This window comes from Henckelia pumila, chromosome 4 (genome assembly GCF_033568475.1).
Source record: "Henckelia pumila isolate YLH828 chromosome 4, ASM3356847v2, whole genome shotgun sequence".
NCBI classification, from domain to species: domain Eukaryota; kingdom Viridiplantae; phylum Streptophyta; class Magnoliopsida; order Lamiales; family Gesneriaceae; genus Henckelia; species Henckelia pumila.
In genome coordinates this window covers 128421051-128493139 of record NC_133123.1, presented here as the reverse complement: position 1 = coordinate 128493139, position 72089 = coordinate 128421051, and the positions used below count along the sequence as shown (strand labels likewise).

Sequence of the window (72089 nt, the reverse complement as noted above, 5' to 3'; positions counted from 1 at the left end):
ACTCTCGATATACCAATGGTTGTTGATTCGATCGGGATATTTGGATGAAGGGACCGTACTGTACGCTAACCAAAATCTACTGGTTCTTGTAGGCACTATCAGTGATACCTAGGGAATCATGGGGCGATGTTGCTAGGCGCTCATACCATGATTCGATGGGCAAGTCGGAAATTGTTGTTCCGAGTCACAAGGAGTTGTGAGCCCACGGCTAGCTGTATCCCTGAACCATTGAGGGTCACACAGTGTAATGGATTTTTAATCCCCGTTGAGATAGTTAAATTTAAAGAGTTAAATTTAATGAACGAAGAAGTTGGACTTCTTATTTAAGAAGAGGAGTAAGATTTCCTAAAATGACATAGGGATGGCCATTTTTGGAAATCACTGAATTCGGATTCAGAAAAATTTATCTTGACTTTAAAAGGTGCAGAAATGGTTTCTGTGCACATTGGTGAAATCGGTTTATCAATCGGAGTCACGATGAATTTTATATTAATTTCTGAACATGCGAGCTTTGCTTGTCGGGCCTGAACTTATGACTAATGGGCCCTAAGCTGTTAGTGGCCTACATTATAAATAAGTTATTGCAGTACAGAAATTACACACAACAGGTCACAATTTTCGAAAACCCTAAGTATTTTTCTAAAAAGTGGCCGCCCCCTCCCTCTCTCTGTCAGAAAAATCCAGCCTGTGATTTTGAATTACAGTCTGGTTTAACGGATCAAATTCGTTAATCTCTTCGTAGAAAACTTCTGATAGATTTTCTAGTGCAATCTATCAGAGGGATTAAATCTCTGTTCGTGGACCTGATTGAAGAACAGTTCGTCCATCAGTTCCAGGGATATACAACAAGAGCAGAAAAATCTGTTGGTGTCCAAAATCTCGATTCGAGATTAAAGGTAAAAATTTTATAATTGTTATTTAATTTTTACACACACAATTTAATCGTAAGGTTGATACCCATTATGGAATCGTTCCATACAAAATTTTAAACTTCCGCTGCACCGGGTATCAATCATAATTGATCTGATCGCCGCGTTCTCCAACAGTTTAAATATTCCTACCTTCCATCAACGATCAATGTATGTGATGCTACCCGCGGATACGGTCCGGCTCATATTATTGGGGGGCCCGTTCGTCGGAAAGCTGTACATTGGATCGACACATGTTGTAAGTTGGGTGGAACTCCCATGGGATTGGCTCATATTATTGGGGATCCACATGGCGACCGTCCATCACAACTTAATATTGATGGGTCATCTTGACATATCACAATAAACGGCGTCATATTATTGGGCCCTTATTGGACATGAGGTAAAAACATGGAGGTTGCTTTGGAAGCAATTGGGCTCTACCTTTTGAAAAATATGGTTGGCTGATATTATTCGGGACCATAGTTTGTCAATTGGACTCCATGTTCCCACTAAAGAAAATGTTTCTCGTTTTCACTAGAGGGTAGTGAAATCGTCAAAATAGTGGGAGTGTAATTCATAAAATGAAATTCGTCATATTTTATGTCTTAGTAAATTAATTAAACAAATCATTGATTATTGTCTGTTTCCTTTTCAGTATACTATTACAATGACTTCTCGCAATCCACTGTTTTCAATTCTCGAACAAAACAAATTGACTGGCGCAAACTATACGGAATGGTTCCGTAAGTTGAAAATTATTCTTACTTCGGAAAAAACTTGATTTATGGTGGGACTATGATATCAAGGCCAAATGCTACATGCAGGCTTCGATGTCTGATGAGCTTCAAAGGAGATTCGAGGATGCCGTGAATGCTGCTGACATTCACAAGAACCTCAAGGAACTCTTTGGAGCTCAGTCAAGGTCGGAGAGGTATGCCATCGTCAGAGAGCTCATGACGAGCCGCATGCGAGATGGGACTTCGGTCCGTGAGCATGGGGTGCACATGATTGGGCTCATTGAAAAGTTGGTAGCACTCGACTTGACTTTGGAGCATGAACTTAGCGCGGACTTGTTGCTTCTATCACTTCCTTCATCGTTTGACGGTTTTGTGATGAACTTCAATATGAACAAGATAGAGGCCACCCTTGAAGAGATGGTCAATATGCTTGTCACATATGAAGCCACACTAAAGAAGGATAAACCGGTACTCTTGGTTGGCTCCTCTTCTAACTCTAAGAAAGAACCAAGTGGAAAGGGTAAGAAACGTTCTGCCCCGCCCAAGAAGATTGTACCAAATAAGAAGGGAAAGGCCAATGCTTCAATTGGAATAAAAGATGAAAACGTTTGCCATTACTGCAAGAAACCCGGTCATTGGAAACGTAACTGCAAGGAATACCTCGAACAGTTGCGAACTGCAAAGGGTATGTTTTACATTGAAATAAATGTTTCGCTTAATACTTCTTCTTGGGTATTGGATACCGGATGTGGATCTCATATTTGCAATGATTTGCAGGTGATGACAAGAAGTCGTAAGCTAAGGATGGGTGAGACCCAGCTAAGGCTCGGGAATGGTTCTAGAGTCGAAGCCAAAGCTATAGGAGACATTTATTTAGTTTTGCAGAACAATTTTAAGTTATTTTTTAGAGATGTTTTATATGTTCCGGATTTGGTCAAAAACATTATATCTATTTCTATGCTTGATAGAGATGGTTTTTTTTGCAATTTTGTGAATGGGATTTGCAATATTTACAAGAATGAATGTTTGATTGGAAATGGACAACTTGAAAACGATCTATATAGCTTAAAATTAAAAGACGTTCCAATTAATTATGTTGATAAACCGGTAACAACAATTAAAAGGAAGGACGATAGTCAAAACCCGGCAAACCTTTGGCATGCTAGGCTAGGTTATATTTCCTCAAGGAGGATGAACAAGCTAGTGGGAGAGGGCATGTTTGATATGTCTGATATTAACTCTCTACCTACTTGTGAGTCCTGTCTAAAGGGAAAAATGACTAAATCTCCTTTCAAAGGGAAACCTGAGCGTAGTCAAAATTGTAAGAGTGGGTGCCCAGTGAGCCAACTGTGTGGCTATGGGCTTTGTTGACTCTTTGTATAAACAATCTTTTGTTTAATATTATTTACACTTTTATGGCAATGACTTTATATTACTTCATATTGTTATATTGTGATATACTATTGTTGTTTTGATAAAGACCTTGAATATACTATAGTGTATGTAAGATGTGGTAGAACATGGAGATGTCTATCATGAAATACATCTTATAGTCACTGTATATTCTAAAACCGTTCCTAGTCGATTGAGCCGTCCGATAATAAGGATAAGGATCGCTCGAGTTTGAGACTAGCATTTGCGATGCGGAGTACCACGTTTCATTGGTAGGGAACATGGAGATGTTCGAAGCATGCAAATGGATATTCATAGGATGAATAGTCGAACTACCCTATCCGGACTTTCCAAGTGGTTATCACTTATCGAGTGGATAAAGTCCGCGGTTTTGGTTGTACACCATTAGTCCTTACGACTTGAAACATCATGGAGACTCTATATGCTAGTACTGTGCTTTGACTCGTTTACCGACTCTGAGGGGGTCATCAGGTGTCGAGATTGGGTACAGTTACGACACATATAGGAGTCAATGCATTGTTGTCAAGGATTCACCACATACTTGCGAGTGTGGATATCCTATGCGATCTGAGGAGATATTAGTGTGACAAATCTCTGGCCAGAGTACTTGATGTGATTTAAGAAATGGTTTCTTAGTAGCACATGCGATGTCACTAATTTGATCTTCAAGATGTATTGCATAGTTATCGAATCTTGAGCGACTCTCGATATACCAATGGTTGTTGATTCGATCGGGATATATGGATGAAGGGACCGTACTGTACGTTAACCAAAATCTACTGGTTCTTGTAGGCACTATCAGTGATACCTAGGGAATCATGGGGCGATGTTGCTAGGCGCTTTACCATGATTCGTTGGGCAAGTCGGAAAGTGTTGTTCCGAGTCACAAGGAGTTGTGAGCCCACGGCTAGCTGTATCCCTGAACCATTGAGGGTCACACAGTGTAATGGAGTTTTAATCCCCGTTGAGATAGTTAAATTTAAAGAGTTAAATTTAATGAACTAAGGAGTTGGACTTCTTAAATAAGAGTAAGGGAGTAGGGCTTCCTAAAATGACATAGGGATGGACATTTTTGGAAACCACTGAATTCGGATTCAGGAAAATTTATTTTGACTTTAAAACGTGCAGAAATGGTTTCTGTGCACATTGGTGAAATCGTTTCATCAATCGGAGTCACGATAAATTTTATATTAATTTCTGAACGAGCGGGCTTTGCTTGTCGGGCCCCAGCTTATGACTAATGGGCCCTAAGGTGTTAGTGGCCTGCATTATAAATAAGTTATTTCAGTACAGAAATTACACACAACAGGTCATAATTTTGAGACAGGATTTTCGAAACCCTAGCCCCTCTCAAAACGTTTTCGGCCGCCCCTTCCTCCCTCTGCCCGAGAAAATTCCGGTCTGTGATTTTGAATCGCAGTAAGGAATAACGAATCAAATTCGTGTATTCTCTTCGCAGAAAACTTCTGATAGATTTTCTAGTGCAATCTATCAGAGGGATTAAACCTCTGTTCGTGGACCTGATTGAAGGCGTTCATCGGTTCCAGGGAGAGACAACAAGAGCAGAATTGTTCTGTTGGTGTCCATTAATCTCGTTGCGAGATTTAAGGTAAAATTTAATTAATTGTTATTTGAATTTTACACACACGTAATTCAATCGATGAACGGTTGATACCCATACCATGGAAACGTTCCATGAAAAATTTTTAAACTTCCGCTGCACCGGGTATCAATCGTAATTGGTCTGGGAACTCGCCAGTTTTCCAACAGTGGTATCAGAGCCAGGTTGCTCAGATCAATCGATTGAATAATCAATTGTACAAAATTTTTGAGTCTCGGTTTATGAAACAAAATAAATATTTTTAATAAAAAAATTTTTTCGGGGCAAAACCCGGGCAGCGATTGGATCGCTGCCCGGTGGGGCAGCAATTGTTGCTGCCCCGGGCGGCGCACGGCGCCGCCCAAAGGGGGCGCACAGCGCCGCCCAAGGCGGCGACCGTCGCCGCCCAGGGCGGCGCACGGCGCCGCCCAGGGCAGCGCTGTGCGCTGCCCAGGGGCGGCGCTCGGCGCTGCCCAGCGCAGCGCTGGGCGCTGCGCAGGGCGGCGCTCGGCGCCGCCCAGGGCAGCGCACGGCGCCGCCCAGGGGCGGCGCCAGGCGCTGCCCTAAGGGGGCAGCCGGGCTGCCCCCGGCCCGCGCCCCGGGTGCGGGCCGACCCGGGAGTGTCCCGGGTGGCCCGCGGGAAAAATTAATTTTTAATTTTTTATTAATTTTAATATTTAAAATTTTATTTTTGGTCCGGTCAAAAATTGTTTTTGATTGGTTCACGAGATTTCGGATCGAATTGTTCGAGTCCGTAAATTTTAAAATTGATTTTGGATAAATTTGAATTTTTGGAAAATTTTAATATTTTATCCGTAAATTGAATTTTGAAATCAATTATTTTGGTACAATTGATGATAAGATATGATCTTATGATATATTAGATAAAATATGATTTTATTTGTAAAATTGGATTTTATAGATAAAATATGATTTTATTTGATATGGAGATAAAATATGATTTTATATGTGAAATGTGATTTTATATATAAAATATGATTTTATCTTGTTTAAATTTGAATTGCCACAGCATGTTATCCAATAAATTAATTTTGAATTAAATGTTATTGGATAAGGATGATCGATTGCCATGACCAATTTTGTAGGTGTATGTTAGGAATTTACATTTTGTCTTTATTGTTGTTGGTTTTATTAATGGGCCTGGTTTATGGCCCGATATGAATGTCATATGTAATAAAAGTGGCTTGGTTTATAGCCCGTTCCCATCCCCTAAAAATGTATCCCCTACTTGTCATTGTTATTTAATTGTAAATACATTAGATTTAGTGGGAGATCAAGATTTGAAGATGGTGGGCCCAGCAGACAATGAAGACTGAAGAAATGTAAATTGGAAGCATATGTAATAGGATTGCATTTGCATACTGCATATTACCTAGGATTGGACTAAGACCCGTGATTGGCAACCACGGGTCAATTAGAAATGGAATCGATCATCCTATATAATATGTGATATTATGATTGTATGCATGTTTAGACATAAATTGCGTGAATCCGGCAATGCATGCAATAAATTAAAAATGATGAGACAAATATTTTTATAAATAAAATCCCTCATTTTAAATATGATTTAAAATTTATATCAAGATAAATAAAGGAAATTTAAATATTGTTTAAATGTTCCTACCTTCCATCAACGGTCAATGTATGTGATGCTACCCGCGGATACGGTCCGGCTCATATTATTGGGGGGGCCCGTTCGTCGGAAAGCTGTACATTGGATCGACAAATGTTGTAAGTTGGGTGGAACTCCCATGGGATCGGCTCATATTATTGGGGGATCCACATGGCGACCGTCCATCACAACTTAATATTGATGGGTCATCTTGACATGTCACTTTAAACGGCGTCATATTATTGGGCCCTTATTGGACATGAGGTAAATACATGGGGGTTGCTTTGGAAGCAATTGGGCTCTACCTTTTGAGAATTATGGTTGGCTGATATTATTCGGGACCATAAGTTTGTCAATTGGACTCCATGTTCTCACTAAGGAAAAAGTTTCCCGTTTTCACTAGAGGGTGGTGAAATCGTTAAAATAGTGGGAGTGAGATTCATAAAATTAAATTCGCCTATTTTATGTCTTAGTAAATTGTTAAACAATCATTGATATATGTCTGTTTTTCCTTTTCAGTATTTCATACAATGAATTCGCGAAATCCTTTATTCTCGATCCTCGAACAAAACAAGCTGACTGGCGCCAACTATACGGAATGGTTCCGGAAGTTGAAGATTGTCTTAACTTCGGAGAAAATGCTCTACGTGTTAGAGAAAGCACCTCCGAAGGAAGCACCAGCTGACATAAGTCCGGAGGAATTGGCCAAACTTGATGCATGGTGTGACCATGACATCAAGACCAAATGCTATATGCAAGCCTCGATGTCTGATGAACTCCAGAGGCGATTTGAGGACACGGTGAATGCTGCTGACATTCACACGCAACTCAAGGAACTTTTTGGGGCTCAGTCGAGGGCTGAAAGGTTCTCTACTGTTAAGGAGTTGATGACGTGCCGCATGCGTGAAGGGACTTCGGTCCGTGATCATGGGGTACGAGTGATTTGGCTCATACAGAAGTTAGCGACCCTTGATTTGGTGTTGGAGCATGAACTCAATGTGGACTTGCTGCTTCTATCTCTTCCTTCTTCATTTGATGGATTCGTGATAAATTTTAATATGAACAAGATAGAGGCCACCCTTGAAGAGATGGTCAATATGCTCGTTACATATGAATCCACACTTAAGAAGGATAAGCCAGCTTTCTTGGTGGGCTCCTCATCTTCTGCTAAGAAGGGGCCAAGTATGAAGGGCAAGAAACGTTCTGCCCCACCCAAGAAAGTGGAACCCGAGAAGAAGCAAAAGACAAAGGCTTCAAACGATGGAAAATCCAAGGATGTTTGCCATTACTGCAAGAAGCCGGGTCATTGGAAGCGCAACTGCAAGGAGTATCTTGAGCAGTTGGGAACTGCAAAGGGTATGTTCTATATCGAAATAAACATGTCACTTAATACAACTTCTTGGGTATTGGATACCGGATGTGGTTCTCACATTTGCAATGATTTGCAGGTGATGACAAGAAGTCGCAGGCTTAGAATGGGTGAGACCCAGCTGAGGCTCGGGAATGGTTCCAGAGTTGAAGCTACGGCCATTGGAGATGTTTGTTTGATTTTGCAGAATGGTTTTAAATTATTGTTGAGAGATGTTTTATTTGTGCCAGATTTAATTAAAAACATTATTTCTATTTCTATGCTTGATAGAGATGGTTATTCTTGTAATTTTGTGAATGGGATTTGCAGTATTTACAAGAATGAATGTTTAATTGGAAATGGACAACTTGAAAACGATCTATACAATTTAAAACTAAAAGACGTTCCAGTGAATTGTATTGACAAACCGGCAACAACAAACAAAAGGAAAATCGATAGTCAAAACCCGGCAAACCTTTGGCACGCTAGACTAGGTCATATTTCCTCAAGGAGGATGAACAAGCTAGTGGGAGAGGGCATGTTTGATATGTCTGATATTAACTCTCTACCTACTTGTGAATCCTGCCTAAAAGGGAAAATGACTAAATCTCCTTTTAAGGGGAAGCCTGAACGTAGTCAAAATCTGTTGGATTTGATCCATACAGATGTTTGTGGTCCATTTAGAGTAGGGACTCAACATGGCCACACCTACTTCATTACCTTTACTGATGATTATTCTAGGTATGGGTATTTATATTTAATGAAATATAAGTCTGAAGCATTTGAAAAGTTCAAAGAATTCAAGGCTGAAGTAGAAAACAAGCTAGGTAAAAGTATTAAAGCACTTCGATCGGATCGAGGTGGAGAATACTTGAGTACCGAGTTTTTGGACTATCTAAAAGAGAATGGGATTCTCTCTCAGTGGACTCCTCCTATGACACCACAGCTTAATGGTGTATCGGAGCGCCGTAATCGAATTTTGTTGGACATGGTTCGATCCATGATGAGCTTCACTGAGCTTCCACCTTCGTTTTGGGGCTATGCGCTTGAAACGGCGGTATTGTTGTTGAATAACGTCCACACTAAAGCAGTGGACAAAACACCATACGAGTTATGGAATGGCAAAGCTCCTAAGTATTCATACTTGAGGATTTGGGGATGTCCTGCTTACGTGAAGCGGACAGTGGGAGATAAGTTGGATAGTCGATCCAGCCTGTGTTATTTTGTGGGGTATCCGAAGAATTCAATCGGATATTATTTCTATTATCCTGCTGAAACAAAGGTGTTTGTTTCGCGGAATGCCACCTTCTTGGAGAAGGAGTTCTTATTGGATAAGAAAGGCGAGATGATGGAACTCGAAGAAGTTCGAGAAGAACCCGAAATACAAAATAACGATCCCACACCTCAGGAACCATTGCTGGACACGCCTGCACCTAGAAGATCCGAGAGGACTTCTAGACCTCCAGTTCGATATGGTCTTCTTCTTGAAGAGGGTCAAGATGAACCCGACATTGGATGTGATCCAAGAAGCTTCAAGGAAGCAATTTCTGATGCGGATTCGAATTTATGGCTTGAAGCTATGCAATCAGAATTGGATTCGATGCATACTAACCAAGTCTGGACTTTAGTGGATCCTCCCGATGGAATTGTTCCAATAGGGTGTAAATGGATCTACAAAAGAAAGCTTGGGCCTGATGGTAAGGTATTGACCTACAAGGCGCGATTGGTGGCGAAAGGTTATACTCAAAGGCAAGGAGTTGACTATGATGAAACTTTTTCACCAGTCGCAATGTTCAAGTCCATAAGAATCCTAATTGCCATAGCTGCATGGTATGACTATGAGATATGGCAAATGGATGTGAAGACTGCTTTTCTTAATGGAGACATTAAGGAAGAAATCTATATGAAGCAGCCTGAGGGGTACACATCCATGGGAAGCGAGCATAAGGTATGCAAGCTTCAGAGATCAATTTATGGTCTAAAACAAGCATCAAGAAGTTGGAACCAGAAATTTGATGAAACAATTAAAGACTTTGGTTTCATCAAGAACCCGGAGGAACCTTGCGTGTACAAGAAAGTAGTTAAGGATGCGGTGACATTCTTAGTACTTTATGTTGATGACATCCTACTCATTGGGAATGATGTAGGGATGTTGCAGTCAACAAAGATATGGTTATCAGGTAGATTTTCGATGAAGGATTTGGGTGAGGCATCCTACATTCTTGGGATACAGATCTATAGGGATAGATCTAAGAGAATGATAGGACTCACTCAATCAACCTACATCGATACCATATTGAAACGGTTTTCAATGGATGGGTCCAAGAGAGGACATCTACCCATGTGTCATGGAGTTTCTCTATCCAAGTCTATGTGTCCCAAGACTGATGCAGAGATAGAGAATATGACACATGTACCATATGCGTCAGCTATAGGTAGCATCATGTATGGGATGATATCTACCAGACCGGATGTAGCATTTGCTCTGAGTGTCACGAGCAGATATCAGTCTAATCCTGGTCAGATGCATTGGAAAGCCGTGAAGGACATTCTTAAGTACTTGCGAAGGACTAAGAATATGTTCATGGTTTATGGAGGACGAGAACTCAAACTGGAAGGCTATACCGACTCTAGCTTCCAAAGTGATGTGGATGACTCGAAGTCAACCTCTGGATTTGTGTTCATGCTCAATGGCGGTGCTGTCTCTTGGAAGAGTTCCAAGCAGGACACCACAGCGGATTCCACCACTGAGGCTGAATACATTGCAGCATCAGCTGCTGCTAAAGAGGCCGTTTGGATGAGGAATTTCGTCCAAGAGTTGGGCGTCATTCCTGAATTTGTTGGTCCAGTCCCGGTGTACTGCGACAACACGGGTGCCGTTGCTCAAGCAAAGGAACCAAGGTCTCATCAAAGATCCAAACACGTACTGAGGAAATACCACATAATCCGGGAGATTGTGGAAAGAGGAGACATCAGTGTCGAACGAGTGGCCTCTGCAGACAATATCGCTGATCCACTTACTAAGCCTTTGCCAGGACCATTGTTTGACAAACATCGCGAAGCAATGGGTCTACGTAGTATGACTAGTTGGCTATAGGGCAAGTGGGAGATTGTAAGAGTGGGTGCCCAGTGAGCCAACTGTGTGGCTATGGGCTTTGTTGACTCTTTGTATAAACAATCTTTTGTTTAATATTATTTACACTTTTATGGCAATGACTTTATATTACTTCATATTGTTATATTGTGATATACTATTGTTGTTTTGATAAAGACCTTGAATATACTATAGTGTATGTAAGATGTGGTAGAACATGGAGATGTCTATCATGAAATACATCTTATAGTCACTGTATATTCTAAAACCGTTCCTAGTCGATTGAGCCGTCCGATAATAAGGATAAGGATCGCTCGAGTTTGAGACTAGCATTTGCGATGCGGAGTACCACGTTTCATTGGTAGGGAACATGGAGATGTTCGAAGCATGCAAATGGATATTCATAGGATGAATAGTCGAACTACCCTATCCGGACTTTCCAAGTGGTTATCACTTATCGAGTGGATAAAGTCCGCGGTTTTGGTTGTACACCATTAGTCCTTACGACTTGAAACATCATGGAGACTCTATATGCTAGTACTGTGCTTTGACTCGTTTACCGACTCTGAGGGGGTCATCAGGTGTCGAGATTGGGTACAGTTACGACACATATAGGAGTCAATGCATTGTTGTCAAGGATTCACCACATACTTGCGAGTGTGGATATCCTATGCGATCTGAGGAGATATTAGTGTGACAAATCTCTGGCCAGAGTACTTGATGTGATTTAAGAAATGGTTTCTTAGTAGCACATGCGATGTCACTAATTTGATCTTCAAGATGTATTGCATAGTTATCGAATCTTGAGCGACTCTCGATATACCAATGGTTGTTGATTCGATCGGGATATATGGATGAAGGGACCGTACTGTACGTTAACCAAAATCTACTGGTTCTTGTAGGCACTATCAGTGATACCTAGGGAATCATGGGGCGATGTTGCTAGGCGCTTTACCATGATTCGTTGGGCAAGTCGGAAAGTGTTGTTCCGAGTCACAAGGAGTTGTGAGCCCACGGCTAGCTGTATCCCTGAACCATTGAGGGTCACACAGTGTAATGGAGTTTTAATCCCCGTTGAGATAGTTAAATTTAAAGAGTTAAATTTAATGAACTAAGGAGTTGGACTTCTTAAATAAGAGTAAGGGAGTAGGGCTTCCTAAAATGACATAGGGATGGACATTTTTGGAAACCACTGAATTCGGATTCAGGAAAATTTATTTTGACTTTAAAACGTGCAGAAATGGTTTCTGTGCACATTGGTGAAATCGTTTCATCAATCGGAGTCACGATAAATTTTATATTAATTTCTGAACGAGCGGGCTTTGCTTGTCGGGCCCCAGCTTATGACTAATGGGCCCTAAGGTGTTAGTGGCCTGCATTATAAATAAGTTATTTCAGTACAGAAATTACACACAACAGGTCATAATTTTGAGACAGGATTTTCGAAACCCTAGCCCCTCTCAAAACGTTTTCGGCCGCCCCTTCCTCCCTCTGCCCGAGAAAATTCCGGTCTGTGATTTTGAATCGCAGTAAGGAATAACGAATCAAATTCGTGTATTCTCTTCGCAGAAAACTTCTGATAGATTTTCTAGTGCAATCTATCAGAGGGATTAAACCTCTGTTCGTGGACCTGATTGAAGGCGTTCATCGGTTCCAGGGAGAGACAACAAGAGCAGAATTGTTCTGTTGGTGTCCATTAATCTCGTTGCGAGATTTAAGGTAAAATTTAATTAATTGTTATTTGAATTTTACACACACGTAATTCAATCGATGAACGGTTGATACCCATACCATGGAAACGTTCCATGAAAAATTTTTAAACTTCCGCTGCACCGGGTATCAATCGTAATTGGTCTGGGAACTCGCCAGTTTTCCAACAAAAATCTGTTGGATTTGATCCATACAGATGTTTGCGGTCCATTTAGGATTGGTACTAAATGTGGCAACACCTACTTCATTACCTTTACTGATGATCATTCTAGGTATGAGTATTTATATTTAATGAAATATAAGTCTGAAGCATTTGAAAGGTTCAAATAATTCAAGGCTGAAGTAGAAAACAAACTAGGTAAAAGTATTAAGGCACTTCGATCGGATCGAGGTGGAGAATACTTAAGTACCGAGTTTTTGGACTATCTAAAAGAGAATGAGATTCTCTCTCAGTGGACTCCTCCTATGACACCTCAGCTTAATGGTGTTTTGGAGCGTCGCAATCGAACTTTGTTGGACATGGTTTGATCCATGATGAGCTTCACTGAGCTCTCACCTTCGTTTTGGGGCTACGCGCTTGAAACGGCGGTATTGTTGTTAAACAACGTCCACACTAAAGCAGTAAATAAAACACCATACGAGTTATGGAATGACAAAGCTCCTAAGTATTCGTACTTGAGGATTTGGGGATGTCCTGCTTACGTGAAGCAGACAGTGGGAGATAAATTGGATAGTCGATCCACTTTATGTTATTTTGTAGGGTATCCGAAGAATTCAATCGGATATTATTTCTATCATCCTGCTGAAACAAAAGTGTTTGTTTCAAGGAATGCCACCTTCTTGGAGAAGGAGTTTTTATTGGATAAGAAAGGCAAAATGATGGAACTCGAAGAGATTCGAGAAGAACCCGAGATACAAAATAGTGATCCTACACCTCAAGAATCATCAAAAGACACGCCTATTACTAGGAGATCCGAGAGGACTTCTAGGCCTCCTATTAGATATGGTCTTCTTCTTGAAGGGGATCAAAGTGAACCCGACATTGGATGTGATCCAAGAAACTTCAAGGAAGCAATTTCTGATGCGGATTCGAATTTATGGCTTGAAGCTATGCAATCGGAAATAGACTCGATGCATTCTAACCAAGTTTGGTCTTTAGTAGATCCTCCCGATGGAATTGTTCCAATTTGGTGCAAATGGATCTACAAGAGAAAGCTTGGGCCTGATGGAAAGGTATTGACCTACAAGGCACGATTGGTGGCAAAAGGTTATACTCAAAGATAAGGAGTTGACTATGATGAAACTTTTTCACCAGTCACAATGTTCAAGTCCATAAGAATTCTTATTGCCATAGCAGCATGGTATGACTATGAGATATGACAAATGGATGTAAAGACTGCATTTCTTAATGGAAACATTAAGGAAGAGATCTATATGATGTAGCCTGAGGGATACACATCCATGGGAAGCGAGCATAAGGTATGCAAGCTTCAGAGATCAATCTATGGTCTCAAACAAGCATCAAGAAGTTGGAACCAGAAATTTGATGAAACAATAAAGGATTTTGGTTTCATCAAGAACCTGGAGGAACCATGCGTGTACAAGAAATTAGTTAAGAATGCGGTAACATTCTTAGTACTTTATGTTGATGACATCCTAATCATGGAGAATGATGTAGGGATGTTGCAGTCAACAAAGATATGGTTATCAGGTAGATTCTCGATGAAGGATTTAGGTGAGGCATCCTATATTCTAGGAATTCAGATCTATAGAGATAGATCTAAAAGAATGATAGGACTCACTCAATCAACCTACATCGACATCATATTGAAAAGGTTTTCTATGGATGAGTCCAAGAGAGGACATCTACCTATGTGTCATGGAGTTTCTCTATCCAAGTCTATGTGTCCCAAGACTGACGAAGAGATAGAGAAGATGACACATGTGCCATATGCGTCAGCCATAGGTAGTATCATATATGGGATGATATCTACCAGACCGGATGTGGCCTATGCTCTGAGCGTCACGAGCAGATACCAAGCCAATCCCGGTCAAATGCATTGGAAAGCCGTGAAGGATATTCTTAAGTACTTGCGAAGGACTAAGAATTTATTCATGGTTTATGGAGGGAGAGAATTGAAGTTGGAAGGCTATAACGACTCTATCTTCCAATGTGACGTGGATGACTCGAAATCAACCTCTGGATTTGTATTCGTGCTCAAAGGCGGTGCTGTCTCTTGGAAGAGTTCCAAGCAGGACACCACAGCGGATTCCACCACTGAGACAGAATACATTGCAGCATCAGCTGCTGCTAAAGAGGCGGTTTGGATAAGGAAATTCATCCAAGAGTTGGGTGTAATTCCTGAAGCTGTTGGTCCAGTCCCGGTGTACTGTGACAACACGGGTGCCGTTGCTCAGGCAAAGGAACCAAGGTCTCATCAGAAGTCCAAACACGTACTGAGGAAATACCACATCATCCAGGAGATCGTGGAAAGAGGAGACATCAGTGTCGAGAGAGTGGCCTCTACAGACAATATCGCTGATCCGCTTACTAAGCCCTTGCCAGGACCATTGTTTGACAAGCATCGCGAAGCAATGAGATTACGTAGTATGACTAGTTGGCTTTAGGACAAGTGGGAGATTGAAAGAGTGGGTGCCTGGTTAGCCAACTTGTGGCTAAGAGCTTTTATGACTCTATGTAAAACAATCTTTTGTTTAATATAATTTACACTTTTATAATGGCATTGACTTTATCTTTCTTCATATTGTTATATTATGATATGCTATTGTTGTTTTGATAAAGACCTTGAATATACTATAGTGTATGTAAGATGTGGTAGCACATGGGGATGGCTATCATGAAACACATCTTATAGTCACTGTATATTCTAAACAGTTCCTAGTCAATTGAGCCGTCCGCAAATAAGGATAAGGATCGCTCGAGATTGAGACTAGCATTTGCGATGCCGAGTACCACGTTTCATTGGTATGGAACATAGAGATGTTCAAAGCATGCAAATGGATATTCATATGATGAATGATCGAACTACCCTATTCGGACTTTCCAAGTGGTTATCACTTATCGAGTGGATAAAGTCCGCGGTTTTGGTTGTACACCATTAGTCCTTATTACTTGAAACATCATTGAGACTCTATATGCTAGTACTGTACTTTGACTCGTTTACCGACTCTATTGTGGTCATCAGGTGTCAGGATTGGGTACAGTTACGACACATATAGGAGTCGATGCTTTGTTGTCAAGGATTCATCACATACTTGCGAGTGTGGATATCCTATGCGATCTGAGGAGATATTAGTGTGACGAATCTATGGTCAGAGTACATGATGTGTTTTAGGTTAATGGGTTATCCTAGTAACACATGCGATGTCACTATTTGATCTCCAAGATGTTATGCATAGTTATCGAATCTCGAACGACTCTCGATGCACCAATGGTTGTTGATTCGATCGGGATATATGGATGAAGGGACCGTACTGTACGCTAACCAAAATCTACTGGTTCTTGCAGGCACTATCAGTAATACCTAGGGAATCATGGGGCGATGTTGCTAGGCGCTCTTACCATGATTCGATGGGTAAGTCGGAAATTGTTGTTCCGAGTCACAAGGAGTTGTGAGCCCACGGCTAGCTGTATTCCTGAACCATTGAGGGTTACACAAGTAATGGATTACTAAAACCCCGTAGAGATAGTTAAATTTAAAGAGTTAAATTTAATGAAAGAGAAGTTGGACTTCTTAACTAAAGGGAGTGAGATTTCCTAAAATGACATAGGGATGGGCATTTTTGGAAATCACTGAATTCGGATTCAGAAAAATTATCTTGACTCTAAAAGATGCAGAAATGGTTTCTGTGCACATTGGTGAAATCAGTTTATCAATCGGAGTCACGATGAATTTTATATTAATTTCTATAACAACAGGCTTGGCTTGTTGGGCTTAAGTTATGGATTGTGGGCTTTAAGAAGTTAGAGTCCTGATACAATTATAACTAGAAATTATCTATAAATATATGTGCAGGGTTCGAAAATTACATGCAATTCATTCATCAAATTTTCGAAAACACACATATTATTTTCTAAGGGTTTTTCGAAAATCCTTGTCCCTTTTCGGAGAAAATTCACTCTTGTGATTTTTGTGAAAAATTACAATTCTGAATTAACATATCATATCTGTTTATTCTCTACGCAAACTTATAATTGATTTCTAGTGCAGTCAATCAGAGGGTTTCTGTTTTCCATTCGTGGACCTAATTCCGGAGAAGATCGTGACGCCATCAGTTCCCGGGATTCACAAGAAGAGTAGATTAAATTCTGTTGGAGTCCACAATCAAGCTTTTGCTTGACAAAGGTAAAATATTTAATAGTGATTATTTGTTTTACTTACACAAATTTAATCGTAAAGTTTTGATACCCAGATATGGAATCGTTCCATATTAATAAAATAAATTTTTTAAACTTCCGCTGCACCGGGTATCAATTCTAATTGATCTGAACACCGTTTTCCAACATGTAGGTCTTGAAGCTCGCAATCATCAAGAGTCTATCTGAATGCTCTTGTTTGATTATATGATCGAAGGTTACCTCCCAATTTTTCACTGTCATAGCAAATTTCGTTGAAATCTCCACCAACTAGCCAAGGAATACCAATCGACTCTGGAATAGAACTCAGTTTCCTCAAAAGATCCCACGAATGTTTCCGACTATTAGAATCAGGGTGACCATAAAAACCAGTAAATCTCCAAAATTTTGTTGCGTGCTGCACAAAACAATCAATATGTCCAACTGAGTATGATCGCACAGTGATCTCCAAAGGATCTTTCCAAAAAAGAATAAGATCCCCGCTTCGCCCAATACAGTCCACTACAAACATGCCAGAAAAGCCCAAAACGGATTTTCACCATTCACAATTAGAAGCCCTTCTCTTCGACTCCGAAATGAAAAGAAGGGTTGGGTCCTTTTCGGTGATTAACCTTTTTAATTCACGGAATGCACGTTGGTTCCCAAGCCCCCGAGCATTCCAAATAATGCAATATTTGAAGTTGACATCTCATTCATTTCTTCACAAGATCGTTTTTTGACCGAAACCAATTCCAAACCCCTTACATCTACTAACTTATTTTCAATCAATTCATTTCCCAAAAGTTCAGAAGCTACACTGCCCTTCTTCGATCCTGTTGAGATTTGAAAGCCATCGAGAAAATATTATCTCCCATGCTTCCAAACTCAATATGCCTGTTAGTCTGTAGAATACGAGGTATTTGTTGCTTAAAAGCTTCAAAGTTCACCATTTTGGGAGACAAAACTTTCGCAAAAAGACATTCCCGAAGGCTCTGTTCCCCAAACCGTATTGTCTCCTTATCAAAGTTGAGAGTGTCCTCAGAAGAGATTGACTTAGATAGCTTGAGTTCCTTAACCAATCGCGTAACCTCATCTAGATCCATGAGATCCCGATACAAATGAGCAAGATTATGCTGATAAGATGAAATCCAAGATGAAAAGAAACTCTACACCAAGGTAGAAAAGAACTCCCACTAGTGTCGGCAGAGCAACACTAAGAGAGAAGATTTCACGACTTGACAATTTTTAACTAAACAAATGTTATTTGGCCTAGTGTCTTTTCCTTATACAAGTTGAAGAGTTAGTGCCTCAAACTCCTCTTAGAGCCCGTTTGGATTTTATAGACCTTTTTTTAATTTTTTTTTTTTATTTTTTTAAGCTCTAATTTTGGGCTTTTGAAAAAGCTTTACATTTGACTTAAAAAAGTGCTTTTTTAAGCACTTAAATGACCATTCAAACGCCTTATAAACTAAAAAAAATACTTTTTTGGTTTGACTTTTGATACCAAACGTGGCCTTAATTATATGAGTATGTCTGTTTGAGATGTTTTCACATATCTTTATATGTGATAATGGTTAATTTTATTCATATTTACAATAAAAAAATATTTTGACATAAATATTTTTTTGCGGATGGCACAAATAAGATATATGTATCACAAAATTAACATGCGAAACTGTCTCACATGATTTTTTGTGTTATTGTTGAAAAAAATTATATTTGTTTAAATCTATAATAATTATTTTAAAAAACCCAGAAGATTGTGATAATCTTCAGATACCGTGACTAGATTTACCCTACGTATTATTTTACATTTTAATAGAGACTATATATCTTGTTGATTGAACTAGATAAATCTCCAATGGGGGTAAAAACAGTACTGAGCACATGGGCATTGCAAATTTGCAATAGCCACTACTACTTAACGATACTCAAATTTGCAAATATTCCAATCTATGTGTTTTCCAATCTATAGGCTAGATAATAATTGTGCTTGTATGACCATACCTTTTTTTAAAAAAATAAATAAATAATTATTATAATAATAATAAAAATAAAGTGTATGAATATGATCATTCTTTTTCATTCTTCTTTATCCAGGACCCAGGCCAATAAGTGTCTCTTTAGTTTTTTTTTTTTTTTTTTTTGCAAGGGAGAAATTATAATCACACATATCATATGGAAATGACTCAAACATATTACAATGGTTATACGTACACTTCCTCAATATCCGGAAGGTTTTTAGTTTATTTTTATTAGAGATGGGATAGTGAGTTACATTTTGAGCCTGGAGCTCGGGATTTCTTCTCTAATTTTGGATCACTTAGGTATTGTTTAAAAGAACTTTAGGAAGCAATGAAATACTTAATTCTCAACTTTTTTTTAACAAAAATTTGAAATTTTTAAAAATTAAAAAAAAAAAAACAGGCATACTTCTGTGGCCAAAATATCATTTATTAATGTTTTAAAAAAACCATTTATTAAACTTGATTAACAATATACGTAAGTCGAGCTGATAGTGTAAATTAAATTAGTTAGATCTTTGTGATGATCATCTTATACAAAATAACTTGAAATTTAGTGAATTTAAAATATGAGATTGCCATATTCATATTTTTAAAAGTAAATCTATATTTACCGAATGAGTTGTGTTGTTACAGTTACAAAGTTCATTTGAAATCACAAAACTATTTTAAATGCACTTTTGAAATATTTTTTTCAAATAAAATACATGAATAATTTTGTAATTTCAAACCATTTTGTAATTCAATTTATACATATAGCATTTTTCGAACCTTAATTTCTTTGTAATAATAAAAAAATAGTCATTTTGTGAGAAATTCTATAATTGAGAATGTAGTAACCCTGTTCTATTTTACAAGATTAAGTGATTTAAACATGTTAAAAAATAACATATAATTTTAAAAGTGACAAAACATGATTAAAAAAATCATATTTGGTGAAAATAAGTAAAAAATCAGCTCCAAAACGTTTGAAAATGATTGGAGGGTCCCGGGGGTCAGCACCCAAAACAGTTCGGAAGGAGCAAATAGTTCGGACCATCCAAACTCAACAAGAACCAAGTGTTAAAGTGGCTAAAACAAGTGGCAGTTCGGATCATCTTATCCCAGTTCGGACCATCCGATCCCCTACAGACTGAGGTAACAAAATACCCTCTACACGTGGGATTCATGTACAGATCGGATCGTCCGATCCCTGGCCTATAAATATGCATCTAAGCTTCATTTTCAGATGAAAATTGAAGGGAATTTCGAACCCTTAGTCTATATTTGAGAGTTTTGAGTTATATTCTCGAGGGTCGGGCACTAGCGAGGTGCTATGGGGTTTGTAACGGAGATGAGCTTGGGTTAGGACCTTCGACATCAGCGGGCTGACGACGGACACATGTATAAGTCTAGACTCTGATTAGATTTTGGGAGTAGCTATTAACTTAGTTAAGACATTTAGAGAATTATTAGTGACGCATGAAAATATTGGCTTGTAGGTTTGGACTCTAAAGTGGTGCTTTTAGGATTGCTTTTTATAAAAGTATGTAAGTACAGACTGAGATAGCCAACTGAATATACATGTTTTATGTGTTGCATGATTATTTGTCATGAGATGCATGATATACTATTCATCAGTGTTTTCATAACCAGGCCGGTGATCGAACCGGTTTACTTAAAAAAAATGGTCCAACCGATCGGACCGTTTTAACCGGATGGTCGAACCGGAAAATCGTTTATATAATTTAATATAATAAATAATATATTTTGAAATTTTAAAAACTCAAAAATTATATAAATAGACATAAAATATATATTTAACATAGTTTGAAAGCTAAATAAATATGTAAATATATTTAAAATATCAATTATAGTTATAAATTATTTAAATAATAAATTATTTATTTGTTAAAAAACCAATAATTATTAAAATATTTTTTTAAATGAAGTATAAATTTCAAATAATAATGTATTTATATATAAAAATATTAAATCTAAGGTTTAAAAATAAAAAAATTTAAATTTTCAAAAAAAAAATATAAAAAATTCAAAAAACCGGTTCAATCGATTTCTTGGCCGGTCCAACCGGTCAAGAACCGGTTCTGACCGGTTGGACCAATTTTCCGGTTTTTGGGGTCGGACCGGACTAGTCCGACGACCGGTTCCCGGTCGAACCGACCGGTCCGGTCCGATTCCGAAAACACGGCTGTTCATGGTTTGTATATGGCAATTGCATACCATGTTGAGTCTGTTATTCTTTCGAGATAGCCAGTTATTCTAGGGTCGCTCAACCCTGTGGTTATTTTTATTGTACATTCGGGTACCATTTGACATCCACTGGACCGACGGAGCAGCATGTGCGGTTTACCCAGGATAGTTCTATGTCCAAGATCGGGTTCAGTATGTGTGACACCCACTGAATCTTCGGAGCAGCATGCGCATACTGAAGGCGCTAATGTTCTGAGCATGATTTTCCAAATATGATCCCAGTTTATCCAGAGCATTAATATTTCATGTTGCATGCATCATATAGACTTGCATATTCGATACATTACGTACTGGCCGGGTGTTAGCGCTCACGTCTTTGTTTTTATCTCGGACACCCTATTCGATGAGGCAAGTTTGCAGGTGAACCAGGGGCGAGTTTTAGGGGTTGTTCGGTGTCCAGGGCTTGATAGCAGGGGTTGCTGGTGATTTCTAAGATTAACTTTTATTCGATATTTATTGTCTTTCGATTGAGTTGTATTATTGGATTTCATTAGCGGTTGTATACTTTCGATTTAGGATTTTGATTTAGTTTCGCAGTTTAACTCTGATTATTTTGTTTAAGTTTAAATGCAAGCTTAAGTTTGTTGATTAGTAGGTGATCACAATGCGGGTCACTACAGAGAAGAATCGATCTGATCTATATTTGTCGTAAAATTAATATTTTTGACATAAAAACGTAATATTTTTTATGAATCAGCTCGAATTCAAAAATTTTCTCATAAAAATGATTTATGAGACGACCATAAAATTTTTTGCATAAAAAAATATGTATCATATGTGTGTGCGTGTAAAATTGGAATAAATAAATTATAAAGTAAAGGATACTTAACAATTAATTAAAGATATGAATATAATTTAACACGTAAAAAATAAAATATATTCGAGATGCTTATTATGCATGGAAGTTCGCCACCTGTACACATCCCCTTTCCCTATAAATAAGGAGACAATACGACATTCAAATCAATTAAATCCATTTTCCATTCAGAGGAGTAAACATGGTGTGATATTGTTTCTGGCTCATGCTCACCCATTTCCCTTTGAATCGATCAGATCCATGAGCCGAATCAATATCACTCTTGTATGCTTCTCTGCACAACCTACCCTCTGCGGGTTTGCAATGCAGTGAGTTTCAGTTTCATGCACCTATTCCGGATTTCTTGTTTTCTTTTCTAACTTGACTCGAGTTCTTTCGGTTTTCTTTATTGTCTATGTATTCAGGTTCAGTGGATCATGTCAAGAATATTATGAACTTGGTGGAGATCATCTTGGATTTGGATAATCCTTCGATTGATCTAGTATCAGGACTACCGATATATGTTAGACAGTATTTATGGACCATCCACTTGCTATGTGATGATGTCTTGAAAATTTCTTGCAATCACGCTCGAGATGTTCATTTATGAACATAAAAAGCTTTGGTGGTGTGTTAGATATTTCATGTCGATTGGATTAAATTTTAAGAGTTGTATATACACGTGGATTTGAACAATTCTCTTTTGATTAAATCTTCTTAGAATAAATTTAATAAATTATTTTTGGGACATTTCCATATTTTTTCACATTCATTTTTTATATGACAAGAGAGATTTTGTTTAATATGCTACCTCATTCGAATAGTACTCGAATGAAGATCTAACGGTTCAGGCAGTATATGGACATTGTCTATGTGGTAGCACAGACAATACCGAAAAGAGGGCAGAGCAGCATGATTTCCCAAAAAAAAAAAAAAAATGTTTAAACTTGGCTTTATGTGTAAATTTCATCAACAATTGCTCTTTCTAGCAGAAGACGCTTTCTTTCTTTATTTTATTATTATTATTATTATTATTATTATTATTATTATTATTTTTTAAGGCTAAGCGGAAGACGCTATCCCGACAAAAGAATCGCCCCGCTTTTTACTCATCCGTTGACTCCATGGACTTGTTCATGACCAAAACGATACGTGGGGAAGCTGCGTCTACCATTCTCAGAGATAATTCAACCTCAGGAAGGCTGAAAATCGAAGCCAGAAGCATAATTCAGAGACAAGAATCGAAATCATACGCATTTACAGGTAATGATCGATCGTTTATATATGTTCATATTTGAGCTTCAAAATATTCATGTTCGTGGCAGAATTTTAAGTGGCCGGAGATTAGAGTGGTGAATCGAAGTGAGATACCCTTCGATTCTTGAAATATAGATCCTCTGTTGTTGTTTCACTCTATATATAGTACTTAGTACTCTTAATGAGGTATATCACTACATGGAAATTAATCACATGGTGTAGCTAGCTAGCTAGACCTGGTGGTTTGCACATGATTTTTCATGTAATATGCGTGTGGGAGACATGTATAATAATATGTCTTTGAGCTTTGCTATTCTTTGAAGAAAATTATGTCTTCTCCTTTGTTGTATTTTAGCTCATATCTACGTACATAATATGAATCTTACTATAATGTATCTGATGTAGGCTTGAAAAAAATCCTGGGAAAATTGATATCATTGTGAGACTGAGAGGTTGAGGGAAGATTGAGGAAATATATTGATTAGAGATTTGATAGTTTGTATCTTAAAATGGAAAGAAGTGACCGTGCTGATATTCTTGTTGATATTGCACGATCAATATATGGAGCAGTAGTTGCTGCCGGAAAAGTCCATATTCAGAAGGAGAATTTCAAGAAATACTCTGTTTTCTTGGAGAAAACAGCAATTTTTCTGCGTGAGTTGTCCAAGTTCAAAGTGCAAAATCTTGATTCGTTTGACAATGCTATTGCAAATCTTAAACTGGAAATAAAGTCTGCAAAGCATGTTTCTGCGGAATGCAGCAAGCGGAATATAATCTATCTCCTACTAAGTTGTAGGAGGATCACAAAGGAAATAGAGAAAAGTACTAACAATATTGGTCGAGTTATGAGCATATTCAGTTCAGGAACTTTGGAGGTTTCGTCTGAAACAAATGATCGGATTTTGAATCTGTGCAAAGATATGGAGAATACCCGGTATCTAGTACCAGCAGTAGAGGAAGAAATCTTGCAGAAAATAGAAACGGGTATAGAAGAGCGGAACGTTGATAGTTCCTATGCAAGTGATTTGCTGAATGGTATCTGTGGGTATATAGGAATCTCAAACGAAAATGAGGAACTAAAGACAGTACTGGAAAGTTTCAAGGGCGAGATAGACTGCCTCGAATCGAGGGCAGAGGCTTTATGGATGGAACAAATCATTTTACTGCTAGGAAAGGCTGATATAGTCATGACCCCTAAAGAAAAGAAGACAAAGTATTTTACAAAACGTGACTCATTAGGGAGTCAGCAATTAGAACCTCTCCTGTCATTTTACTGTCCGATAACCGGTGATGTCATGCTGGATCCTGTGGAGACTTCTTCTGGGCAGACCTTTGAGAGAGAAGCAATTGAGAAATGGTTGGGGGAAGGGAAAAGTTTCTGCCCATTGACGAAAACTTCGTTGAGTAAATCGTCCCTACGATCAAACAGAAGACTTCGAGAATCTATCGAAGAGTGGAGAAAACGAAATACCATGATCAGCATAGCTTCCATGAAATCTGAAATCCAGTCAAGCGATGAGATCGAACAGCTTAATGCTCTCAAGAAACTGCGCGAATATTGCATAACGAGTGAGCTGCACAGGGAATGGATCGTAATGGAGGACTATATACCGATTCTCACTAGCCTTCTTTCGGTGAAAAGTAGTGAATTTAGAGTGCATTCTTTGGCCATTCTTTACTCCCTTGCAAAGGATGGAGATGATAACAAGGTAGATGTTATTTTCATTTATTTCAGTATTTGATCCTTAAAAAATCATAGGACATGTTCTGGAATCAAATTTGATATAATTAAAAGTATAATGCGGCCTCTTTGATATAATTTTATCAGGATAGGATTGCTAATGTAAACCACAGCATCAAATACATAGTTCGTTCTCTTGCACGTAAGGTTGACGAAAGTGTATTAGCATTACAATTGCTTCTGGAACTGTCAAAAAGTAGATTTGATGGCCTAATTGGGAGTGAGCATGGTTGCATACTTCTCCTTGTCACTTTAGTAAGCAGTGATGATACTCGAGCTTCGGAGTACGCTAAGAAGATTTTGGACAACTTAGCATACCTTGATCAGAATGTTGTGCAGATGGCAGGGGCGAAATATTTTGAACCTTTATTGCAGCGTCTCTGTGAAGGTATATGTTCAACATCATCTCGGTATCATTTGAACTTCACGAACTGCCAACGTCCCCTCGATGCTAAGAGTCAATTTAACATTGTCGGCACTAAATGTTTTCACGTGGTTGGCTTCAAAAGTTTAATTTAATTTGGTTGACATATCTGTACAGGACCTACAAGTATGCAAGTGATTATGGCAGAGACGTTGGCCGAGATTGAACTGACTGATCATAACAAGCTTTGTCTTTCTAGAGACGGGGTGTTAAAGCCACTTCTTAATATGCTTCATCATAGTGATATAGACGTGAAAAATGCCGCGGTTAAAGCTCTACAGAACCTCTCAGGAGTGGCACAGAATGGGCTGCAACTAATCAAAGAAGGTGCTAAAGATCCATTATTTGAGCTTCTCTTTAATCACACCTTGTCATTCCCCGACATCCGTGAAAATGTGGCGAAAACGATCATGCACCTAGCCTTTTCGACGACTACACAAGACGCGTTTAAGGATCAGATTTCACTTTTGGAAAGCAAGGACGATGATGTTTTTAAATTGTTCTCTCTTATTTCCTTAACTGAACCTGATATGCAACTAACACTCCTTCTCACGTTCCAAGCTTTGTGTAAGTCGTCATCCGGTTCTGCTGTAAGGACTAACCTGAGACAGGTAACATCAGCTCTGTCCAATCTTCGTTTTCTTTCATTTCTACCTGAAATATAAGATTTCTTGTTATAATTGAATCCAAAGAGTCACCTAATGATACGTTTTTCTTGCTTTTTGCCATTTGCTAGATCAGTGCTGTCAAAGTACTGATCCAATTATGGGAAGTTGAAGACCTTGCTCTGAGGGAAAACGCTGTAAAATTATTCCATTATCTAATTCAAGATGGTGACCATTCAACGTTCTCGGAGCATACAAACAAGAAATGCATTAGCACTTTGGTCACTATAATCAGAAATCCCACTAATGAAGAAGAATTATCTGCTGCAGTGGGCATAATCTCTCGTCTCCCACGCGATCCTCAGACATCTCAGAATCTTCTGGAACTTGGAGCTCTAGAAGCCATTGTTGATTGCCTCACTTGCAGAAGCAATCACGCTTCAGATAAGAAAGGGATCATAGAAAACGCTACCGAATGCCTATGTCGTTTCACAGTTCCCTCTAATCTTGAATGCCAAAGAAAGGTAGCAGAATCAGGAATCATTCCTGATCTGGTGTCACTACTGGCATCCGGAACTTCTTGCACGAAACAAAATGTCGCTGTCACGCTGAAACAGTTGTCGGAAAACACGAGCAAGTTGACATTCCGGGAGAAAAAGGGTCTTTTCTTCAGTTTTTGCTTCAAGTCTCCAGAAACTAAATGTCCTTTACATTGTGGGATTTGTACCATCGAGTCATCATTCTGCCTTTTAGAGGCTAATGCTGTGAGACCCCTTCTGCTTGTTATGGATGAATCGGATACCGGAGCTCGTGAATCTGCCTTAGACGCGATTTTAACATTGGTAGTTGATGGCGAAAACCTGAAGCATGGATCCAAGATTCTTGATGAAGCTGGCGTGGTACCTAAAATAATCAAGACTTTGGATTCGTCTAGCTCGAGTATGCAAGAAAAAGCACTCGGTGCATTGCAGCAAATATTTAGACTCGTTGAATTCAGAACCAAGTATGGGAAATCTGCAGAGATGTTTCTAGTGGAAATCACTCAGCGGGGGAGTAGCAGGGCAAAATCTTTGGCTGCCCAAATACTGGTTCAGGTGGGTGTACTGCAGGAACAGTCAACTTTTTTCTGATGATTCGTTTCTTTTGTTCGTTTTGATAAATTGCTTGTATTGGATCTTGGAGATGATGCATAAAGCAATGGTTTGAAATTATTTTTAGTGGAAAGTATTCATCATTATTCAACATATTGTTTCGAAATGGTTTGAAAACAAAGATAAACGCACCTAAACACATTGTTACCTCAACGGACATTTCAGTTTCTAAACTAAAAATAGACAAAAAACAAAACAAATTATTTTATTAGAACTAAAAATAAATTCCAATAATTTATTCCATATATATTTCTTTCGAAAGCTAATTTATTCCATATTTAAAGAAGTTGTTAAGTGGAAATATGGAGCGTTAGTAGCAACAACGATTTATTCCTTGTTATCTTTTGAGACAATACCCTAAATTTGATCCAATGTCATAATACTTTATGTTATCTTATGCATAATTGTTCAGACCCAATATTTTACTAGAACTGTCGAAACAGATAGTGAGAATGTGAGATAGGCTAGCCACAACTTATAGCAACACCCCATTAGGAGGAGCGGGACGGGGTGGGCTAGCCTTTTAGACAGGTTTGGAAATATCAACTCAATCCATCTGTTTTAGGTGACTTGATCGACAAATATGACGAGTTTATGTATAATTTGACTCATTGGGACGTGCTAATCGTAACTCACTGCGATCCAATATTAGCGGAGATAAAGTGGGCAGGCCCACCATTTTTAAACGTGGAAAACTGCCAATCCAATCACCTATTTCATATGGCTAGGCGAGCCTACCCCACACACGTCTCTGATCTGTTCCAACGGGCTCCTAAAGATCTCCCCAATCCCAACGGTACTCGCGTAGTCGCGTTTCCAACGACAAATTTGAGTAGCGTTTTTTAAACCTCCTAAAGTTAATAGCCAAAGCGACTCCGGTCTCCCGGCGCAGCTCAGAGGCCGGCCGCAGTGTCTAGTAATAATAATAATGTACCTGAAGAAGCCGTTTTGGAGCGAAAGCTTGACCGCGGAGTCGGAAGCCGAGCCTCAATCGCCGGTACTTGAGCTCGTGAAATCGCTGGACAAGCAGAGACTATACAGAGAGGTGACGCTCGCGCTCCGAACCGGGCTACGCGAAGCGCGCGCGGAGTTTTCGTTCCTTCGTATTCTCGGTCTCCGTAGCATTCTCAAGTTCCTCCGATCCGTTGCGGAGTCGGATAATACGATCGATCTGTTTCGTCACTCGCAATCCATTCCTGAACTCCAGGGTAATTTTCATTTATTTGCCGCTATTTTGTGCTTTTCTAGAAGTTTTTAATAACTTATTATGATCATGTGGCAGCAATTCAAATTTGAGATTAATGTATTTTACTGGTTTATGTTTGTCGGTTCATCGTATTAGCATGCCTATTGGAGTTCAATCAACGGTGGTGGATTCTCTGTGATCGTGAACCATACGATTTGGTGAATCTTCTGGCCACGTTTGAATTTCGTATCGAAATTGAAACTTTGTGCTTCCTTGATTTGATTGGCATAGAATTAAACTCAAACAAGCTCGAGTTGCTTTACATTTCTGCTGTACTTCATCATCTATACTGTAGGCAGTGAACCCAGATCTTAGGAGATATAATCATTGTTTTGATTAATTTTATCCCATTTCAGCGCTGTAATTGATGGAGCTAAATATTGGAACCTCGACTGCCGCAAAACGCAAGTGTTTCCTATATTGCATAATTATCTTGTTTGGCTAAGAGTATCTGTTCATTTACATTTTGTCTGTTCATTTATATTTTAGGCTGAACTTAAAAGAAAATATGTAGCATAAGGAGTGAACGAATGAACTTTAGAGATATTTATTTAATGTATTAGCTTCTTTTATTTTTTATGTAAGCCATAATTTTAAAGAATGCTCCATTTATTTTAATCGAAAAAAAAACCTTGGATATTATGTCCTTGAATTTGCTTTCATGGATTCAAAAGGTGATGTTTCTCTTGTAGAACTGCATTATATGGACTGGCAATTTATCATGATGTTGTTCTCAAATAATAACACCGGGAGTAATTTTGATTTGATGTATCAGAACTCAAGTAATATATTATTATATTCTTCAAGTAACTAGAATTTGTGTGTGGCTGGTATTGTGCATGTTACAGTGGTTCCTGTTCTGTTTCAACATTCTCTTAAAGAGATAGAAGATCAGACAGTGACAAGTTTGGATCACATATTTACTGTTGAACCTATGAAGATAACCAGTCCTTCGACTGATGCTGAAGTGGCTCTTGCACTACGAGTTCTTGAAGGATGCTGTCTTCTTCATGGCGAGAGTGCAATCTCAGCTCATCAACACAAGGCGATAACTGTATGTGTATAGAAGATATTTTTTGTATTGGTCTGGTTATTTGTCCAGCGACAGTTAGAATGCTGAAAAACACCCGTTCTAACTGTTTGGTTCTTAGCACACATTTTATGAAAATTAAGAAGTGAACGTATCCATGACTTTATCTTCTGCATTGCGTTTGGGTTGTCAATGTTTTGAAAAGTACATAAAACATGTGAATTGTGTTTACTTATATTATCCTTCGCAGAGAAGGAAAAACCTAAGAATAGTTGGAGAAAGCCACCTATATTTTTACAACTTATAGTTATAATTCAATACTATTCTTTACGTTTTGCGTATCGTTTTAGTTATTTTGGTGTTTCACACAAACTTGATCTTTCTGCGCTCGCCAGATTTTACTTGGTTTTTATCAACCATTGATCAGGTTTTGATGAATATATTGTCAACTCGTGGAGTACTTGAGCAAGGTGCATGCCTGGATGCTTTCATAGCAATTATGCTAGATTCTTCTTCCAATCAAATGGTAGGTCTCATTATGTCACACAAAAATGGTTGCGAAATTCTGTTTCATAAATAATTTCATTTGTAGTCTTTCATCCACGCTATGTTCTTTTCAAAATGGACATTCGAAAGCGTCATCATTGATGTTTATCGCTTGATTACACACCAGGACTTTGAGGAATGCAACGGCATCGAGGAAGTTACAATGCTTATTAGAGATAAACAAGTGGATGAAAATCTAAGGTATACTTGTTCCATGATATATCTTCAATTTCTAACACACTTGGTGTTGCCTGTTGGCTTCTGCAATTTGAATTCCATTATGTTTGTATTCTTGCATGTACCTCTCCTCTCTCTCCTCACTCTCTTGTCTGATGGTATGGTTATTTAATCAGGCTGAAATGTGGGGAGTTTCTGTTGCTCCTCATTGGGCATCTAAATGGAAGAGAAACACCTCCCATGGTCACAATACACGAGGACATCAGGCGATTCCTGGGGGAAAAATCTGCCTCCTTAATATGGGCAGCAAGTCAATTCGGATCGACCCTGGATCCAGAGGAAAGATTGACAGCTTTGCATATTCAAGCTAGAAGGGTGCTCGAGTCAGTTGATCTTTACTGAATGCAAACTCAGTAATGGAGCTGTTAGAAATTTAAAATTGATACAACTCTCATGAGCATGTTCATGTCACCCACACTGTGAGTGATTATGTGCTGCTATATTACATTTTGTACAGAATATTTGCAGCATTGAGCCATATGCTAAACCTGTTTCAATCTCATCTGTGCTGTTAAATTATCCAAAACATCATAAATCTCTTTTGCTCTTTCGTGAGACAAGTCACATGCCATAAACACATGAGTTTCATCTTTATCCTCAATCCAACTGCATCCTGGATTCTTTTGCAGCTGTTCATCCTTCATATGCTGTCTTATTTTTTTAAGTTGATGCCATCTAGCAGTAGAAGCATATAGATTTGCAAGCATCACATAGTTCCCTGAATTATTTGGTTCCAACTCGAAAAGCTTAGATGCTGCCATTTCGCCTAGATTCACATCCCCATGAATAACACAACCGTTTAGCAAGGCACCCCAAAGCACCGTATCCGGATCCATAGGCATGCTCTCGATCACTTTGCAAGCTTGTTTGAGCTGGCCAGCACGACTTAGGAGGTCAACCATACATGTATAATGTTTTAAGGTCGGTGTAACAGCATAGTTCCCCATCAAATCAAAGAACTCTACTCCTGTATCCACTGCTCCTGCATGAACACATGACGAAAGAACAGCTAGGAAAGTCACATTGTCTGGTGTACAACCATCCATCAGCATGTCACGGAAGAGAGCAATCCCATCCTCTCCATGTCCATGCATTGCATATGCATTTAGCATCGCATTTTGGGTTACCAAATTGTAGCTTCTTCCGTTCGTCCTTGCATGAACTAGTTTTGCACGGTTGATCGTACCGCACTTGGCATACATATCTATCAGAGCTGCCACAATATAAGCATCTGATTCAAATCCACATCTGATAGCATAAGCATGAATTTGCTTGCCCCGTTGGATCGTGGCTAACCTTGAGCATGCAGGTAAAACTATACCAACCGTATATAAATCAGGTTTCACTTTTGAAGCCTGCATCTCAGAGAACAACTGCAGAGCCAACTCATGGTGGTCGTTCTCCACATATCCTGCAATTATTCCATTCCACGTATATACATTAGGCTCAAATCCATCGGCTCTCATCTGTTGCAGACAGTTTTGCATATTTTCCATCTGGTTGCATCGAGAATAACCCGAAATTAAAGCGTTCCATATCACTATATCTCTTTCCTGTGCCCGCTGTAAGGCTATTTCTGCAGATTCCAGTTCCTGGCATCTGCAGTACATGTCTACTAATGCTCCACTCACAAACAGATTTGACTCGAGGCCTTTGATGATGCAATATGAATGAATCCCTTTACCTAATATCAGAGATTCCGTGTCAGCGCAAGCTCCAAGAGCACTCCCCAAGGTAAATGTATCTGCTTCAACTTCTCCCTTCTGTATTAATTCTATGAACATTCTCAAAGCCTCTGTGAATCTGAAATTATCTGCGAACCCCGAAATCATAGTGTTCCAAGAAATCAAATCCTTCCTTGCACCTTCACATTCCATTTCATCAAATAGCTCTTTTGCCTTTAGAATCAACCCGTTATCACAATACCCTGCTATCATAGTATTATAAGATACCTCATCTCTCACTGAAAACTTCAAAAAGATCTTGTAAGCACTTTCCATATCGCCAATCCTCCTGTAAAGATCAACCAATCCATTAACAACATAAGGACTAGACATAAACCCATGTCTTGTTATGTATCCGTAGATTTCTTTCCCCAATCTCAATTTTTTCAATCTTGCGCAGGCTGGAAGGACACTTGCTAATGTACGTGCATTCGGATCACATCCCGAAGCCCTCATTTTGTACAGTAAATCAAGAGCTTGCTGGTCGTATCCGTTCTGAGCAAACCCACTAATCAAGGCACTCCAAGAAACAAGGTTTGGTGTCGAGTCACTCTCCCTCGATATCACTTCCAAAAACTCCATTGCTTCAAACACCATCCCATTAGCAGCACAGGCAGTAACCATTGAATTCCAGGAAACACAATCCCTTGTCGACATTTGACTCAAAATCCTCTTGGCGTCGTCCAAACTCCCACATTTTCCATACATATCAATCAACGAATTCCCAACATAAATATGAGAAAACACTCCATTTTTCAACACCATCCCGTGTAACTGTCTCCCCAATTCGACCCCTCCGTATTCCCCGCATATCTTCAACGCCACCGGGAAGACGAAAAACTCCAACTCAACATCCTGGAACAGCAACTCCTCAAAATAAATAAAAGCTTCTTGAAAGAGCTGATTATCTAAAAATAGGTTGAGGATCGCTGTATATGTGTACAAGTTCCTCTCGGGCATTTTGTCAAACACTTGAACGACATACTGGGGACAACCATATCTCCCATACATTTGCATCAGTTTGGTCCCAACAAACTCTCGCCTGTGGAACCCATTCTTGAGCAAGTGGGCGTGAACCTGTTTTCCAAATCTTATGCAGCCGCAGGAGTCAAGTGCGGTAGCGTAGGCAGTGGAATTTACATCTCCAATATCGAGCTTGCATCTTATTGGGTTTTGCAATGAAATTACGTTTGCGGGCTTGTTCCATACAAATGGCGGCGGTTGGAAAGTCAAATTCATCTGAATATCGTGTCTAACACGAAAATTAATTGAATTGGAGCCCTTGGAAGTCGGAGCTTGAACTGAAACCTTTAATACTTTACCAATTCATTTATGGCTGGAACACCGCTTATCTGCATCTATGCCACAATGCAACAACAATACAACAATAAGATGCACTGAATTAATGCAAAAGGGGGAGTCCTAGCTCAAATTAACAGTCTATTATATTCAAAAGCCTCTAAAATTTCTGCCAATTTAGGATTCATTAGGTAATAGGTACAGTTCAACATACCACCTTAACTCTTAACTGTAGATATACCGACTCGTGATTTGTAGCATCAAAAGTATAATTTTAATTATACATATACGTAGAGATATGAACAATCGAATTCATGATTTGGATATAGCTCTAAGTGTTTAGTCTCGTTAACAGATTTTATTGAGATGTTGATATGTGTTTCATTTAATCCATGTTTGGTCAATTTTCTTCTTTATGTGAAGGTACACCGTGGATCTCATATGTTTGACCAAATATGAGTGGTTAGATCTTGCATAAAACCAATATCTAAGATCGAATTTTCTCGACATGGGATTCTAACATTTAGTTCGACCCAATTAAAACACGTTATTTGTGATACCTATTTTTTTCCGAAATATTTCAGTCTACTATGATGTCCCCAAGTACAAAATTGAAACATCTATTGTCGTTCTAATTGTTATGCTGGAAATTTGTTTTTGGCCCAAACAACTGTGACGAGCAGTAGTAGACCAAAAAAAGAAGGTAGCGTTTGAGAGCCACTAAAGTTTCAAAATTTGCATGTATGATGTGAAGTACGGGAGCTAGTAAAATTTTTATTTACATAAAAGAAATTGTTTGTTTATTTATAAAATAAGTGTGGTGGGTAGTGGGCCGATTCAGAGAGGATTTAGTGAGTTGGAGAGGATAATTCTTCAGCACGCCTGTCGGAGGAGAATGTTTGTGGGCCCACCTTGTATAATTAAATATACAAATATATTTGTTATTAAAATACTGGAATTTGCTATTGCCAAGTCAAAACCATCAAGTCAAGGTAGGTTTTGGTACACACTGCCTCTCTCTATATGTCTGTATATGGTATGCTAAAGTGTAATGCTAACAAATATGATTTTTAAGTTAATGGGACACACACATACGCGCGCGCGCGCGCACACACATATATATATATATATATATATATATATATATATATATTTTCAATCACATGGACAACCATCATGAGCAATCATTCATTGGATGTACAAGATATCACGTCAGTTGTTGTTCACGTAGTTGCCTATGATAGTTGTTTATGTGATCGAATATATATATATATGCGAAAATTTATGTGCATAAATATTTAATGTTATATATTAAGTTAAATTAATATTAAATTTTGTCGAGATTGAATAATAAATATGAAAATTATAGTTACAAGAGATAAATAATAAATTTATTGGAATATAAAAACAAAGATTTATTTATTAATTAAAATGATGAAGTTAATTATGTAAATAAAATTATTATTATATATTAGGATATATACACACATACAATGTAGGAAACTAATGGAGTCACACAAATGTTAATGGTGATGTAAGTGGCATGAATTTTCTTTGAAAAATTTAAGCCACTTAAATCTTAATGTGCATTTCTGTAAAATTAACCGTCAGTGTTAACCTAATTATATTAATATGATTCCTGTATATATATGTTTAACTTGAATAAGAAATATATAGAGTGTTGTCCATAAACCACTGACATTTTTATATTATTACTATTACTATTATTATTGGGAATACATGCAAATAGTTATTCCACGTACCATATAATGGCCATGACTCATCATGAATCAAAAAATTGATCTTGAGAAAATTCAGAGAATATTACAACCTTTCAATTTGTCAACCATTTAGTGGTTTTCAATTCACACATTTAGTGCTTTTTAAGTCGTCCTATTAGTAGTGCTCAATACAATCCATGTCACGTACTACGTATTCGGTTCATACACATATAGTTCCTATTATATGTCGACAAAAAGTAATAAATATTACTACATGGAGGGAAAAAAAACAAGCATACGAGTGAAGTGAGGAAGGGTACTGATATTATAACTAATTATTTACGATCATGATTCATATTATTAAAACTAATTTACAATGTGTGTATATCTATTATCTATTATATCTGTTACATATACTAGCTATCAATATACACGCAATATATGCACAACATAATAAAAAAACAATGTAAATAAAAAAAATGAATAAGGTTAGTATAAAGATATATTGAGAGGACATAAGTTGATAAGTAGTTTTTAAAATTTTAAATTGGAGATGATCATTGATTCTATCAGATAATAGATATATACAGTGTAATTTTTATTTCGACTATTTTGTCATTTATCAATAAAAATGAATGAGTTTTTTTTCAAGGATGGATATGCAAGTTGATTTTGGTGTCACCTTGACGAACCAAATTGGTTAGTATATATATGTATGTCACGCTTTATATATAGTATGTAGATATATATATTTTTATTTATATATAAATATATGTCTTGAGTGGTTAATTTACTTTGGTGTCCTTATTGATTGTTTTTCTTATTAATTTTTTTTTTCATTTTTTCATTAATTATTTTTTTTGTTTTTCATCACATTTTACCTTTATGTTCATTGATTATTTTAAAAATAATGCTGTAATTTATGTGATTAAAAATTTTGTTCCAACAAATCTATATATATATATATAGCCCAATTAATTATTAAAATGATCTTATATCTCTTGGCAATATATATGCATACATATGCACATGTGATTACATAAATGCCGTGTTTTGATATCGATTGTGGCCAATGAAATAACTAAACAATAAAGCAATTGATTCTCTTTTCAATATAGATCTTAGGTTATGTTTGGATTCGGGGCAATTTGGGTTTGAGAGAATATTTGAATGAATGATTTGCAATGTCATATTAAGATGGCATTTGAAATTCACCACGTACAAATAAAAAAACTAGTTGAAATTTGAAATCTTTAGTTTCAAACTCATCAAATTGCCACCTACGTCCGGATAATACAAGTGTACATATGATCATCATAACGATTATTTTTTATTTTTAATAATGAAAAAGAGAGAAAACACTTTAATTTCCACATAAACGGAAACATAACTTGCCCATTGGCATTCTTTTCATTGAGCCACAATCTTCATCAAGTGCTCTACCATGTGATCCATGTAAAGTGATGAAACATAGGCCAAAAAATAGTTAATAATTCGTATTTATTTCGATAAATACATCCTTCTTTAAGCCGCTTAATGTGCTTTAATGGTTGGAAGAATCTTATTTTTAAACACAAATTAAATATGTTGATTGATGATAATTAATAGCCTTACTGGTGGCTACGCATAAAAAGAGCCATAATACAATAACCTACATTATTAATCAGCCTATTTTAATACTCTTTGTTTCATTCCCAATGGGAAGATCACAAAACATATTAGTCTTGGTAATATAATAAATCACCAATCCCACTAAAAGCACTTTATTGTAACTCCAATAAATTACACCCAGTAGTCCTAGCTTTTAACATTTTTCTTTGAAAATATCTTTATTGAACTACTAAAAATTAATTTTAAAACATAATCATCATCATTACAGAAAAAAAAATATATATGCACCACGTATTGACAAATTAAAGTTTGAGCAATGCAAAAAAAGGTTCAATTTTAGCTTCCAAGGAAAAAAAATTCATACGTACACTTTGGTTTAGTCTATTTTACGATATGAACGAGATACAACTATACTCGATATGATTTTATATGAAGTCTACAAAAACATCTTATATGAAATCATATCGAGTATATCAAACCCAACATAACATGAACTGATTCCTACATTTATAGGACATGCTTTTTCTTTTTCTTTTCTTTTCTTTTAGAGAATATAGGACTTGCATTTTGACATGACATTGTATATGTGAAAGCGAGTGGCAAATTTAATAATTAGAAAAAAAGGAATAAAATTGCACATATGCAAAAAACCTAACTGTTAGTTCTGATATCATACTGTCAAAGACCAAATTAAAACAATTTAAATCACTCACAAATTCCAAGAGGGCCAAAAAAAAAAAAAGAAGATCAAAATAAACAACCGAAAAAGAAACACAATGCACAAAATAAACCACCCAACCAAATTTTAGTTTTAAAAATTTTTCCCACGATGATCATGAAAGTCTTTTTCTTATAACAAGATCATACTAGCTATATATGTAGAATTTGTACGTTCACCAAGAACCCTCCGGAAGCATTCCATTAATCCAGTATCCATTTGATTCCGCCTGCCCTCTATCTTGCTGATCATCAAATTTCTCGTTGGGCTTCAATTCTTCAAAAGGGAACAAAATCCTCGACGAGTTGGTATGATCTTGCAGATTCCCGTACCCATTCTGACTATGATCCACTCCATGATTATCTAACGAAAAACCCAAGCTTGATTTGAACCCATGCACGGGAAAATTGTTGCCCGCGGCGGCCGACGAAAAAACCGAGTTAGAATGATCAGAAACCGGTGGGATATTATTGGTCATGAAAGAAGTCAGCGATCCCGGCCTGGAGCCGATCCCGGTCTTGAGAAGCTCCATGACCGGGAAATAAGTAGGGTTTTGAGATTCAAGATTCTTGGCGTCATGATGATGATGATCATTTCCGAATGGGAAAGGGATGAATTCGGGGAACCCATTGTAGTGGGATGAAGGATTGTAAGCTAAATTCAGGTCTTGGCCTTGGTGGATCTTGGAATTATTCTGAGGGGAGAAATTTGGTGGGCTGGGGACCACTACTAGTTTCTTGGAAGCTGGATTAATATTTACGGTGGAAGAAGAAGAAGATCTTTTGTTTTTTCTTGATCCTCCGCCGACGGGGACATTTCTCAAGGTTCCACCTTCGGTCCAGTACCTTCTACATGTCTTGCAGAAGTATCTTGGCTGGGAGAGACTGTAGTTGTTGTAATAACAGAACTTTGTGTTTGTGGAGCTGCATCTAGGGCAGTTTATGGCTTGTTCCTTTTGAGGCCTCGGCTTCTTCTGATCCACTGCACCTTGTGCTTTCCCTACTCCGATTCCCTTTTAAATATGCAAAGATTAATTGGGCAAGAATATTAGCTAGGGAAAAGGGTGTCAAGAAAACTACCCATCATCAGCGCATGAAATTAAGAATCATTAATGAATCTTTTTTGTAACATAAAAGAAACTGAGAATAACATATATATATATCAAATTGGATAATTAAACATCACAATTAATTCACATCAAATCTTTTTCACTAGATGATATATGGTGTGGAAAAAAAAGGGAAGGGAAAAAGAGATAAGAACTAGTGTATAGTTACCAAAGAAAAATCAAGAAAAAGATGATTGATTAATATGCATAAATTGATCTAATCTTCTGGTAAAAGCTAAGGCAGGCATGGGCGAGGTACGTAGCTAGATGTGGACTTTAAAATAAAAATGGGGGAAGAAGAAAGAAACCAAAAAAATTTCAAATCCCAAGTAGCCTAGAAAGAAGAAAAAAGAAAGTAGTAATGATATCATAGAAGAAAGCTAGGAAAACAAAAGATGTTTGTGTTGGCTTTACCTGTGGCCACTGAGCATTAGTATCCATAGCACTAGAGGATGAAGGAGAGGAAAAAAGGGAGAGGAGAAAGCTAAGAGAGCAACTTTTGAGAAGAGAAAGAAAGGCTTAAAGCGAGAAAGGTACTTGGAGGGTTTGTGTTTGGCGGTAGCTTACGCTATATTGTGTGTCCGAAGGTAGTGCGAAATGAAGGATCAGTTTTTGTCCACTTGCTAATTTTTTACTCCATATCTATATATATATATATATATATCATCTGTACGTATATCATGTTTCTGTGTGTGTGCATTTAGTCGATCTTTTGTGAATCGAATATGCTTGCAATGTATATACACACACATTGATGTATCTATGGACGCATTATCTGCTTGCATAATTTTTTACAAGACAAAAACTGTTGTGAGACTAAATTTTGTGAGACGGTTTTTTAATTGGATTACTCATGATAAAGATTTATTAGACTATCTTACGAGAGATAAATTATTTTTGGAAAAATATCATGCATAATTATTTTTTTTTTTCAGGGAAACTTGTTTTATTTATTATAATCATCCATTACAAGTCTAAACAACCACGAGGAAAACTCGTCATTTATCCAAACAAAAGATGCATGATTGGGAGTGAGAAGCAAAAAAAAAAAAAAAAAAAAAATGTGATGCGCTACAAAATTTGTCGAACGGTAGCTAGACATGAATAAAATCCGAGATAGCATGAACATATAATCTTCTCTTGATATTTGCAGCACAAACTCCTGGGTAGCCCAGATCTTTCTGTGTAGCTGCATGTAACTGCTTGCAAAAATCATAATTATAATTATAATAAGTAATGAAATATCATATTGTAATTTAAATTGATAATATTTTTTATAGGGCTCATAACATAATTGGAAAATTGTGTGGTTCGCGATTTCATATAGATGTAAGAAATATTGCATTTTTAGTTCTGTATGTTTGTTTTTTATGATTATGATTATTTATATATGTTGCTAAATTTTAATTTTAGTCAATTATCTATTTTTTTCACTATTTTTTATTCATATAGTGTTCATATCAACTCTCTTGATGACAAAGTAATAAAATTTTCAAAATTTGAAAGATAAAGAACTTATACTAAAATCAATAATTTAGATGACCAAAATTGTAAAGAAACACACGTAATAAAAAATACAATTTTTCATGAATACATGCAAGGAGCAAACCTTTGGGATGAATGTTTTGCTCTCACTTTATTTGTTATTGTATTCTTACGTTTTATATATATATATATAGCATAGATAGATATAGATATATTGTGATATAAAAAATATATGAAATATTTGTTTGTACATTGAAATCTAAGATTTTTTTATTTGAAGTTTACATTTTTGAAAACTTGTATTTGAAGTTTATATAATGAATTTGTCATTTACTTGTCTATCAAGTGAAAAATGATAGCATATAAAATTGACTAGTGTCAATTAGATAAGGAGACATACATGAAAAGAAAAGCCTTTTTAAATTTATCAACTTTCTAAATAAAGTGTTTTGTTTTCATTCTTTAATTATATATATATATATATATATATATATATATACTAATTGACTATATGCACAAAAACTAAAAGCTCGTATGAAACAGCTTTACAGATCAATTTGTGAGACATGTTTTTTATTTGGGTAATTCATTTAAAAAATATTGTTTTTAAGCCAGAAGTATTATTTTTTTTGTAAATATAAACAAAGTTGATCTTTCTCAAGAATAAAAATTCTTGAGATCGTTTCACAATAGACTTACTCAACTATAATTTAAATTATTAGAAATTTGCATGTCAATGACTCAATATGCTCCAAGCTAATTAACAAAATTATATGTAATAGTGTATCACTAACCAATAATTCACGTGCCAAAATACTTTTTACTGTTATTTATATACTTAAAAACTCATATGATAATATTTTGTACTATCATATATCTGTATGTATATGTGTGCAGTGTGCGTATGTATTTAATTCGTGTTTGTATGTAGTTTTTTTTTTTTTTAGTACTGTATGTATGTAGTTTGTACACTAGAAAAGTGGCATAGATATTTTCATTAATTTTCGTCAGAAATTTTAGTAATATATGAGAAAAGTTTTTAACTCATTTAATTTATATTTGATGTTAGAGGGTTTATCCATTTAAAAAGCAGAACTTCGCCAATCGCCACATTCATTTCCCAAATCTACAAATATAATGGATGCCAAAAAAAAAATCCACAGATATAATAAATAAAAATAATAAATTGTAATTATTCTGTGAAAATATTCCATTATTCCTCACGCAAACTCAAAAACAGTTAAAAAAATAAATTAACCGCCAAACATTTTTAACGGCGACTGGAGGTCAAAAACCAAGGCGCCACGTGGCACGTGGTAACGGGGCTCCTAGGATATGGGCCCCCTTTTCATCTAACAGAAGACCGAAACGTCACGTGATGGGTCCCACATCAAGGAGCTAATCTAGGCCGTCAATTCGGATAGAGAATCCCCGCAGATGATTGGACGGTGTCAGGCACGTGTCACCAACATGCGTCACACTTGAGCGGAGCCCTTGCTCCATCCTTAATTTCTTGAATGTTTTGAGTGATTGTAGCTAGATTTTTTGAGTTACCTGTTTTTATTATATGAATTTAAAAAATAAGACATGTTTATCAATATGTTTTTTGAAAAAAATTCTTTATAAAAAAAATATTTAAGCAAAAATAAAAAACTTTCGGGAGGAAAAAATAATATACTTTTATATTTTTGCTTAGCAAACATACATGACAAAAATTACATTCTTATAATTTTATGAACTATTGCATTCGTACGTGTGTGTCAAGAATCACTAATACAAAACTAAAATCATAAACGGGTGAATAGGTTCAACACCACTCAATTTATATACAACTGTATCTTTAAAAAAATGCTTAAATAAATTTAATTTTTTAAAATACTTTTATTAAAAAATATAAGCGAGTTTGAAGTTTGGATTAATGTTGAAAAATATTTTTTTTTTCTAATTTTGAAATATAACAAGAAGCAAAAGCTTAAAAGATAGAAGCTATAGCTTCTAAAAGAGCAAGTATTTTTCTAAAAAAGGATTTTGTGACCAAACATTTTTAAAGAAAAATGATTTTTATTTTTTTTAAAAAAATATTTTTGATTTCCTAATTTCTCCAACCAAACAAGCTCTTCGTCATCACGAGCCTAAGACATATGGTGCCGTGTCATTAGAATAATTGCACAAATTAGACAATTATCAAAATGTAAGATTGTGACCCTGTCCACCAAACATAAAACAAGAACGCATCACCTCCCTTTCAAATTTCCCAAAACAAAACCCATTTTTTTCTTTTTTCACACAAAAGGATAAAAAGAGTAGACATACCTTTTTTTACATAACAAGTCATTTTACAGTTTTACCTCAAGGACAAAGAATTTTCTATTAGTACTACTCAAGTGGGCCCTTTCATTACGAAATAAAATCTTCATTAACTTAAAATAGTCACTAGAATTTAAATTTCAAACAAAACACAATAAAATAGAATAAAAAGATATTCTCACAATCGATTCTTGGGTAATATATATATAGATTATAGAGTATGAATGGGCAATACATGCTAGTGGGGAAGAAAATCTCAGTGGGTTGATTTGACGAAAACACGCACCAACTCGCTTGAAATTTGTGTATATTTTATTAAAGACTTGGCATCTTCATAGTGCTTTCCTATCAGAACGATCGATGTAATTGACATATAAAATCTCACAACAATATCATTTTAAATTGTTAGTGCTTTGCCAGCTCAACTCAAAAGCTAATCAGACTACTGCATATATATAAAAAATCCAACCAGTCAATCTTTATATCAGAAAATGGGATTAATTATAACTCATATATACGCTAAATTATGAGGCTAAAACAGTACATCAACGCCATCGAAAAATGTGCAATGTGCCCAAATTTTTAATCATCATAGTAGTTATAATGTCATGTGTTGGCAATAAGTCCAACAAATTGACCTCAAACATCGGGTATGTGCTACAAATCCCACTTTCCAGTTATATTTTGATATTATTTTTACTTGATCTTTTAATTATGAACACTTCGAGAGCAATTCTCGTGCATTGCTACTTTATTTGGTTGCACTTTTACAAAAACAAAATGCATATATATGTATACAGTGTATATGTTCTAAAACAGTAGGTGTTGAATACTTTACCGGTTGGTGGTTTATATTGAATCAAGGCATGTGTTTCTTGATTATTAAACGAATGACAAGGAGAATAACGCATTGAATACATGTATATAAGTAATAAACGACTGTGTTTTACTATCAAAGAACAGCCTTCCGATCTTTTTCTTCAGGATTTCGCAATTGTCAAATCCATACGCCTTGAGTTACTCGTTTAGCTTGCAGACGTCGATAAACTTCTGGACTGCATTGTGATACTGGGTCCCCTGCAAATACAATGTATGAAATGGTTTTAGCAAGACTCGCCAACAAGTCTCCAAAAACGGGTGTAAGGAGGAAACCGATGGGAGAGAGGAAGGGCCTCAATTTCTGTCATGATAAGGATTTATATACGTTCACCAGAATAAATCTCCGCTGTGTGTGGAAAATGAAGTGAGGTAGCATAAATTTGGCAAGCAGGATATTCAATAGGATGAAACACAAATAGTGGATGATATTTCAGAGAGAGGCGAAAAAACAAAGCAGGAAGATAATCAGATAATTAGAGGACTACCTCCCAGTATAGTTGATGGCAGTCCATGCACTTCCAAAACTCGAGATTTTTGTTGAACAAGCAATTAGGAATCACTTGAAATCCCTTGGATGCCTCGATAGCTTCTTCGGTTGTCAGAGGCTTTTGGATGAACATCCCGTTGCATTTAGTGCATCTTGACATTAGCTGATCTTCAGATATTTTAAGTTGAAATGTTTCGATTACCTGCAGCATTTCAATTTTAAGTTGAAGGGATTTTAAGAAAGGAGAAAAGAGAACTCAAAACAGTCTCGATGACCTAATTTAACTTAACCAGGAGTATAAACAAGAGATGAACAGAAAATGTGATAATCTGAACCATTTACCTCAAGAAGCTGTTCATTTTTAAGGAGACTCTTCACCTTGTATAGTTGGTTTTTTATCAAATATTCATGTCTCAAAAGTTTGGCATCTCTGGTTAAGAGCACTCGCTTCTCTTTTAGTGCCTGATCTATCAAATCTCTGAAGAAATTTAGTTCCAAATTAGTTAATTGAGCTTCCGTCATTTCATGATTCAACTAATAAGATACAAACTCTTAACAGTTCCTGTCTGCAAACATAAATTTGCCACCTAAAGAAAAGTGGTTATAAAGGGTACCTGGCATCGGGCCTCTTTGAATGTGGAACTGCAGCATCTACCCCAACACATCTCAAATGCTTCGCCAAGCCTTCAACCTGAGGGAACCAAAAGAGAAAATTCATCAGTCTCAAATAACCAGCTACCAAATATATGAACAAATAAAACCCCTAAGCTACATAAATTTCAGCCAAAGACAATCTTGAAATGAAAGTTTGCTATTTAACCACTATCTGATGAACATACCATCACGTCACATAAAAACTTAGGGAATCCATCACCGCCCAAGGAGGGATCCCATGGAGGGGGGCCATGCCAACTATCTTCTACTTCCAGAATCTTTTGCTTGCACTCCAGTCCTGTAGAAGACTTTTTGTTTTTCTTTTTTGATGTTTTGGGCTTTCCATCCGAGTCCTTCAACAAGATTCTGTCACCGTACTTCCTAACTATCCGCAAGAGGGTGTTATCCACTTCTTTGTTGATTTTATATGATTTGGAGGAATCCACCTCCTTAGTTGTCTCTATGATGCCACACAATTCTGGCATAGTTGCGCGGACCACATTTGAAGCTTCAACAAATTTGGTACTTCTCACCAGACTACAATCATCAGACTTCTCAAAGATCTTCAACCCAGGATCTAAATCAGATGGCCTTTGTTTATTGCAATTTCGCCTAGAGTTAGCTGCAAAGAACATCCATCAAAGCACTCTCTTTAAGGTAATATGCTCAGAACTAATGGCAACTGGTGCATCAGATGTAAAATGGCAAACAAAAGATATTAAATCCGAAAACTTCAACTAAACTAAATGCAACCTTCCAAATCTAATAATTTAGCCATCTAAATAAAGATCAAACCTTCGCTAACCACCTTGGCTTGGAAGATATTAAATATCTCAACCAAACAATGAGCATCAGCGGCCGCATATATCTTCTGCTTTTCTGTCAGAGGACGCTTAGACCAGTCACTACACTGAAGTTCCTGATATAGTTGTATAGATTTTAAAATCCATTTCAGAAATACAACTTATGATGTCACCAGCTGTCATCAGGTGAAACTGGGCACTTAATAATTCCTAGGATGCACACCTTTGACAGCAAAATGCCCAAAACTTCCTCGCAGACTGTTGCTAAGCTCTTAGTTTGTTTTGGTACCCTTTGTCCAGGTACTTTGGGTCGTAAATAGTTGTATATGGCAGAAATATCAATAAAAGGTTCAACCTAACCAAGAAAATTTGACAAAAGCATGTCAGAAAAACAATCTAACAGTAAACTCTACACTGCTGTAATTTGAATAAGAGGTTCAGCTTAACAGAAAATTTGACAAAAGCAAGTTCTATAAACAGTTGTAAACTGTAGACTTTCTTTCATCAGTGTGTTTGAATCCAAATATTGGGCATTGAATGCGCATAAAGGTAATTCCAAGTTCAAGTTTTATAACAAGTCAGAATACCTGAAACCGTTGTCAATATCCAGCCACCAAAAGGGCAAAAACACAAAAAAAAACAAAAACAACCAAGCAAATAAATCTAACCGAACCTTCTCCGTGCATATGAGTCTGAAATTGCACAGATTGTAATATAAGGCAAGCAAAAATTACGAAGATGTGAAATTGTAAGTAGCGCTTAATGTTTCTACCTATCACAAGTGTAAAATGATTTGGGAACGCCAATCAGACTCTACACAAAGTTTGAAATAAAAAAACAGAGAGATTGTTAATGTTTTTCCATAGTTCTATTCATTGCACCTCAAAATATAGAGAGTCGAAAATCCTCAATATTCCACGTGTCATCAAGTTCGGTAGCTTTTATTATTGAGAATATGACAATGGCAATTCGACCAAATAAACATGAGAAATATCGGGAATGCATATTACATTTTCATGCATCTCGTAGCCTAGTAATAAACGATAAAAACCGAAAAATGTGTGAACTGCTTGCACAATCTTCCTGTCTCAATTGAACTTCCAATTAGAAAATCAAAGCTTCCATCTTTACCATCTTCCTAAATGCAGAATCTAAAGAAAAACGAAGTTTACAACTTTCCTAAACTATGGAGGAATGAAAATAAATGGTAATGCAAATTAAAGAACAATGAAAACTGATGTAAACTCTTGAATCCAATGATAACTGATAATCCTTGCTAAGCATCCGAAATTCATTAAAATGCTACCCACTAACAAACAGTTCATAGCTAAAGCGAACAGAAAAGTGAGAGCAAAAGTTACTCTATCAAAACCAGGTTCGCAGCCTCGCTGACAAAACGTGTGGGACAATAACACCAAATCCTGCTTAAATCTGAATCCCAGCTTTATAACACTCGGCGATACAAACACTTGTTTCAACAATTCATACACCGACGAAAGCTGAATTGCTTGAATATCGACCAGAAAAACGTGTAACTCGTCGGAATCGGAGGAGCTGACGACGCGGCAAGCAATTTGGAGCAGGGAAACGACGGGGTAGGTGGAGGCGCTGCGATTAGGCTTCCACTCCGCGTCGAGGCCGATGACGGAGGAATGAGTTAACGCGTAGCTGAAACGAGTGAACTCGGGCGAGTCGTCGGAGGTGACCAGGTCGATTGCGATGGCCTGTTTCTCCATGGAACTGGTTATTGCCAAATGGTCATCATTTTACACCAAATATTTCTACGGAATGAGTCAATTTTTTTTTATTTTTTATTTTTTTTAAATTTCTTTGACTTATTAGGATGTTTATTTGAGAAAAATCACGGTTTAGTCTCAAATAGTTTGGATCATTCTCGGTTCAGTCTCAAACAAATTTAATGAACCGATTTAGTCTAAAATATTCCAATTTGTTTCTCAATTCGGTTTTTCGACAATTGAAGTGTTAGTACAAAAGAGAAACGTATTACACACTTTCGTATCCAAAATTCAGCCCACCCAATTTGTTATCTGCAAATCGTCTCCTTCACTGCTGTCAATCGCTCACTGTCGCCGAAGTTCGCTATCAGACCACAACTTCTGGACGATCCTCGTTCAAAGTTTCTTTTTTTTTTTAGCAAATAGTATGTTTTTTTTGGATTTTTTTTTTTCGTTTTAAGCTTTTTCCCATATGAAACTCCTCTTAATATTTTTCTAGCATTTAACTTGTAGTGACCCTTACCCGGATCACCTACTAAACAGAACTTATGCATGCAATTAACTTAATTAAACAGATATCAGAATAAAACTGCGGAAACCATAAACGTTATACAATCCCAAGTAAAGGAATCTGTAATTTATCCAAATAATATACAACCAAATCGAATAGCTGTATCAACCTCAAAACAACAGAAATAAAACCTAGGCGAAGCTCCAGCTGGTCAACCACTGACTAGCCCCTCCTGGATCCACCCTCCCCGTCCAATCGCAAACCTGCCCCATGGAATAGGGTGTCCAGAAACACAGGGTACGAGACGTGAGCATAAAACGCCCAGTACGAGAGTATGAGTATACATGCATGCAAAGTGAACTCCCTAAAAACTCGAGGTCAAGGATCAGATAACAGAGACAGACCGGGCCCTGGTATGTAGCACGCTGTGCCGTCGCTTCAGGAGGTGGCTCCCATACCGAGATAACCGTGGATATGCCGGACCCAAATCGATGGAAGTCCATCCACTAACAGGATAGGGTACAAACCTACTAACAGACATCTCGAAAGAGATACAGCAAGATGCAAATGAATGCAGCATAATATCATGACATATAAATCATGCAGTCATATAATACATGCATACTCAGTTAGGATATCTCGAACAGTACTTTCGTACCTCAAAACAGTGCAAGCTCTACCAACTCTAGGTCCACGCCTATAGTCTGCTCTACACTGCCAAATGATACTACTATCATTAAAGTGCTCTAAAAGCCTTAACTAAGCTATTGCATACTCCTAAATATTTATAGGAAGCAAAAGCTATACCTTCGTCCGTCGTTAGCCCTTTGATGTCGATGCCTCCAGAACTTGGGCACAACTCCGCTACGACTACCGAACGCCTCGCCGACCGCCGGGTCAAGCCTAGGAAGGCTAGAATTACTCGAATGGACTAGAAAGTAGAGGGAAATACTAGGAATTGGCAATTGGAAATGAAGCCTCGGCCCTCTATTTATAGATAACGATCGAAAATTCCGATCCTTGATCGGAACGTCCGAACCTCGATCGGAACGTCCGATCCTGCCATCGGAGCTTCCGAAGATCCTGATCTGCCACGTGTCAAAATATCACTTGTTGATTCCGGATAGGGGTGATCGGAGCTTCCGATCCAACCACACGTCATGGATGACGTAATATCATCGGTGACTCCGATCGCTCATCGGAGCTTCCGATCGTGCCTTCGGAGCTTCTGATCCGTCCGATACCCAATTTATTTAATTAGCATTAATCCTTTAATTACTCAATTAGGGTACGGGCTACTACATTCTCCCCCACTTAAGATATTTCGTCCTCGAAATCAGATCTGAAGTACCGAATGCAAAACAGAAATCATAAACATTCTTTATTCAAATCAAACGTTTACAGAGTTTGCAACTGAATACAACTTAAGAATGAAATCAAAACAACTCAGGATGGTCTTCACGCATCCTGTCCTCAAGCTCCCAAGTAGCTTCCTCAGTGCCTCGGCGCTGCCACTGAACTAAAACCAAAGGAATGACTTTGTTCCGTAAAACCTTATCCTTATAATCCAGGATACGAAGAGGTTTTCAACATAAGTCAAATACTTGTCTACCTGAACCTCAGACCGTTGCAGAATATGAGATTCATCCGCCACATACCGTCGCAACAGAGATACGTGGAACACGTCGTGAATACTGGATAGATGCGGTGGCAAAGCTAGTCGATAAGCCAAATCGCCAATACTCTCCAAGATCTCAAACGGACCGATAAACCTGGGAGACAACTTGCCCTTAAGGCCAAATCTGAGAATCTTGCAGAAAGGTGACACTCTCAGAAACACTTTCTCCCCGACATCGAACTGCAAAGGTCTACGCTTGATATTAGCATAGCTGGCCTGACGATCCTGTGCAGTCTTAATCTGTTTCTTGATCTGATCAACAATGTCTATCGCCTGCTGGATAAACTCCGGTCCCTCATCCTGTCTCTCCCCTACTTCTTTCCAGAAGAGTGAAGTACGACAACGTCGCCCGTACAACGCCTCAAAAGGTGCCATCCCAATACTAGTATGATAGCTATTGTTGTACGCGAACTCGATCAACGGCAAATGATCCTGCCAGGCTGAACCAAAATCCATGACGCACGCTCTAAGCATATCCTCCAAAGTACGGATAGTGCGCTCTGACTGACCATCAGTCTCCGGATGATAGGCAGTACTCAAACTGAGAGTAGTACCCATCGCACGCTGAACACTCCCCCAGAATCTAGAAGTGAACCTGGGGTCCCGATCGCTGACAATGTTCACAGGCACTCCATGAAGTTGAACGATCTCCTGAATGTACATCCGTGCCATGCGATCCACAGAGTACTCTCGGCTATAGGCAATGAAATCCGCTGAATTGGTGAGTCGGTCCACCACAACCCAGATAGCATCACAGTTCCTCGGGGATAACGGCAAATGGGTCACAAAGTCCATTGTGATAAACTCCCATTTCCATTCAGAAATAGGCAGACTGTGAAGCAATCCTCTAGGTCGTCGGTGCTCTGCCTTGACCTGTTGACACACCAAACATCTCGAAACAAACTGATAAACACTGCGTTTCATTCCCTTCCACCAGAAACGAGTACGTAGATCCTTGTACATCTTGTTGCTCCCAGGATGAATACTCAACTTAGTGCGATGCGCCTGAGACAAAATCTCCTCTCGCAACTCTTCATCCTGCGGAATCACAAGCCTACCAGACAAACACAGAAAGCCATCTGACTGATAATGAAATCCAGACGAGCTACCCTCGTTAGCTAGACGAGCTAAACGCTGGGTCTTCGAATCAGACATTTGAGAATCTCGAATCCGCGAATACAAGGCTGGCTCAGATAATATCGCAAACATCTGGATACTCTGCATACCTTTCTTATGCTTGAAGGTATAACCTGAAGTACAACAATCACTGATCGCACTAGACATCGAACAAGTCTGAAGTGCGGATAGTCGTACCTTGCGACTCAAGGCATCAGCGGTGAGATTAGCAGCTCCCGGATGGTACTTAATCTCGCAATCATAGTCCTTAAGCAAGTCCATCCAACGTCTCTGCCTCATGTTCAACTCCGCCTGAGTGAACAAATACTTGAGACTCTTATGGTCGGTGAAGATCTCAAATTTCTCGCCATACAGATAATGACGCCAGATCTTCAAAGCGAACACAATGGCTGCCAATTCCAAATCGTGGACTGGATAGTTGTCCTCGTGAATCTTCAGCTGTCTAGAAGCGTATGCGATCACATGCCCATTCTGAGTCAGGACACAACCTAACCCCTGAAGAGAAGCATTCGTGTAAACCACATACCCTTCAGATCCTGACGGTAATGCCAACACCGGTGCAGAAGTCAACCGCCGTCGAAGCTCACAGAAATTCTCCTCACACTCGGAGGACCACTCGAAATCCACACCCTTGCGGGTAAGCTGCGTCAACGGTCGAGCTAACTGAGAGAAGTTCAGAATGAAGCGACGATAATACCCTGCTAGACCCAGAAAACTACGGATCTCAGCAACTGTCGTCGGACGCGACCAATTAAGTACCGCTTCAATCTTGCTTGGATCAACAGAAATCCCCTCCCTGGATATGATATGGCCAAGAAAGACCACTCTATCCATCTAGAACTCACACTTGCTCAGCTTGGCGTACAACTGCTCATCTCAAAGAGTCTGCAGTACCAACCGTAAGTGAGAAACATGCTCTTCCATATTACGCGAATACACCAAGATGTCGTCAATGAAGACCACGACAAACTTGTCCAAATACTCCCTGAAGACACGGTTCATCAGATCCATGAATATAGCCGGCGCATTAGTCAAACCAAATGGCATCACTAAGAACTCGTAATGCCCATAGCGAGTACGGAATGCAGTTTTGGCTACGTCCTGATCACGGACTCTCAACTAATGATATCCAGATCTCAAGTCAATCTTGGAGTAAACTGACGTGCCCTGCAGCTGATCGAACAAGTCATCAATACGAGGCAACGGATACTTGTTCTTCACAGTGACTCGATTCAGCTGCCGATAGTCAATGCACAGCCGCATCGACCCATCCTTCTTCTTCAAGAAGAAAACAGGAGCTCCCCAAGGAGATACACTAGGACGAATGTACCCCTTGTTCAAAAAATCCTGTAGCTGATTCTTCAACTCACGCATCTCTGACGGAGCCAGACGATACGGTGCTCTAGAAATAGGCAAAGTACCCGGCATCAACTCTATGCCAAACTCGACTTCTCTAGCAGGAGGAAAACCCGGAATCTCATCAGGAAATACATCTGAAAATTCATCCACAACAGGAATGCTCTCTATCCCAATGCTCTCAGCGGACAAATCAACTGCATAGATAAGGTAGCCTTCCCCGCCAGACTCTAGAGCTCGACAGGCTTTCAAAGCTGATACCAAAGGCATCGGGGGTCGCACTCCCTCACCATAGAAAAACCAGCTCTCACTTCCCTCCGGATGAAAGCGTACTAATCTCTGATAACAGTCCACTGAAGCTCGATAGGTAGTCAACATATCTATTCCCAGAATGCAATCAAAGTCGTCAATCGCCAGGACCATGAGATTCGCAATCAAAATGTTACCCTCAAACTCTAAAGGGCAACCCATCACTAGACGCTTAGCCAAAGCAGATTGGCCCGTCGGAGTAGAAACAGACATCACTACGTAGTGCAATGCATGGTAACTTATGCCTCTTAACAAAACGTGCAGAAATGAAGGAATGAGATGCACCAGTGTCAATAAGTACAAGAGTAGGTATACCATAAAGCAGAAATGTACATGCGATGACTTTCTCATTCTCCTCCACTGCCTGATCATGTCTCAGGGCAAACACCTGGCCAGAAGCTCGTGGCCTCAAATAAGAACTCCCAGCAGGCTGTCCCTGCGACCTCTGCTGTACGGTGGCCTGAGAACCAGATCCAGAACCGCCTCCCCCAGATAGTGGACAATCTCTCCGGATATGACTAGTCTCTCCACAACGGAAACAAGCTCCAGAAGCTCTACGGCACTTGTCGGATGGATGGTTCTTCCCACAGTGATCACACTTGTCCTTCTTACCATAACGGACAACACCAGCAGAGCCAGAGGAAGAAGAAGTAGATCCAGACTTCTTGAAATTTTGGGCACGGGGACCCAAAGAACTAGCAGGCCTCGACTGAGAGAAAGACCTGTTCCGCCGAATGCTGTCCTCCGCCTGGTGACAACGGCTCACCAAACCCTCGTAGGACATGTCGTCGCCAACCGCCACACGGTCATGGATCTCAGATTTAAGGCCCTGAAGGAACAGATTATACTTCATCTCTGAGCTATCAGCAATCTCGGGGCAATAGGATAGCAGATCAAAGAACCTCTGTTGATACTCATCAATAGACATGGCTCCCTGTCGCAGACTCAGTAGCTCGCCTGCCTTCGACTGTCAGAGTGCAGAAGGAAAATACCGCTTTTGGAAAGCTGTGCGGAACTCGGCCCAGGTGGCCACTCCTCTCGCCGCAATAAAGGGTGCAGAAGTAAACCTCCACCACCTACGGGCTCGCCCATCCAAAAGATAGCCAAGGGTCTCCATCTTCTGCTCCTCGGTGCAGTGGAAAGTCTGAAAAGTCGTCTCCATGCGGTCTAGCCAATTCTCCGCATCCTCCGGAGACTCACCTCCAACTAAGGGCTTAGGACCCATAGCTAAGAATCGACGCACAGTGAAACGCTCGTCGTCATGATGACGATGACGTCGTTCTCGACGAGGCTCCCGGTCGGCATCACCCCAATGCCCACCAATACTGCCATGAGAACTCCGATCGTCACGATTTGCCATCTACAAAAATACCTCCTGATGAGACTAAATCCCAAGAATTCTTTTGCATGCTCTGATACCATAAATGTAGTGACCCTTACCCGGATCACCTACTAAACAGAACTTATGCATGCAATTAACTTAATTAAACAGATATCAGAATAAAACTGCGGAAACCATAAACGTTATACAATCCCAAGTAAAGGAATCTGTAATTTATCCAAATAATATACAACCAAATCGAATAACTGTATCAACCTCAAAACAACAGAAATAAAACCTAGACGAAGCTCCAACTGGTCAACCACTGACTAGCCCCTCCTGGATCCACCCTCCTCGTCCAATCGCAAACCTGCCCCATGTAATAGGGTGTCCAAAAACACAGGGTACGAGACGTGAGCATAAAACGCCCAGTACGAGAGTATGAGTATACATGCATGCAAAGTGAACTCCCTAAAAACCCGAGGTCAAGGATCAGATAACAAAGACAGACCAGGCATTGGTATGTAGCACGCTGTGCCGTCGCTTCAGGAGGTGGCTCCCATACCGAGATAACCGTGGATACGCCGGACCCAAATCGATGGAAGTCCATCCACTAACAGGATAGGGTACAACCCTACTAACAGACATCTCGAAAGAGATACAGCAAGATGCAAATGAATGCAGCATAATATCATGGCATATAAATCATGCAGTCACATAATACATGCATACTCAGTCAGGATATCTCGAACAGTACTTTCGTACCTCAAAACAGTGCAAGCTCTACCAACTCTAGGTCCACGCCTATAGTCTGCTCTACACTGCCAAATGATACTACTATCATTAAAGTGCTCTAAAAGCCTTAACTAAGCTATTGCATACTCCTAAATATTTATAGGAAGCAAAAGCTATACCTTCGTCCGTCGTTAGCCCTTTGATGTCGATGCCTCCAGAACTTGGGCAAAACTCCGCTACGACTACCGAATGCCTCGCCGACCACCGGGTCAAGCCTAGGAAGGCTAGAACAACTCGAATGGACTATAAAGGAGAGGGAAATACTCGGAATTGGCAATTGGAAATGAAGCCTCGGCCCTCTATTTATAGATAACGATCGGAACTTCCGATCCTTGATCAGAACATCCGAACCTCGATCGAAACGTCCGATCCTGCCATCGGAGCTTCCGAAGATCCTGATCTGCCACGTGTCAAAATATCACTTGTTGATTCCGGATAGGGGTGATCGGAGCTTCCGATCCAACCACACGTCATGGATGACGTAATATCATCGGTGACTCCGATCGCTCATCGGAGCTTCCGATCCTGTTCGGAGCTTCCGATCGTGCCTTCGGAGCTTCCGATCCGTTCGATACCCAATTTATTTAATTAGCATTAATCCTTTAATTACTCAATTAGGGTACGGGCTACTACATAACTTCATCCAAGATGCATAAATCATTGACATATATATGTTCTATCAATAGATTGAGGATTGTTTTGTAATTTTTTTTAAAAATATGGTAAACAATAGAGTGATGCATAATAAATGTGTCTTTTTGAGCATATAAGATAAGCAGTAAACTCCTTTTGAGCACATTTATTGTGCGGACTTTTTATGATGAGTAGTTTTTTTTTTGAAAGATCTATGATGAGTAGTTTTAATGGAGTATATATAAGTTTATATATATATATATATATATATATATATATATATATATATATATATATATATATATATATATAGTTTCTTTCAAGTGCCCACCTATCATGCCCACTACCATGCCCACCAATGATGTGACACTATTCTATTGGATGTGATAAAGATGTGGTCCATATATATATATATATATATATATATATATATATATATATATATATATATATAGTGACCCGTATCGTGATCACCTACTAATCAGAAACTTAGGCATGCAATAAACTTAATAAAACATAATCAAAGTAATTCAGCGGAAACTAAATAACCAGTTACAATCCCGAGGAATAAAAATCCTAAAATACTGTTATACAACCATATCGAATAAAGTGTATAAATCCAAATTTATTAATGCTGAAAGCTTAGACAGATATCTCCACTGACAACCTGTAGCCTAAGCCCTCTTGAAACCACCCGCCTCATCCAAACTCAAATCTGTCCCATGAAATAGGGTGTTCAGAAACAACAGTACGAGGACGTGAGCATAAAACGCTCAGTACTAAATCCAAATTTATTAATATTGAAAGCTTAGACAGATATCTCCACTGACAACATGTAGCTTAAGCCCTCTTAAAACCACCCGCCTCATCCAAACACAAACATGTCCCATGGAATAGGGTGTCCAGAAAAAACAGTACGAGGACGTGAGCATAAAACGCTCAGTATGAGAGTATGAGTATACAATATTATATATGCATGTATGCAAGTGTACCTGAGACCAAGACACTCAGGTCAAGAAAAAAGATCATAAACCGGGCCCAGGGTATATAGCACGCTGCGTCGTCGCATCAGGAGGTGATTCCTATACCCAGTGGATAATGGTGACCTGATACTGGTACACGTGTCCAATCATAACGGTAATCTAATACAAGACTTACGTATCCAACCATCCACTTCTCGTAGGGTGAGCGCCCTACTACATGATATCTCAAAGATACAGGATCAAGATGCTCATGTATGCAACATACAACCATTACATGTTATACAAATAATGACATATAAAACATGCAACCACATAATACATGAATACTCAGTCTGGATATCTCAAACAGTACTTTCGTACCTCAAATACTAGGCAAGCTAAGACCACCTCTATGTCCAAGCCTATAGTCTGCACTACAATGCAAAATACTCATGTATTATAATCTTGCTCTAAAAGCCTTAACTAAGTTATTGCATACTCTCTAACTATTTATAGGAAACTTAGGAATACATCTCTCCGTCGTCAGCCCGCTGATGTCGATGCCTCAGATCTTAGCACAACTCCACTGCGACTCCCGGGTGCCTCTTCAAGGCCTGCCCCTCGACTACTATGGCTAGAAAAGCCCTTAAACACTCAAGAGCCGAGAGAGGAAGTGTGAAATTGGTGTGAAAATCTGAATCTCGGATGGCCTATTTATAGGCATTGATCGGACGCTTCGATCGCTGGATCAGATGCTCCGATCTTCTTGCCCCAGCCACATGTCACGATCTCGTTGACACCTGTTGTGCCACCTCATCTATAGCGACCCAGCCCGGATCCACTACCTAATCAGAGTTTAGGAGCATAATTAAACATGCATTAAATAAATCGCTGCGGAAGACTTAAATTAAAATAGACCGGCAGAATACAACCGGATAAATAAATTCGATTTATACAACCCAATCGAAATAAATAACCCTAAAGGCAAAACCTACAGCCAAATCCTGCTGTCTTCACTGGTCACTGGCTACTTCAAGCTCCTGGTGCCCAACCATGCACCTATAACTGCCCCGTCGAATGGGGTGTCCAGACATACAAAAACACTGGACGTGAGCTCTAAGCTCAATACGAAAGCAATGATATATGTAATATATGCAACACATAAATGACTTTAAAATTAGGGTTAAATCACTTTCTCTGGGCGCCTGGAATACACATTACCGGGCAAGAGAGCGACTCCGCGTGGTACTCGTATATTCCCAAGACACGAATCCTCAGGAAGAATCGCCTCGACTGATGGAAACTGTCATGACTCACATCATACCCGATGCAGTCTCCGTAAAAACATATGCATGTGCTAAAGCCGTAAAACATGGTAAACACATAGCACATACTCATGCAACACATATAATATATATCATGCTGGCCATCACAGTCAGTACTTACGTACCTCACTACAGGCAAATCCTAGCAGTCCTACTCTAGGTTCCAAGCCTATCAACAACTCTACAATGCAAATATCCATGCATCATTCATTAAGCTCTAAAAGCCTTAACTAAGCTATTGCATACTCCTAAATAATTTAAGGAGACCATAGCTATACCTGCGTCCGTCGTCAGCCCACTGATGGCGACTATCCCGCAACTAGGGCACACCCCTGCTGCAGCTCCACAGCTTTGAGCACTGCTCCGCTACACGAGCACTGCCCCGCTACTATGTCAGACACTGTCTGACTATACTAAAGTATATTTCCTACTCCAACTCTAAAATAAGAGTACCCAAAGCCCAAAATAGAGCTACTAGGGCGAAGGAGAGGAATTCGGAATTGGCAAGAAATGAGGAGCTCGGACCCTATATTTATAGACGTCGATCGGAAGCTCCGTTCCTCGATCGGACGTTCCGTTCCGGCAGATCGGAAGCTTTGTTCCCCGATCGGACGCTCCGTTCGCCATGTGTCAATTCGGTCCACATGCAACCACACACCTGTCACCGACAGCCATCGGAAGCTCCATTCTTGATCGGACGCTCCGATCCTGGATCGTTGCTTCCGATCCCACTCGAGTCTTGGAACCTTCTAAACCAATTTCGAGTGTCCTGGATCCATTTCTGGGCACCGTTAATCCTCCTGGACTTCCTTAATCATGTTTTACTTAACCCAAACATGATTACATGATTAAGTACTCATTAATCGTTAATCACGGATACGGGTCACTACATTCTCCACCCCTTACAAGATTTCACCCTCGAAATCTAGGGTAACAACTCGAGAACGTAAATACAGACACTTGCCCGAGTGTCTAGTCGAAATAGCTTCCGACATACTCAGACTCTTGTCGAATTATATGCAAGCTGCATAAATGCTAAATCACAATAGCATTCTCCGAGCTGGAAAACACTGCATTACTTGATGACAATTAACCTCGCTTGACACTAACGTACCACATCACTGATACGTCCTTCATCACAATCACGATCTTACTGATCACGAAGCATACAACAATCAACTGGTCACCAAAAGTCCTCAGTGCCCAACACCTCTAGTGAGAAAACACTAATCCCAACACTGTGCTGACACAACAAAGCTCTAATTCTCTTCAAGAGAATCTAAATGACACGGGGTTATACTGCAACATAACTGCTTAACATGATTCCATATACTGATTATCCTTCCCATGCCTCACCGAAGCAAAACAGCTTCCCAAGGGCAACACTGGGAACTCAGACCATCTAGTCTAGTACAAATCACAGTTCATGTTTCTTAGTATAACTCAGCCATAGGTTATTCACCCAAGAATTCCCAATCAATAGACATTCTCCCGATAGTTATACTTACTTGCAATCACTGTATACAAATCAAGATTAAGGCAAGCTCCCACCAATATGTTCGACTGGGACATTCCACAGTACACAGACATATGGAAACGCTTCCTATACTGTCTCGAAACTCAACAGTTGCAAGCGTCTGGTATAACTTAACTCGGAGTCTCTGATGAAGCCATCATCGCATACCAACCTCCCAAGATTAAACACACTGATCCTTGGACTAAATCCCAACGGATTCTCAATAGTCAAATAGCTTCCCTTCCTGAACTCATCAGCCACAACAATGAAAAGACTAATTCGTCGATTCCCTAGCCGATCCTGGGAAACACTTGTCCTCTAATAGCTGGTCACACAACGCTTCTGACTGTCGTCATAGCTGGAATGTAAAATCTCTGACAAACAGTCAGCACGGATGTGATTTACTGACTGGAAAGAACAAAGTTGCTGCATCGCTGTCTTGCGAAGTCTTCAATTCCCACAACAATCTTGTTGACCACTAAGCCGATCAACGACTGCTTCGATAATTTCCATGATCTCACGCACCACATGCTAAAATTTAGTGACACCCCTTGCTGGATCTCGAAAATAGACCCCAGCTAATGTCACACCTCGCGATCATACAACTGATGTCCATATGAGTATCCAATCCTCGTTGGATCCCAAACTCCAATGGTACACTTAAGACATCATCACAAAAGCTGAAACGACCCTAACTCTATAATTATTAAATAAATAAATATGCGGAATTTTTTTTTTTATATAATTACTAAATAAAATATGTACATATATGCCCATACATGTATGCACAGAATAAAAAGATTTAAAAATAAATAAATAAATAAACAATTAAATACTTAAATAAAAATGCATTCTTTAAAATAAAATAAATATCTGAGTCAAACATTTATTTAAAAAAAATGCATAAATAAAATGATTAAAATTTGCATGCACTGACAATAATCAATAAAATAGTCAAAACTCACAACCACTGAAAAATAATATAAAGTGTGTAACGTGCTGACATAATCAAAAACATGCATGTGACTCAGACATCTATCACGATCACGGGGTCACTGCATGTCCGCTCATACATCCTCGCCTCCGGTGGATACAACATCACCCTCAACGTACTCACCTGCACCATACCAGTGTAGTGAGCCTAGAGGCCCAACATGCTAACATAACAAGGGTTTAAAATAATTTTAAACAATTAAATACTAATACATACATATACATGAATGAGCATGATTGAAAATTACATAACATAACTTAACTTAAATAAACTTAAATAACATAATACATAACATTGTTGAGCAATTAATTTTCTAACATCGCATGGTTGTATCCATATTATAACCTTAAATCATACATTAAATACTGATCAGCGTGGAAACCAACGTACGTGGCGGGGACGAATCACCTCTTAAATTGGCAGTAAACTGTCCTTCAATAGTTCACATATGGGGACGAGTCCCACTTAAATTGTCACACTACTTCAACTTCCAACATAAAATATTTTCTTTTGCTCAACCTTAAACATTAAATCATGCATAAAAATTATTTCATGAATGCATGTACTTAAATAAAATGTGTGTCCTTCATATATATTTAATTTAATTTCATACTAACATATAAATATAAAAAAATAACTTCCATGCATAAAAATAATTAAATATATATTCAGGACACATGAAATTTCTCATGAGTTGTACTGAACTGCTGGCCCTAACACTCAAGCCCATTTTCTTAAATTCTGGCCCATTAACATTGAGACTGGCCCATTAACATACTTAAGTCCATTAACACCTTTCTAAGCCCAATAAATCAATTAAAGCCCATTAGCACATACTTGGCCCAATAACAACTTAATCTGGCCCAATGGGCCTAAAAGCCCAAAGACTGGCCCAATAATTTCCGTGGGCTTCAAAGCCCATAAAAATTATTGGACTAACTTAAAATAATTATTCAAGCCCATTAAGAAACTTAAATGTAGCCCATTGCCCAATTAAAACACTTTAACTTAATAATTAACTTAAAAATAAAATACCCGAGTCCGACTAACTTAACCCAGACCCGGACCCACTAGACTTGACCCATGACTTACTGAAACTGACCCGGACCCATGACCCGACCCGAAAAGCACCTAGAACCCTAAAACCCGAAACCCTATTTCCCTTTGTGCTGCGGCCGTGAGCAGCCCTGAGCGGCTTTATAAAAACTAACCGTGTTGCCTGCTCCGGACACCTTTGGCCATGAAACTACCGCCCATACTTAGAAAACATCAAGACGGTTCTAACCCCATAAATTTTACCTCAAACGGATCTCTGTAGAGGGAGAACAAACCAAAACAATCTACCCATAGTTTCTGCTCACGCGCAGAACGCAACCAGAGGCTTTAGGCTGTTCGGCCGCTCATCTCCGGCAACCACCGGCCGGAAAATTTACCTTTAAAACCTTCCCCAAGGTCTTGGGGTTCTAACCCAATTGGATTTACCCTCAAACTCGTCTTCAACAGTGCACAAGAACCATTCTCCTAAAACCGCTCAAACTGCAACCTGTTGCGCATCAGAAATATATGGCTTCGGTTCCAGCCTGTTACACCCATAAAACCTGACCAATCTCGAACCTAGGGACCCTAACACACCCACCTAGACATGCACCAGTATTTGGTCGTACCATGTTGGAAGAAAACGTGAGTCATGATCAAACAAATGCATAAACATGTCATGAACATCAAAACCGATCCTTAAATCTGAAAATTTGAAGAAAAATCGATGCTACACAATACACACTCTATAATATCTGATAGGTACGAAAATTTAGAAGAAAAACATGCCTTTCACCGATGTTTGAAGAGAAAAAAGGCGAAGGTGACGATTCCGGGACGACGGGACGACGAACAACCTAACTTGAAGCTTGAACAAACGAGGCTATGGAGTTTTCTGTGGGAAGCCGATGAAAAGATTGAAGATTGGGGTGGGAGAAGAAGGGTTGTCGGCTGATGGGGTTTTGGGAATAGATTAGGGAGTGATTTAGGTTTAAAATATTGGTAGATAATTGAATAATAATAGATATTACTCAATATAAAGATATTATACCTTAACAAAATATTTTAAACTCTTAAATAAAAATAACAATCTGATAAAATATCTCAAATCTCGAAATATTAATATAGGATAATTTTAAAATTTAATAAAAGTCAATAAAGGGACTAATTTTGACTAAAAATCAACCCTTAATTAAATATATAAATAAATACTAAAATTTTCTTGACAAAATATCTTAAAATATTATTTTAAGGCTCATAGAACTCATAAAATATTTTTGGCTAAATATTTTGGTATCTCGTCCGTCCACGGTCCCGTCTCCGCGATCAAAACAATTAAATTTCCATAAATCATGAAAATCACTAATTATGGGTTAAATGCTTAAAATAACTTAAAACATGCACAAATAATTTCACATAATTATTTAACCCATAATCTAAAATTCTAAATAAATAAAATCCCTAATTATGCATGCGAATTTACGTATTAAAAATTCCGGGTGTTACAATTCTCCCCCCCTTAAATTGGATTTCGTCCTCGAAATTAAAGTACTTACCCGAACAACTCCGGGTAGCGAGTCCTCATGTCTGCCTCGGTCTCCCAAGTAGCTTCCTCCTCCGAGTGATTCAGCCACTGGACTCTGACCATCGGTATGACCCGCGTCCTCAATCTGCGCTCCTCCCTAGCCAAGATCCGTATAGGCCTCTCCTCAATGCTAACTCCGGTGTCAACTGAAGAGGCTCAAAATCCAACACATGCGACGGGTTAGAGACATATCTCCGAAGCATGGATACATGGAAAACGTTGTGCACTGCTGCAAGCCTTGGCGGTAGAGCTAAACGGTAGGCCAACGTGCCAACTCTCTCCAAGATCTCGAATGACCCTATATATCTCGGATTAAGCTTCCCTCTCCGGCCAAATCGTACCACTCCCTTCATAGGTGACACTCTCAGAAACACGTGATCACCTACTGCGAACTCCAAATCTCGTCGTCGAGTATCTGCATAACTCTTCTGACGACTCTGAGCAGTCCTCATGCGATCTCGAATCTGAGTCAAAATGTCAGCTGTCTGCTGCACGATCTCAGGACCCAGTAAAATCCTCTCACCAACCTCATCCCAATGCACAGGAGATCTGCATCTCCTCCCATACAATGCTGCATAAGGAGCCATACTTATAGACGACTGAAAACTGTTGTTATAGGTCAACTCCACTAATGGCAGTCTAGTCTCCCCCGAGCCCTGAAAATCGATGACACAGGCTCTCAGTAAGTCCTCAAGAATCTGTATCACTCTCTCTGACTGACCATATGTCTGGGGATGAAAAGCTCTGCTGAACAGTAGTCTAGTCCCCAATGTTGTGTGCAAACTCTTCCAAAACGCAGACGTAAATCTCGGATCTCTGTCTGATACTATGGACACAGGTATGCCATGCAATCTAACAATCTCCTTGATGTAAAGCTCTGCATACTGTGTCAAGGAGTAGGTAGTCCTCACCGGCAAGAAATGAGCTGACTTGGTGAGTCTATCCACGATCACCCAAATAGCGGTACACCCTCTAGTACTCCTCGGAAGGCCAACTACAAGGTCCATCGTAATGTTCTCCCATTTCCATTCCGGAATAGGAAGAGGTCTAAGAAGTCCTGCTGGACGCTGATGCTCTGCCTTGACTCGCTGACAAGTCAAACACTCTGACACCACTCTCCCGATATCTCTCTTCATCCCGGGCCACCAATACAATAACTGCAAATCTCTGTACATCTTCGTACTTCCGGGGTGAATGGAGTATGGAGATGTGTGAGCCTCTGCTAAAATATCAGCTCTCAACTGATCGACGTTCGGTACCCACATCCTACCACGGTACTGAACAATGCCATCCAAAACTGTATAAAGACGACCACCCTTGGCCTCATCTCTCTGCCTCCAACGTTGTAACTCCTCATCAGTAGTCTGTCCAACTCTGATCAGATCTCGTAGAATCGGTTGCACCGTCAACACTGACAAGCTCGGTGCATGACCACTCGAGTAAAACTCCAAATCAAACCTCTGAATCTCGCTCTGCAATGGTAACTGCACTGTCAAACACGATACCACTGTCGAATTCCGACTCAAGGCATCGGCCACTACATTAGCCTTACCTGGATGGTAGCTAATGTCGCAGTCGTAATCCTTCACTAACTCCAACCATCTCAGTTGCCTCATGTTTAACTCCTTTTGAGTGAAAAAGTACTCGAGGCTCTTATGATCCGTGAAAATCTTGCACTTCTCGCCATACAGATAGTGCCCCCAGATTTTCAAAGCGAAAACCACTGCTGCTAACTCCAAGTCATGCGTCGGGTAATTCTGCTCATGAACCTTCAGCTGCCTCGACGCATACGCAATAACCTTGCCACACTGCATAAGTACTGTGCCTAAACCCAGCTTAGACGCATCGGTGTACACCACTAACTCCTCGTGTGGTACTGTCACTGCTAACACCGGTGCAGTAATGAGTGCCTCCTTCAGCTGATCGAAGCTCCTCTGACAGTCTGAACTCCAGATAAACTTCGCATTCTTCTTGGTTAAGGAAGTCAAGGGTACTGCAATAGAGGAAAAACCCTTGATGAACTTCCTATAATATCCTGCCAAACCCAAGAAACTGCAAATCTCCGAAGCATTCTTCGGAATACCCCAATTTTGAACTGTCTCAACCTTCGACTGATCAACTGCAATCCCATCTCTCGAAATAATGTGGCCAAGAAATGCCACCTGCTCAAGCCAAAACTCGCACTTGCTGAACTTGGCATACAACCGATGCTCCCTCAAGGTCTGCAAGGCTGCCTGTAGATGCTGTCTATGCTCCTCAATGCTCCTAGAGTAGATCAAGATATCATCAATGAATACTATGATGAACTGATCTAGATACGGCTGAAAGACTCGGTTCATGAGATCCATGAAAACCGCTGGAGCATTGGTCATCCCAAATGGCATCACTAAGAACTCGTAATGCCCATATCGTGTCCTGAAAGCAGTATTAGACACATCTGCATCTCTAACACGCAACTGATGATAACCAGATCGCAGGTCGATCTTGGAGAACACCGAAGCTCCCTGCAACTGGTCAAATAAATCCTCTATCCTTGGCAGTGGGTACTTATTCTTCACCGTGACTCTGTTGAGCTCTCGATAATCGATGCACAGTCTCATACTGCCATCCTTCTTCTTCACAAATAACACTGGAGCTCCCCATGGAGAAAAGCTAGGACGAACAAAGCCTTTCTCTAATAACTCCTGAATCTGCTCCTTCAACTCTTTCATCTCGGTAGAATCAAGTCTGTACGGTGCCTTAAAGATAGGCACGGTGTCTGGCAATAAGTCGATACTGAACTCCACCTCTCTCACTGGTGGAATTTCTGAAACATCCTCCGGAAAGTCACGAACCACCTCTATCTCTGATAATGATCTGCTAGATGGTTCGAGGCCGTGACAATACTCGCTAGAAAACCTTGGCAACCCCGTCTCAACAACTTCCTCACCTGAATAAGAGATATCACCTGAGGAGTACTACTACTCTGAGATGCATGAAAAGTAAACGGGTCGACTTCTAATGGTTTCACTGACACTGTCCTTCGACGAAAATCAATCGAAGCTCCATTGACTGTCAACCAGTCCATACCCAAAATCAAATCAAACCCGCTCAACGGCAAAACCACTACATCTGCGCGAATGGAGTGCCCCTGTAGCTCTAACTCCAGCTCTCGGATGACACTAGAGGTAGTAATAATCTTTCCTGACGGCATAGTGACATCATAACCACTGTTGGCAATCTCAGGTGTGATGCCTATCCGTCTGATAAACGCTAGGGAGATAAACTAATGCGTAGCCCCTGAATCTAGCAACGCAAACGTGGAGTTTCCTCCTACTAGAATTCTCCCGATGATTAAGGAGGTATCTGGGTCTGCCTCCTCAGCCTGCATAACAAACACCCGCCCAATGGTGTTCTTCTTCCTTGGGCAGTTGTATGCCCCATTCCCTAGCTCCTTGCAGTGGTAGCAAACGTTGGAACCGATCAAACACTGACCTGAGTGAGGCCTCTGACACTATGGGCACAAGGGAACTACTCCTGTCTTAGGGGCCCCGCCCCTCTGCTGTTGTCCCTGCTGATTCGGGCCCTTATACGGTCCAGTAAACTGCTTCTTCGCAGAAGGCTGCGAAGATGTTCAATAAGCTCCTGGCTGGAACTGCCTCTTGCCTTGCTGTTACCTCTGCATCTCTCGTCTCCCTTCCTCAGAACGCAATGCTCTGATAACTGCCGCCTCGTAAGTAGTGACATCCAACATGCGAACGTCATGCTTGATGTCAGCCCGCAATCTATCCACAACTGTCTCAACTTGTCTGGTACACTCAGCAATAAGAGGCACGAAGCGACACCCTCTCTCGAACTGGGTAATGTAATCCACCACATGTTTCTTTACGTAAATCGACATGCATAACTAAGTACTTAAAAATTTTCTGCTAACATAAATGCTTAAGTCTTAAACATGATACTACTAGATCATACTAAAAGCAATTAAAACTTACAGACCGATAGCGTGGATTTCTGAGCTCGCATAGCAGTGATGACCCTAACCAAGAACGCGGCTCTGATACCAACTGAAACGACCCTAACTCTATAATTATTAAATAAATAAATATGCGGAATTTTTTTTTTTTATATAATTACTAAATAAAATATGTACATATATGCCCATACATGTATGCACAGAATAAAAAGATTTAAAAATAAATAAATAAATAAACAATTAAATACTTAAATAAAAATGCATTCTTTAAAATAAAATAAATATCTGAGTCAAACATTTATTTAAAAAAACTGCATAAATAAAATGATTAAAATTTTCATGCACTGACAATAATCAATAAAATAGTCAAAACTCACAACCACTGAAAAATAATATAAAGTGTGTAACGTGCTGACATAATAAAAAACATGCATGTGACTCAGACATCTATCACGGTCACGGGGTCACTGCATGTCCGCTCATACATCCTCGCCTCCGGTGGGTACAACATCACCCTCAACGTACTCACCTGCACTATACCAGTGTAGTGAGCCTAGAGGCCCAACATGCTAACATAACAAGGGTTTAAAATAATTTTAAACAATTAAATACTAATACATACATATACATGAATGAGCATGCTTGAAAATTACATAACATAACTTAACTTAAATAAACTTAAATAACATAATACATAACATTGTTGAGCAATTAATTTTCTAACATCGCATGGTTGTATCCATATTGTAACCTTAAGTCATACATTAAATACTGATCAGCGTGGAAACCAACGTACGTGACGGTGACGAATCACCTCTTAAATTGGCAGTAAACTGTCCTTCAATAGTTCACATATGGGGACGAGTCCCCCTTAAATTGTCACACTACTTCAACTTCCAACATAAAATATTTTCTTTTGCTCAACCTTAAACATTAAATCATGCATAAAAATTATTTCATGAATGCATGTACTTAAATAAAATGTGTGTCCTTCATATATATTTAATTTAATTTCATACTAACATATAAATATAAAAAAATAACTTCCATGCATAAAAATAATTAAATATATATTCAGGACACATGCAATTTCTCATGGGTTGTACTGAACTGCTGGCCCTAACACTCAAGCCCATTTTTTTAAATTCTGGCCCATTAACATTGAGACTGGCCCATTAACATAATTAAGTCCATTAACACCTTTCTAAGCCCAATAAATCAATTAAAGCCCATTAGCACATACTTGGCCCAATAACAACTTAATCTGGCCCAATGGGCCTAAAAGCCCAAAGACTGGCCCAATAATTTCCGTGGGCTTCAAAGCCCATAAAAATTATTGGACTAACTTAAAATAATTATTCAAGCCCATTAAGAAACTTAAATGTAGCCCATTGCCCAATTAAAACACTTTAACTTAATAATTAACTTAAAAATAAAATACCCGAGTTCGACTAACTTAACCCAGACCCGGACCCACTAGACTTGACCCATGACTTACTGAAACCGACCCGGACCCATGACCCGACCCGAAAAGCACCTAGAACCCTAAAACCCGAAACCCTATTTCCCTTTGTGCTGCGGCCGTGAGCAGCCCTGAGCGGCTTTATAAAAACTAACCGTGTCACCTGCTCCGGCCACCTTTGGCCATGAAACTACCGCCCATACTTAGACAACATCAAGACGGTTCTAACCCCACAAATTTTACCTCAAACGAATCTCTGTAGAGGGAGAACGAACCAAAATAATCTACCCATAGTTTCTGCTCATGCGCAGAACGCAACCAGAGGCTTTAGGCCGTTCGGCCGCTCATCTCCGGCAACCACCGGCCGGAAAATTTACCTTTAAAACCTTCCCCAAGGTCTTGGGGTTCTAACCCAATTGGATTCACCCTCAAACTCGTCTTCAACAGTGCACACGAACCATTCTCCTAAAACCGCTCAAACTGCAACCTGTTGCGCATCAGAAATATATGGCTTCGGTTCCAGCCTGTTACACCCATAAAACCTGAACAATCTCAAACCTAGGGACCCTAACACACCCACCTAGACATGCACCAGTAGTTGGTCGTACCATGTTGGAAGAAAACGTGAGTCATGATCAAACAAATGCATAAACATGTCATGAACATCAAAACCGATCCTTAAATCTGAAAATTTGAAGAAAAATCGATGCTACACAATACACACTCTATAATATCTGATAGGTACGAAAATTTGGAAGAAAAACATGCCTTTCACCGATGTTTGAAGAGAAAAAAGGCGAAGGTGACGATTCCGGGACGACGGGACGACGAACAACCTAACTTGAAGCTTGAACAAACGAGGCTATGGAGTTTTCTGTGGGAAGCCGATGAAAAGATTGAAGATTGGGTTGGGAGAAGAATGGTTGTCGGCTGATGGGGTTTTGGGAATAGATTAGGGAGTGATTTAGGTTTAAAATATTGGTAGATAATTGAATAATAATAGATATTACTCAATATAAAGATATTATACCTTAACAAAATATTTTAAACTCTTAAATAAAAATAACAATCTGATAAAATATCTCAAATCTCGAAATATTAATATAGGATAATTTTAAAATTTAATAAAAGTCAATAAAGGGACTAATTTTGACTAAAAATCAACCCTTAATTAAATATATAAATAAATATTAAAATTTTCTTGACAAAATATCTTAAAATATTATTTTAAGGCTCATAGAACTCATAAAATATTTTTGGCTAAATATTTTGGTATCTCGTCCGTCCACGGTCCCGTCTCCGCGATCAAAACAATTAAATTTCCATAAATCATGAAAATCACTAATTATGGGTTAAATGCTTAAAATAACTTAAAACATGCACAAATAATTTCACATAATTATTTAACCCATAATCTAAAATTCTAAATAAATAAAATCCCTAATTATGCATGCGAATTTACGTATTAAAAATTCCGGGTGTTACAAAAGCACTATCCTGGAAGTTACCAATTCCTTCACTTGTGTCTCCTGTCAAGTTAACCTTTAACTTGAACCTTCAAGTCAATTGAAACTCTTTGGTGAATTCATCTCTGGCAACCTAGAGATTTCAAAGCACCACCTTCTCCGAGACTGTACCAGGTACTCATCTCTTAAGCATTTGAACGACAAAATATTATCCCAAGTATTTCTCGATTGCTACATCCAAATCATCACCGATTGGACTTACTAATCGACCTCGTCGATTTACTGATTGATACTCAAACTTATCAAATCAGATAACCACTGATCGTCAACATCTAAGTGGCTCGATCAATTACTCTTGACTTGACTGCCCCAAGTCTACTATTCCAAGCATTGGATTACACAAAAACTCTCTGGTTTCAACAAACCCGCTCTTGGTAACCAAAACATAGCTATTAGTAATCCAATGACACAATCTCGTGTCTTATTACTGGCAGCTATCTCGTATACTGACTTAATCAATCTAACTCTGACAAAGTTAATCATTAACCACTAGTAGTCATTAGCACAAATTCTGTGCCGTCTCAGCACTACTACTCGTTGTCTTGTTCACTCGAGATGAACATCAAGACAAACTAAGTCCAAGAAGCATAACTAACGAATACCAAAGATTTCCACAATCTTCGAATGCACTCCTGATCATATTCCTTGCTAAGACTGTACGACAATTCAAGACTTAGGGTAGCTTACCACGATATCCCACCTGGACAACTACCAAGGCTTCACGGGTATAGGCCATGCTTCCCTCAGATCTCAATAATCCTTGTACAATACTTATCATATGATCCAACACTTGATGAAATCAATCATCATGAAGTAATTCTTGTATTCGAGTCGAAGTCTCGAAACTACATCCCATCCTGGATCCTGAATAATTCCTATCACAAGGAAACTTTATCCATAACTCTGATGACAACTACATGTCATTGCTGGTAAAATTCCATCCACCTACTAGATCCACACGTCTAGAAGTAATCCAAAGGTCAAACTTACCTGCTCAAAGCACACACTCGTCAAGGAAATCCCTCCAAGACTGGTTCCTATAGCAGAACACTATTACTGATATCTCTGACACACCAGACGATATCGAACCATCAATATCAAACCTGATATCTAATCCAAGGTCATACCCTATCTTGACTGTCACCAAATCCCTAGACTGAGTAGCCTTCCCACCGCCGTCTCCTGAAGCACAAGGGCTCCCAGGTAACCTCTGAAGTAAAAAGACTCCCAGAGTAACACTGGCATAGGGTCGCGCCCCATCACGTCTAGTCATGGTCATAATCCACAACTCTTGGTATATACTCGACCTGTCATCCTGATGAAATCCCATCATCACAAGTCTCAACCTAACAAAGGTCAAACAGTACACTGTTCTAAGGAAACAACATAGAACAAAGCCCAATGTCCGAAAACGAACAATATTCCCATGCCTCTAGATGAGTCCACCCATCGCTGACACTATTTTAGTCCACTGACTAACTAGGTCAATCCTAGGAAAACACTTAGACTAACCATAAGTCAAATAGTCACAGTCGGCCCACTCAAATCCCATGAGCTACTATAGTTGAACACTAATCAACTAAAACCAAGCCAACCTTAGCAAAAACATGCAATCATCCACGAATTGCAAAATAAATAATACATGCATCATTGTTTCAAGTTATGTACAATTTCTTGATTACAATCCCTGTGTAATACAATTACAGTATCCCAAAAATACTAAATGTAAAATCAATAACTTGAATGATACAACCGAATCTGATGATTTATTACAATTGAAACACTGTTTACAACTACAACAATACAGTAAGCTTCTAATCGATACACGCATCGATACAAGCATACTTCCGTCCAAGTCTCTCTACATGTCCTCTCGCAAAGAACTCCGGAGAAATGGCACGTGTTAGCTAACCAGCTATGCTCTGCGTCAGTGCATGTCAATCGACCTCTTATGCTCACGATCTACCGTCAGTTTTTTTCTTGCAACTAAATCATGCTTTTGAACATGAAGTTTCCCGTATGCGTACCAAAAGCATCAATACACGCATACCGGCAAAACCATGTTCTGCATGACAATCTCTTCAACTACGAGTGGAGAATCTCTTTGGACTGGAACCACATGGGTTATTACACACCATTCGTTCCAAAAAGCCCTCAGAGGTATCTGACGTGATATTCTCTTTCTTCTCTCCCAGACTTTTTCCTGCTGGAATCCATATGTTCTTCGATCAACATCCTAATGCATCAGATGATGAACTGTAGTTAGCATATTCATGCTACTACCGGTGTTCTCATCACTGCTGCTTTTCTTATAATGAAAACTCCTGCCGCAGACCTTGGCAATGAAGAAAATTATCCTTAGGTCTCACCAATCCTACAAGAATAACCCAAAGTCTTAGTACTATATCCCAAGTCTCTTGCATGTATATGCTCTGATACCAATGAATGTAGCGACCCAGCCCGGATCCACTACCTAATCAGAGTTTAGGAGCATAATTAAACATGCATTAAATAAATCGCTGCGGAAGACTTAAATTATAATAGACCGGCATAATACAACCGGATAAATAAATTCAATTTATACAACCCAATCGAAATAAATAACCCTAAAGGCAAAACCTACAGCTAAATCCTGCTGTCTTCACTGGTCACTGGCTATTCCAAGCTCCTGGTGCCCAATCATGCACCTATAACTGCCCCGTCGAATGGGGTGTCCAGACATACAAAAACACTGGACGTGAGCTCTAAGCTCAATACGAAAGCAATGATATATATAATATGTGCAACACATAAATGAATTTAAAATCAGGGTTAAATCACTTTCTCTGGGCGCCTGAAATACACAGTACCGGGCAAGAGAGCGACTCCGCGTGGTACTCGTATATTCCCAAGACACGAATCCTCAGGAAGAATCGCCTCAACTGATGGAAACTGTCATGACTCACATCATACCCGATGCAGTCTCCGTAAAAACATATGCATGTGCTAAAGCCGTAAAACATGGTAAACACATAGCACATACTCATGCAACACATATAATATATATCATGCTGGCCATCACAGTCAGTACTTACGTACCTCACTACAGGCAAATCCTAGCAGTCACACTCTAGGTTCCAAGCCTATCAACAACTCTACAATGCAAATATCCATGCATCATTCATTAAGCTCTAAAAGCCTTAACTAAGCTATTGCATACTCCTAAATAATTTAAGAAGACCATAGCTATACCTGCGTCCATCGTCAGCCCACTGATGGCGACTATCCCGCAACTAGGGCACACCCCTGCTGCAGCTCCACAGCTTCGAGCACTGCTCCGCTACACGAGCACTGCCCCGCTACTATGT

General features: G+C 38.9%; 5 protein-coding genes across 6 annotated transcripts; 2 read left to right on the top strand and 3 right to left on the bottom strand.

Moving 5' to 3' along the window:
- Positions 1-22977: 22977 nt before the first annotated feature.
- On the top strand, positions 22978-27176 carry LOC140894478 (U-box domain-containing protein 44-like). The gene is made up of 5 exons (XM_073302978.1): positions 22978-23136; positions 23536-24839; positions 24959-25259; positions 25413-25906; positions 26032-27176. Exons 2-5 carry the CDS (start codon positions 23640-23642, stop codon positions 27028-27030), a joined length of 2994 nt encoding a protein of 997 aa, XP_073159079.1. The 5' UTR covers positions 22978-23136; positions 23536-23639; the 3' UTR covers positions 27031-27176.
- A 645-nt stretch (positions 27177-27821) lies between these two features.
- LOC140894480 (uncharacterized) lies at positions 27822-30597 on the top strand. The gene is made up of 5 exons (XM_073302981.1): positions 27822-28259; positions 29146-29351; positions 29755-29853; positions 30001-30074; positions 30227-30597. Exons 1-5 carry the CDS (start codon positions 27980-27982, stop codon positions 30450-30452), a joined length of 885 nt encoding a protein of 294 aa, XP_073159082.1. The 5' UTR covers positions 27822-27979; the 3' UTR covers positions 30453-30597.
- On the bottom strand, positions 30564-33473 carry LOC140894479 (pentatricopeptide repeat-containing protein At3g03580-like). Of its 2 annotated transcripts, none has more exons than XM_073302979.1 (2): positions 33351-33473; positions 30564-33186 (listed from the first exon to the last, which is right to left on the bottom strand). In XM_073302979.1, the coding sequence occupies exon 2, from the start codon at positions 33071-33073 to the stop codon at positions 30593-30595; it is 2481 nt and encodes an 826-aa protein (XP_073159080.1). In that variant the 5' UTR covers positions 33074-33186; positions 33351-33473; the 3' UTR covers positions 30564-30592. The 2 variants fall into 2 exon arrangements, with proteins under 2 accessions (XP_073159080.1, XP_073159081.1); XM_073302980.1 differs by lacking the exon at positions 33351-33473 and having other exon boundaries at positions 30564-32689; positions 32778-32860.
- Positions 33474-37086: 3613 nt separating this feature from the next.
- Positions 37087-38896, bottom strand: LOC140865687 (dof zinc finger protein DOF3.7-like). Its single transcript, XM_073270403.1, has 2 exons — positions 38706-38896; positions 37087-38195 (listed from the first exon to the last, which is right to left on the bottom strand). The coding sequence occupies exons 1-2, from the start codon at positions 38730-38732 to the stop codon at positions 37359-37361; spliced, it is 864 nt and encodes a 287-aa protein (XP_073126504.1). The 5' UTR covers positions 38733-38896; the 3' UTR covers positions 37087-37358.
- Positions 38897-42773: 3877 nt separating this feature from the next.
- On the bottom strand, positions 42774-46692 carry LOC140865321 (uncharacterized). The gene is made up of 8 exons (XM_073269925.1): positions 46268-46692; positions 45130-45261; positions 44899-45022; positions 44289-44725; positions 44064-44140; positions 43792-43927; positions 43448-43651; positions 42774-43160 (listed from the first exon to the last, which is right to left on the bottom strand). The coding sequence occupies exons 1-8, from the start codon at positions 46640-46642 to the stop codon at positions 43101-43103; spliced, it is 1545 nt and encodes a 514-aa protein (XP_073126026.1). The 5' UTR covers positions 46643-46692; the 3' UTR covers positions 42774-43100.
- Between the last annotated feature and the right edge of the window lie 25397 nt (positions 46693-72089).

Coding starts and splice junctions, on each gene's coding strand:
- LOC140894480 (XM_073302981.1), top strand. CDS start 27,980: ATGTACCTGAAGAAGCCGTTTTGGAGCGAAAGCTTGACCGCGGAGTCG. Junction 28,260..29,145: donor ATCCATTCCTGAACTCCAGG/GTAATTTTCATT, acceptor TGCATGTTACAG/TGGTTCCTGTTCTGTTTCAA. Junction 29,854..30,000: donor ATTCTTCTTCCAATCAAATG/GTAGGTCTCATT, acceptor ATTACACACCAG/GACTTTGAGGAATGCAACGG.
- LOC140894478 (XM_073302978.1), top strand. CDS start 23,640: ATGGAAAGAAGTGACCGTGCTGATATTCTTGTTGATATTGCACGATCA. Junction 24,840..24,958: donor AGGATGGAGATGATAACAAG/GTAGATGTTATT, acceptor TAATTTTATCAG/GATAGGATTGCTAATGTAAA. Junction 25,260..25,412: donor ATTGCAGCGTCTCTGTGAAG/GTATATGTTCAA, acceptor ATATCTGTACAG/GACCTACAAGTATGCAAGTG.
- LOC140865321 (XM_073269925.1), bottom strand. CDS start 46,642: ATGGAGAAACAGGCCATCGCAATCGACCTGGTCACCTCCGACGACTCG. Junction 45,262..46,267: donor GCGAACCTGGTTTTGATAGA/GTAACTTTTGCT, acceptor TTTCTTGGTTAG/GTTGAACCTTTTATTGATAT. Junction 45,023..45,129: donor TGGGCATTTTGCTGTCAAAG/GTGTGCATCCTA, acceptor CAACTATATCAG/GAACTTCAGTGTAGTGACTG.
- LOC140865687 (XM_073270403.1), bottom strand. CDS start 38,732: ATGGATACTAATGCTCAGTGGCCACAG. Junction 38,196..38,705: donor CTAATGCTCAGTGGCCACAG/GTAAAGCCAACA, acceptor CATATTTAAAAG/GGAATCGGAGTAGGGAAAGC.
- LOC140894479 (XM_073302979.1), bottom strand. CDS start 33,073: ATGAATTTGACTTTCCAACCGCCGCCATTTGTATGGAACAAGCCCGCA.